Raw genomic sequence first — 72089 nt, forward strand, 5'->3', positions numbered from 1 at the left:
CTTGTTTCTCTAGGGGTAGGAACAACATGTTTAGGGACTTTGGATCCCTCAGATTATTGACATTTCATGCTTCATGCTGTTAGGCACAAAAATGTCTATAACAGTTGCCCCCTAAAGTATGAGGTCGTTTATCGGGTGAAATGCTTTATCAGGAGGATCCGAAGTTCATTCAATCGCTGAGAGGTGCCCTGTAATAAAATACAATACAATACATTATTTTTCATTCTGCTTTCATGATCTAGCTGAGGCGGGCATTCCCATGCTCAGCTTTATAAATTCATTTTGGTACATAGAACAGACGATCGTCTGATGGTAGACTGATAATTTTCTGCTGAAATTATCATCCTTTGAGTAGGTTGATCATCTGCTGCAATGATGTACATATCAAATGTCTTTATATTTCCTGAATATATATCGCAGCCCGGATGGATGAAACTAGATCCGGGGTCTTCAAAACTCGTTCGATCTTCACTCTAAGTACAAGTCGATCCATGTGAGAATTGCGCTGAAGTCGAACATGGAAAGACATCGCTTGATTACCGGTCAATAATGTAAACCATTAACAAGCGCGAGAGGAATCACCAATAATGACAATGGCCCTCAAGGTACTGCAGTACAATTCACGTGGTGTGAATAAAGGACTTAGCGTCGAACACCACGCAAAATCTTCTGGTCGAAGGTCATTGATGTATACCTGTCGCCGGAAGTGAGAAACTTTCCATTGAGGCATGCAAGCTCCAAAGTACTGAGGGGGTTGTTCCTAGATCAACTTCTTGGATAATGAGCTGAAGTCGACAAGAAGCGATCCGTCAAAGGAGGGCCTTAATGAATCCCACATCAGTGACACGGAACGGAGCTAATGATTTTAGTGGAGGTGACAACAATCTGTGAAATATGATTCAGGGTGGCGATCATGGGTGGATGAAGGATAATGTATGGCAGTGGATGGGACACGGTTGACTCTTTCTGAACAACATCTCTTGAACATATAACGACACTGATGTGATGGATCGGTAGCATTACCCCAAATGCGGATGGTTTGGCGAGGACCATGGTGATGAGACCGGTGAATGAAAACAACCCAACCCGATGTGATACGGAGGACAAAGTGTCATGTTCAAGAGCAACTTGCTACCATTAAAGCTTTGAGGTTCTCCCAATTTTTCCCCAGTCATTTCTGACCAGTACCTCTTTATTTTTGTCAAGCTTGAGGAGGATAACATATGCTTGTTCTATAACCTGCCCTTCGGGCAAGCCCATCGCTATGTTTTAACGAGCCTAGCGATAGGGAAACTCGTTCTCGTCTAAAGACAAGTTTGTCGCTATTTAATCATTTTAACGAGTCTAACGACAAGGAAAACTCGGTCCTTTTCAATTTTAGAGAGTCCGAAAAGGTACAGAAAGTTAACTCCAAAATTCCTTTTTCGTCATCTAATCCCTTGTCCGAAAAAGTATAAAACAATACAGAAGGGATGAGTTTTCGATAACTTTAACAAGCCGAATAAAACAAGCACTCGACCTTTTTGTGTAATAATCCCTCAGGTCCAAAAAAGATTAAAATCTAGAGGAGGGATAGCTCTTCCGGTCACTTTAACGAGCTGGAAGGCAAAAACTCGGCAAACTTTTCATATTTTACGAGTCAGATGAAAAGAGCTCAAAGAAGACTCGTCTTTTGAGGAACGAGTGATAAACAGGGATAGCAGCAGATTCCAGGTACAGGTTGGAATTTTCCAATCACGGCAGTGTCACAAGGATGGCTAGGTGAAATCACTCTTCGCAGCTGTTCCTCAAAATAGGTAAACAATTATATGGAGGTGAACGATTGGCCAAATGGAATGGAGGTGGCGGGTGCAAACACGACCAAGGCTTTTTATGGCTAATAATTTTACGATTACAAATGGTTATTTATCGGTACTGGGTTCATTTTTTAAAGAGCTTGAATGCGCCAAAACACTGCTCAATCTTATGTTTATTTTTTAACGAGCATGAACTATGTGCTAAAACTGCTCGGATCTCGCTTTTCTATTTTTTAACGAGCATGAACTTTATGCTAAAACTGCTCGATAATACCAGTCATAAGATAAGAATGTCTCCTGTGAGATAGCTATTTTTTATGGAGCTTTATCTCACGAAGCTATGCTCCTAATTTGGCAAATTTTGACCTTTGCCCCACATCCTTTCTTTATGCAAGTTAGGAAACGACTAATCCTACGAGTTTAAAGGGTTAGACCTACAGGTTTAAAGGGAGGACCTAAAAATAAAAAAAAATAAAAATAGTCGTCCCTTGCTTGCACTCCAAAAGTTTGCATGCCCCCAGGTATAAAGTACAATTTCAAGGTTGCCCCTACTTATCCGCTAAAACATTTGTTTTAATGGGTGAGGCTTGCCTCTTCCTGGTTACCCAAAGACGGTTCTATTTGCTGCCGCAAATCAATCTCTTTCTTCGGCAATGTCTACCGAAATAGACAAGGATGGGTGAAAAACAGATTATTTCACTCACATAACTTTGACAAAAGAATCTTATTCCAGAACAACCCCTCTTCCTAGACGGACGGGGTACGGACTAGTCATATTCTCCCACGGAAATCTACTCTATACCCAAGGTTTTCTCTGCCCAAAGCAGACCAAGATGCATGCCCCCTGGGTTCCAGTCCCATCTTTCCGAATCACTCGCACTCATCGGGAAGGAGGACTGGGGGTGGAGACATTTCTTGGGTGAATAGACCATTGAGGGTTGGTATGTGACTATTTGCGATGCGTGATCCCGGAAATGAAAGTTGGTCTACGAGCTTGACCATTCTTCCTTCGTGTGGAAAACACATTACTCTAAAGAGTGAGGAGACTATAGCTCCCATGCAATATATATAGTCTCGTCCAAGGAGTAGGTTATAATCCAAGGGTCCTTGAACAACCATCACGTTCATCTGAACGGTCTTCCCTTTCAACGTAACAGGTACATTGGGGAGGATCCCTAATGGTCGACTGGTTCCTTTATCAAAACCCGAGATATTTCTTATCTCAGGCAAAAGCTCTGGGGAACCCAGTGCTTTCCAAGCAATAGAGGAAAGGATACTCACAGATGCCCCTTCATCAATGATAGTTCCAGCCATTACCATTCTGTAAATTTGGACTATGATTCTGAATGGTATACTGGCTGGTAACCGGGGTCTGCCTAGTTGGTTCCAATCAAAGGATACAACCAGGTTGCTTGGTGGTGGGACCGAATACACGGCCGGATATGACCCTGACGATGTTCCTTCCTGCGATAAAGGAATGGGCGCATTGCCCTGATGCTCATCAGAGTCGGTGCTGATGAAAAGAATCTGGATGGTGTCATCCTTATTCTCTCCAGTGAGGGTGTCATTTGAAGATGAATCTTCAGTGACGGTGTCATTTGAGGATGAAACCTCTGAAGGAAGAACCGGGTCAACTGCCGTATCGACCTTTAGACTTTCGTCTGGTCTGGATTCAGTAGGTTCATTTTCAATGACTGACTCTTCAGCCGACCACTTGAGCGGGCCAGATGTATTTTCAACCAACGAAGGACTTGGCACGAGTTTTTTGTATCCAGGAGGAAGTCTCAACGGTGAAACCGGGCGATCTTCCAAAACTCTCTTCGCTTCGTCTAAGAAGGGACAACGGTGGATGGCGTGATCGCCTTTACACAGTTTGCAGGGGGATCTTGCTCGCCCTCTTTGTCTTGAACCTTCACTTTCGCTGGTTGACGGTAAGCAATCAACATGGCTATCAGAGGTTGATGCCCCCGAATTGTGCAAACGAGGGGACCAGTCCCTTAGTATCCAGGGAATACAGGGACAATCTCTATGGAAGTGGTCTCTTCTACATATGACACATGGCGATTTAGGCCCGGTCTATGCTGTGTGTGGATTTTTGTCAGATGTCTTTTGCTTACCCCCAGTCGCCTTAGGCTCCTTCTTCTTCTTCTCCTTCTTCTCCTTCTTCTCCATGGGAGCTTGGCTTTTGCCGGCTCTACCTTGCGAAGATGAAGGATTAGAGGAAGATTTATAGGAAGTAGAAGGCTGGTGGGCAGCTCTAGACTGATCTAACTGTTGACTCGACTGTTCAGGAACCATAGTGTTCTGAACTACATTGGTTGAGAACAGCCAGATTGGCAGGTCAATTGTCAGTCCTGGAAGCGACAATGTGGCCATGTGGGGCGCACCAACTTCTCCCCAAGAGGAGAAAGGACTAGGATTTCCATCCTGTGGAATTCCTTGGTTGGGGCGTTCCATGTTCTCAACCTACAGATCAACGCGGGAATAGAAGGTGATTATGTTCCGTTTAAAATAAATTTTATAACGACGCTTTAGACACAACTTGCTTTTTCACTTTTTAAGAGTCGAGAAAAAGCTAAAGATGACTCTAGTCTCCTTCGATGTTTTAACGAGCCCGAAGTGAAAAATGCTCGGATGGACTTTTTCAGTTATAGAGTTTGAAAAAGGCCAAAAGAAACTGCTCTGGAGTTCTAGGCAGAGGGTGTGCCAAACTTTTCGCAAAACCACAGAATACGTTTTACGGTACGAGTGGTCAATCTTCATGAATGCTGTGTTCACTGCATTGCGATCAGTAGGGCGGCCAACACGGCTTCCTATGGATAAAGGCTTTATTCCTATAGGGGTCTCCCAATATATACGCGACGGTACGTGGCAGCACAAGTCCGTATTGATACTTATCGCTTCACTGTGGAGGAATCACCCAACCACTCAACGCTAAGATATCACGTTTAACGACGCTGGAACACGTCTCTAGCTTAGACCTCTATGTGTTTGCGTTATGTTTCAATGCATTGTTATGTAAATTCAATTTATTTTAAGGTTGATCTTGTTTAGCAGTTTGCCTTTATGGATCACCATGAGATGTATGATAACACTCCTAAATGCAGTCTAAGATGATAAGCAAGCTTTTCAATCTTTCAACTTTGAAAATCTTAACTACTGAGGGAAAAGAAAGATAACACCTTTTCACACAGATCATAGAGCACACACTAATGCACTTTTTCCCTAAATCAACATGCAAACTGTCATAATGCACATGCACAATGCAAGTATTTATTTTCTCTTTCTTAATGTTTGTGCGACACAAAAAGAAAGTTGTTGTATAACTTTGAATTCAATTTCAAGTGAAAGCAAACAAGCTTGTCCAAAATCGAAAGACACCTTAAGATTTACTTGTTTCGACACTAGAAATATATAAATTCAAACCAAATGATGAAAGTAAAAGCTCAATCAGCTATGAACAGCAAACAAACTAACTCTTAAGATCAAAACGACACTTTATCACAGGTCTAGATCTAAGAGGTCACAGCAAGACTAGTTCACTTTTGTTATGGGAAACTGTAAATGATTCAAGAAATACACAAAGAACAAACACAGTTTCTTTATACAACCGAGGCGGAATAGTGGCAAGGAAAGTTGGTTTCAGATAGGCTCATTGACTGGTAACAGGCAGCAAAAACAAGGGTGAAAACAGGGCAAGAAACAGCAGGAAACCCCAGTAGCACAAGGCAAGACTGGTCCAGCACAGGTGGGACACTGTCTGTTTGACCTTCAGCGCAGGTAGCCCCTTCGGGAACTGCGTTGAAATGCAGACAGCCTTCACAGCAGTTGCACTGAAGAACGAAACTTTCGTTTCTCTTGGTTTCCGGGTCACAGATTGCTCAAAAATTCACAGTTTTTGGCCAAATCAGAAGCTATCAGTCAAGGACACACTAAGGAATGACAAGGAGGATGAAAAGCTATCACTAAGAGCTTATTAGAGTCCTTGTGGATCAGCTCTTCAAATCATAAACTTGCCCAGAAACTGAGCTAGAGTAGCTACCCTCTACTTTGCATTTGAAAGATCCAAATGCAGTTCGATTCGGTACTCCCTTTGTTTATGAAATGAATAGCAAAAAACACAAACAACCAACAAGATACGATCCCCAGCGGAGTCGCCAATTTGTTGTTGGGAAAAGTATCCAATACGGAATGACCCTATCCCACTCTAAGGGTGATAGTACCTCAGCAACAACCGAATGCAAAGCTATTCAAGATTACTTCTTTATGAGATGTAAGAGAGGGGAGAAAGAGATCCACTAACCGTTGTCTTCCGCTAATGATTGATCCAATCTTCTCTCCTTGTTGCTTGCTCCCAGCTCCTTGCTCTTTCACTGGCCTAGGTACACAAAGATCCTGCAAAAGCACAAGAAAAGGAAACTACAAGAAGCATACATCCATAATTGATTCAAGGATTAGAATAAATCAAATATACAAGCATCAATACGCCACAAAGACACATGCATATAGAAGAACCTCAAATGCTTTATTAATGGAAGAAGTAAAGTTCTGAGAGTGTTACAACCATAAGAGGCCCAATCCAGCAACACCTCCCAGCAGAAAGAAATCTCCTCTTCGCCTCCTTCAAAGCAATCACCCAATAGTTCTATACTCAAACCAACAGCACTTCCTTACATTCACCAGATTCCAGCCTCCCTAGACCTCATGAGAGAGCTCTATATATAGGAGTTTTGGAGAAAGGATGAGTCAGCTTGAGTTTGGCATGAAGCTGACTAGTGTCCTCTCCCACTTCAATTATACTTCAGTTCTTGAGTCCACTTGGAGTTTCTTGCTTCCACTTGGAGATCTAGATCCTCTTACTCATCACAAGGCGAATTCCCTGATCCAAGTGTCATTTTGGAAGCTTCCTGGGCATTTGACACCTTGCAGAATGACTGTGCCACTTGGCCAATCTCGCCCAGCGCAGGTAGCCTTCATTAGAGTTGACATTCAGTGCAGGTACAGAGTGGAGCAGTTGACATTCAGCGCAGATGCTCAGTGGAGCAGCTGACATGATCCAGAATTAGCTTGTTTTTGAGTGTTTTCAGGTGGAGAACTGATTTTTAGTGCTATGGTTTGCTGACCTTTTTCCTCTAGGGGTAGGAACAACATGTTTAGGGACTTTGGATCCCTCAGATTATTGACATTTCATTCTTCATGCTGTTAGGCACAAAAATGTCTATAACACTCCCTCATGTATATAATGAATACCAACCTGAAGGAATAATATGAATTGATTTGTTTTGAGGAGTTACTCCCTGGCCTGATACATCCCACGGTCTATCTATACCCGTCATTTCTTCTAGGATTGATTCCTCTGATGGTAAAACAATATCAAGGCAGTCCATAGAAAAAGTAGAGTCAAGAGTCTAAGTTGGAGCCACATCTCCATCCAATTCCTCTGGTGAAAGAGGAGTAGGATCAGAATTTGCAGTGTTGACAATAAATTGATAAGTAATTTCAGTTGTAGATGTAGGATATGCCATTCCACCCACTTTCCCTGCTTCTAATGTGGTGGTAGAAGAGGGTAAGGGCCAAGGATCTGAAAAATAATGAGTTCTAAAAAACTCTCTTCGAGAAGGGGTCTTGGACGATGAAATGGAATTTATTCAAGCAACAGGAGAAGGAAGATCAAAAGTACCCATCAATGAGGAATACATTCCAACTCCTAAATTCTCAACAGGTTGCTTGGGATTATTCACCAAGGGAATGGAGGAATCAGAGGATGCATTGGATTCTTTCGGAGAATACTCCATCTGATCAACAATAACAATTCTCCCTTCATGGGGAAAGCATAGGATGTGAAATAATGATGATACAATGGCATCCATTTCATAAATCCAATTTCGTCCCAATAGAAGATTATAATCCAAATTTGCATCGACTATTTCCACCTCTATATTGACCACCTTGCCCCCAACACAGATGGGAAAGGCTGGAATAATTCCATGTGGCCTATGAGAATGACCATCAAATGCAGTCAAGAGAGTAGGTGAAGGAACATCTTGAGGAGATCCGATAGCTTTCCAACATGCAATAGACATGACACATGTGGAAACTCCCTTATAACCTTTAGTTCAAATGATATTGATCTTTCGATATGTGGATTTAATTTGGAAAGCCATGTGATGAGGTAATCTCTTCTTAATATTTGACATGTCAAATGTAACAATAAGAGAGCTTTTCAAATCTATAGCCTCAATCGTAGTGAGTAGCGCACTCCTTTGTTCCGAACATGACTAGAGTACCTTTAATGCAAACATCGCACAAGGGCTTTGGGCCAGATATTCAACAATGGAGTAGTTCTGGGAAGCCCTGACATTAGGATTAATCATCAAATGTTTTGTAGAGCCTTTCGGTATCCGAGATATAGACTTAACTGTGGGCCTCTCAATATGGAGCGGCTCTAAAACCTTAGCCTTAGAGGATTTCGGTTCACCATCATCATGTGATCTTGTAGCAACATCGACATGAGTAATCATCATATATACATTTGATGGATTTCCCCTTCTTGGTTGCCCATTGTGGGCTTTCCAGTACTAGCATTCGTGCCATCATACATTTGTTGCACTTGGGGAAAAGGGTTAGTTAGAACTGCCTGGGAGATAGAAGAACCCTGTTGTACTAACAAGCGCTGAGCATCCTGAATATTAAGGAAAATATGAGTTAAATGGTCTCTATTGTAGAATTTGCAAGGGAGCTTAACTTTCTTTTTAGACTCCTTTTTACCTTGCCCAGTATTATTATTGGGTTTGTTCACATTACCCTTCCCATCGTTATCTTTCTTCTTACCTTGTCCCTTCTTCTTCCCATCGGATTGTTGATTTCCTTTGGGGTTGGAAGATTGGACAACGTTAATAGTTGAAGGTTGAGAAGGCATAGACACTGACGACAATGCCTGAATTGAAGAAGCAGTTTGTAAAGACAACTACTACAATTGACTTAGCTGGTTAGTCATACTAATATCGATTGATCTGACAATCTCGTCTGCATGGTTACCTGACTTTGGTTTAGCTAAATCAATCTTGGATTGAGGAGCACCAAGAAAAATCTTCTCAAGAATCCTAGACTGAGAGTATATAATTTCTAATTGTTGGGCTAAAAATATAGTCTGTTCTTCGGTGAACACTCCGGAGAGCGATGCTTAGAAATTTATGGCTGTAAAGATTTTAAAAACCATTCGAGAAGGAATTCATTAGGAATATAGGCTTTTATGAGCCTCTTCCTTCTCTTCCATTCCTGAATATGGTCAGAAATTTGAGTTGTCGTATTTCGTTGGAAACTAGCCAAGAGCTTAATTCCAACATCATACCAAATGGGCAATTAAACATGGTTCAAAAACATAGCAGCCAACTCACCAAATGAAGCAAAGGTACCCCCATTAAACTCTATATACCATTTAGCAACATCTCTAGTTAAGGTGCATTGAAACAATCTCAACCTGATTGAATAGTCAATTAGGGAGTTAGATGAACACCATAAATGAAATATTCTTGTATGTTCAGCTAGATCCTCCCTAAACTTTCCTTCAAATTTTTGAATATCCAATGGAAGTTTAGTAGGAATCAGAGGCCATGCCGGATTATATCAGATGGGATAATTCGTCAATTTTGAGAGATCTGTCAAATTTAGGGTTGCTGGGAATGGTAAGCACAAAGGAGCTTGAGAATTCCACCCACTATGAGATAGATTCACAACAGTCTGAAAAGAATATCCTAGATTTGTAGAGGCACTAGGTTGCCAAGGATTGCTCATATAAGAAAATGAACCATAAGGAAAACCTTGTGGTCTAGAGAAATTCAGAGTTTAACCAACTCCTGCTGAAAAGTTACCATAACTCGGAGTATTTCCCCCAAGCAAAGTATTAAAAGGAGAGGAGAGCCCTTGGCAAGGGTTCCATGGAAAAGGGAGAAAAATCCTGAAAAGAACTTATGGAGGAGTAAGGCATGTTCCCTTGTTTACCAAAATATTATTGATTCTCGGTTCCTAAACCACTAAAAGAAGAATTAGTCCACCCTTGAAAAGGATTATAACTTTGACCTTGAATAAAAAAAGGAAGAGATCCTAAAGAAGGATTAGAATGAGGTATGTGACCACTTCTGAAAGGAAAACCCTGAAAAGAGGTTGAACCATTAGCCATAGAAGTCATGGTTGTGGAAAAAATAGATGGGATGGATAGAGGAGCTGAGGGAATTGCACTAGAAGGCATCCCAAAAGGGAAGGAAAAAATGTGGGAAGAAAATGCTTGGCTGCCCCCGCTCGAAGATGGAATGGAAGTAGAGCCAAATATTATAGCACTAGGAGTGACAATAGATATAGAAATAGTACCTCCTCCTTGAACTAAAAGAGGAGTATTCTCACTAGTAGCAATCATAGCCGGATTCATGCTCCTACTAGTGGCCATCAAAGGGAAAGGATGATAAAAACTAGGGCTTGTCAGCCTGTGAGCCAGGGTCCCAATGTACAAAAGAACATTTGGATAGGTAGGAGGAAGTGGTGAAGAAGGAGTCACAGGTGACTTAGGAATCTCTTCAACCTCAACTTCTTCTTTTGACTGGAAGAGGACCCTAGAAAGGACAGGAGTATTCCTATCCAAATCACGACTTGCACTAGGTCTACCTATGAAACTATAGCTTGATGTAAAGGATCAATATCCAATGTGTTTGGTGCTACTGATTGAAAATCACCAGCATAATTTCTCCTATGCCTTCTAGAATAAGGCTTGGCACTCGTAGGTGAAAGCCCACAAAGCATCCTGGACCGACAAGCTGGTCGATCAGCCACTTTTAATTGTTATGAGAACTTGTAAAGACTCAAAAAAATGTAAATCTATGGCAATCTAGGAGCAAAGAGCACTCATTGAAATGTCCCTAATGATACAATCAATCACGCTACTTTCAGGCATTTCTTGTTGGAATTATGATGTACGTATTGAACTTGATGGAAACCCACTTGTAGCAGAACAACTCTCTTGTATACGGTAACTAGATGAATCTACATAAGAGATATCATATGTGCAAGGCAACTTCAAGGAATAAATTCAAAAAGAAACTCACTCAGATGTCAAATCACAATACTTGAGGTTAACAGCACAGAGTTACAGATTAGACTACACAGAATAAAGAAAGAGAGGTATACGCAAGTTCACCATTGACCAAGCCCTGTATACACGCGGGTTCACTGTATACAAGTCGTGTATACGTACACACGCACTTTCACAAAAGGAAAAGCGCATATACCTTGGAAAACTAAATGTTTGGTCCGAAGCATTTGGTCCATGGTATTTTGATTCTTGGTATTGGTCCAAGGTATCGGGTCCGAGGTATTGACCCCAGGTATTTGGTCCAAGGTATTGGTCCTAAGTGGTTTTGGACCATGGTATTGAGAAAGGCCTAAAACTATAAAAGGAGGAGAAGATCATTAGGCTAGGTGTGCAAGTATCGAATATTTGATATAGTGTGAGATCTAATATGCACGTTATTGGCTTATGGTGTCATGCTTGATCTGAACTGAGGAAGAAACTTAGCACTTGATGAAGGATAAGATCTAATGATGTATTAGGATCTTAAGGCTTGAATTGAATTATCTTTATGTGGTTTGATCATGTATTTGAATAATTGGCACAAGTAGTAGTCTGTAAATATGATGATCTGGGTATGATTGAAGTCTGGAACTGTTGTTATGTTTAAATCATCTTTTACAGATCTGTACGCAGGTTAACTTTACGAAAGAAGCATATACACACTGGTTCTACATATCAAAACAACGTATACATCATAAATTTGATTTGTAGATCTGTACGCTGGTTCGCTTTGAGGAAAGCGCGTATGCATGTAGGTTCGACACATGGAAGTAGCGTATACCTTATAAAATATGTTTTAGTTGCTTCTATTTGTTGTTTCAGTGTTCTTGGTTATTGTTTGGGTTTTGGTTACTATTAGAGTCGGTCTAGTAGCCCTCCACCAGAGATCAAAACTCTTTGCATTTCATGATTAGGTGTCCCATCAGTGTGATCATGTTGCATTCCATTAGGCATGCCATAATCCTGGTGGAGGGAGTTTGTGTCTTTTATTCCCCTCTTGTTTGGCACTGCTGGTTTAGGTTTGTTTAAGTTAATAAAATCTTCAAAGGGTCATTCATCTTGCTTTAAGTTTCAAGGTCTTAGGTCTAGGGTTGAGTCAATTTTTGTCTTGAGAGGTCATAAAGGACCAGCAGGCCAGAGGGATGTCCTTCATAAAACATCATTTCAATAATTCTCACTATTGTACAGCTAAATTTTCACCTTGTTTTCAAAACTCAGTTTTTGAAAAAACAAAGGTCATTATCTCGTTTTTTGTAAAAATTCTCAAAATTTCAAATTCTCCAAATATCAAAGTGCAGCCTTGGTCTACTTTGCCAAAGCATCTTAGAAGCTATCCCTGCAAAAATTTTCAGAAGAAATCATCATTTCAACCAATTTTTCAAAGAAAAGAAACCAAAAGTCAGAGCTAATTAATTCAAAGAAAGTGTCAACACTCAAACATTATAAAGTGGGTTTTGGGCAAATAAAAATCTAAAGTAAGCCTATAAAAGCACATCACTCTTCATTAGCAACTCATTTGCCTCTCACAAGCTAAGTGAAACCTTGCAAAGGCGATTTCAAGAGTTTTTGAGGAAATTGGGCAGTTTCAGAGGCGCGCTACGCATCAGGGAGGGCGCGCTACGCATCAGGCTGCCTTTCTCAGTGTTATTTTGCGCTTGCACTACGCGTTAGAGGCGCGCTACGCGTTGGGCGAGGCGCACTATGCGTTGGGTTTTCTGCTCAACAAACTGCCAGCAAGCTTTCAAATCGACTTTTCTCTCAAGCAAGTTGCAGGTAGGCCTCTCCTCCATGGCTAAATTTGGTTTTGCAAGATGAATGACAAATTAATATGTTTAAATGCCATAAAAATGAGAAGTCAAAACCCTACATTGCCATGGAAGATTTAAAGTCTTAATGGTGCTAAGGTTTCAAATTTCTTTTGCTGTCCAAGGTTGCCCATTTGTAATCCCTCTTTTCCCTTATTTCCATCAACATTCTCCTTCAAAGTTTCCCATAAAATTTCATAATTGTCCTCTCTAAACTCCCAAAAACTTACTACATTCCCAAACCCCATTTCCACCTTAAAGTCCCACAATATTATAATTTCCCATGTTGCTTTCCCTAAATTCCTTATTTTTGTTTATTGTCCCTAATTCCCTCATGTTCCCCTTTCCCTAACAATCCCCTTGTATTTATGTCCCCTTGGTGACAGCATTTGAAAAAGTCAAACAGCAATTAATTGGGTGCAAATTCAACATTACATTTCAGCTATCTTGCCTTCAAAACCATGTCAGAAACCGAATCAGATTATCAGCAGAGTTATGATAGTGATTCAACACCGGAGGTAGAAGTGCCAAGGAGGCATCACAAGGGTGGTAAGGGTGTTCGGCATGTCAGGGAGGAGCCCACTTCTCTGGCTCATTTGCAAGCTTGTCCACTTGCAATGACATGTTTTCAGTATCAATCATGCCTTGGATTTTGCCTTCTTCAGCCTGAGGCCAAATTCGAGCGCTAACATATTGGCGACCATACTAGGGAGAAAAAACTTGTTTGTGGGTTGATGTGTTTGTTTCATAAGTCTTAGACGGAGCCTGAAGTTATGCCAGGTAGCCTTCGAAACGCTTTTGCTTTGCATAAGCAGAAGTAGATAAACGTTGCTTCAGTCCATCTCCGTGAGCTTGTGAATACAGCACTTCATTTGTATTTTACGCCAGTATATTTGTAAACTCTGAAACTTTTGATGATAAGTTGAGAGTTTTCATAGGCTGATTGGCTATTTGTTCCTTGCTCCAAGCTGGCTTCAGATTCTAGTCATATATTCAAATCTCACTCATGTCCAGTTGTTTTTAAGTATCTTGAAGACATTGATTTTGACGAGAGTTTTGAGTTGTCCCTGTTCAAAACCAAATCTGAAAGTGCACTTGATTCTCTAGTTCCCAACCCTGATTTTGCTGCTGCCCTTGAAATCGAGAGACACAATAAATTGGTTGAAAATTTCATCCTAAGACACCTTCAGATAGATATCCAAGTCACTAATCTTGCTGATTTCCTCGAAACTATATCTGGCAATATTGGATCTACTATCACGGCTTCAGTTCCACACGAACAGACCAATCCTCCTTTTATTTCTATATCCCCTATAGTTACACATCCTGAATCTACAGTCAATTCTCCCTCTTCATCTCATATCGCTTCTCCTCCGCCTACACCTCCCTATACCCCTCATACTACAGCTACACCTACTCCACCTACTACTCCTAGACCCAATCTACCTAAAGCAATGGTTGCCCGGTTTGCCCCTCTTGCTCTTCCTCAAAATCTGCATGATATGCCAGCTGATTATCAGAGTAAAATTCCCATGTTTGATGGCACTCCTCAAGGTGTTTCCGCTCAGCATCATGTAGACAAAATGGAAACTTTCTTTGATCTATATGAGATAGATGAAGAAGATGTAACTATGCATTTGTTTGTACAAACATTCGGTGGAGAAGGAAGAAAATGGTTTAGAGGTTTGACAGCTAGAAGCATACCCACATTGGATGAACTTCAGAAGCAGTTTCTAGATCGATGGGAAATCAGAAAGGATCCACTTCAGATCAATGCCGAGTACAAAAATCTCAAACGTAATCATGGTGAGTCTGTCTAGGATTACATTATCAAATTTAACACAGTTTACAATGCTATTCCAGATGATTTAAGACCATCTAGAAAATCAGCTCTTCTCAAATTCCCAGATGGCTTTGATCCGGAGATGGCTTATTGACTGCGAGATAGAGATCCGCCTACCTTGGAGGATATGCAGAAAATCGCTGTTAGTGTTGAAGCGAATTTGAATGATAAAAGAGCAAGGATGAAAGCAGAAAAAAGAGTGACAATCAAAGAAGAAGCTTCTACTTTCAGATCAGCTCCTTCGCAAGGTAGAAAGGATGCTTGAAAATGCTCATCTCGACAAGCCGAAACCGCAGATTCGCAATCCTAATTTCTGAGGCCCGCAGCAGTCACAATACAGAATTAAGTAGCGTGAAACAAGGGCACAAGAGTTAGCAGCTCAGCAGCAAATAAAACCTCCTCTTCAGCAGAATTTTGTTAGCCAAGAATCCGAGGATGAAGGTGATACTATCGGGGAGGAAAATCATTTTTTCACTCCTGATGATCTGCCTACCTATATTACAGAAGAAGAAGAATTTGTGAGAAACTCCATCATCCATCAGGATGAGAATTATATTTTATCAAATGATGCAGCACTTGAGGAAGAATCGGAGGAGTACCAAAGAGGATATCTCAATGCTTTGTCCGCTCAGCAGAGACAATTAAGAAATCGAGCTGTTCCTATAAATCCCATTCAGAAGAAAAAAGATACTTCAGCAAAAAATGATTCAACTTCCCCACAGAAAAAAGGAAAAGAAATAATTGATCCCCCAGCAGGTCAATCATCTTCAGCAGATAAGGTAAATCAGTCACCAAACACAATGAGGGATAAAGTTGAAAGAAGAGAAGTCCCGGCCAAAGAAGGTGAAAAGGTTTCAACATTTAGTTTGGAGAATGAAATTTAAAAGCTAAAAGTGTCTATTCCATTGAATGAAATCATGAAAAACACCAGCTACCGAGGAGAAATTTCCAAAATTCTGAATATTGATCCAATGCTTGACACGGTAAATGTAGAAGATGATCAGCCGGAATTAATTTTTGGGCCTGCTTTAAATGGTGAGTCTCCTGAAAATGATGTTCCTCCTTTCTATATCAATTTGAGGTTGCATGAGTATGTTTTACATAATGCTATGTTTGACTCGGGTGCTTCGCACAATTTGATGCCGAAAGCAATCATGGAAAAGCTTGGATTAGACATCACAAGAAAATATCATGATTTGTATTCATTTGATTCTAGCCGGGTAAAGTGTATCGAATTGATCAAGGACTTGGTGGTAAGCCTAGATCAAATTCCAGCTAAGAATGTCTTGATGGATGTGGTTGTGGCGGATATTCCTCCGCGTTTTGGTATGTTGCTTTCAAGATCTTGGGGAGCTAAGTTGAAAGGTACACTTCAGCTACATTTTTCTTATGCTACAATTCCAGTCTTCTGTAAAATGAGAAAGTTATATCGGGAGCAAAAGATGAAATACATGATAACTAGCAAAGAAAAGCCAATAAATCATCCTGTAAATTATGTACATACAGATTTAGAATCGTTTGTTTTGTTTGTTGATAATTGTAATGAGATAGATAGTCAGTTAGTTCAGGCAGAGGATATACCAGACATTACTGAAAATTTTAGAGAAGTTCTGCAAAAGGAAAGAGAAGAAAAGCTAGCTGCCATGAAACAAACAACTGAAGCTAAGGGGCAGCAAACAGAAAAAACAGAGGCAACACAGTTTCAGCAGTTGGAAGAAGATGAAGATGGTCTTTGGACCATGGATTTTGATGGCGCTGTGGGCAGCGAAGGTGCTGGTATTGGTGTGTGGATTCGAAGTCCCTTTTCTGCCCGAGACAAAGTCCCAAGCAAGGTGAGAGTGTGTTCTTATAAACTAGCATTCGATTGTTCAAATATTGAGGCAAAATATGAGGCTCTCATTGCTGGCCTTAAAATTCTTCGCAAGTTGAAAGCAAATATGATCGCAGTTTATGGTGATTCCGAGTTGGTGATAAAACAAGTTAAAGGTGAATTTCAGGCCAAGCATCCTCGTATGAGGGCATATCGAAATGTTGTCCTAGATATTCTGAAATTATTTTCTGAACATACTTTGACATGTGTGCCCCGCATACAAAATGGTGTTGCAGATGCGCTGGCCAAGGCAGCAAGTAACTTAAAAATTCCAATGAATTCCAGCAACAAATTTGAGATTTATGTGAAACACCGCCCCACAGTTCCGGATAATCAACGATGTTGGCAAGTCTTCCAGGATGATGAAGAAATCAAAGATTTTCTGCAAATTGAAGGTGAGTTTAAGGACATCTCCATAGATACTGAACCAGATGAAGTAAATCAAATGGATGTGCTGCAACTTAAGGACAATTTTATTCCTAAAGGATTGATTCCTTTGGAAGAGCTGTTTGATCAAGATGATGTAGGCGGCAAACCAACATTGAGACCAACTGAAGAAGGTGTTGAAGAGGTAAACATTGGAGCAGCTGAGAATCCCAAGATGGTAAAGCTATCAAAATCATTGTCACCAAAGGTAAAGAAGGAGTATGTCAGATTGTTATCTTCGTTTTCTAATGTCTTTGCATGGGATTATTCAGATCTGAAAACATATGACACTAATATCATTCAGCATACTATTCCTATAAAGCCAAATCAGAAACCTTTCCATCAAAAGTTGAGGAGAATCAATCCTAAATTGCTGCCATTGATAGAAAAAGAAGTGAATAGGTTGTACAAGTCTGGAACCATAGTACCTATCAGATTTTCCGATTGGATATCCAATTTGGTACTCGTAAGAAAGAAGACCGGTGAGATCCGTTTATGCATTGACTTCAGAAATTTGAATAAGGTGTCTTTAAAAGACAATTATCCATTGCCCAAGATGGATCATATATTGCAACGAGTAGTTGGAGCATCAAGGATGTCACTACTCGATGGCTATTCTGGGTACAATCAGATTTTGGTAAATGAGGATGATCGTGAAAAAACTGCATTCACTACTCCATGGGGAACATTTCATTATGCAAAGATGCCGTTTGGTTTAAAAAATGCAGGTGCCACTTTTCAGCGTGCGATGGACATGGCCTTTGCCAACGAGAAAGATGTTTTTTTGGTTGTTTACCTTGATGATTTAACTATATTTTCGAAATCTGATGAAGAACATTTATATCACTTGAAAATTGTTTTTCAAAAGTGCAGAAAATATGGTATTTCGCTGAATCCAAAGAAGAGTCTTTTCGCCATGAGTGAAGGCAAGCTCTTGGGCCACATCATTTCCAAAGATGGCATCCGTATAGATCTTGCACGTGTTGAATCTATTCAGCAACTTGAGCAGCCTTGGAACAAAAAAGAAATACAGTCTTTTAATGGTAAGCTGAATTTTCTGCGTCGCTTCATTCCAAATCTTGCTGAGCATCTTAGAGAAATCAAAAACATGCTGAAAAAGGACAGCCAGCTAAAGTGGACCGAAGAGGCGGTAAAATCTTTCAATTTGGTAAAGTTGGTTCTATCTTCAGCCCCTACTCTAATCAGTCCGGATTACACACAAGATTTTATTTTATTTTCATTTGCTTCTGAGCACACATTGGCAGTTGTACTAATGAAAAAAAGAGATGGAGTTGAGAAGCCTATTGCTTTTTTCAGCCGTATTATAAGAGATGGAGCATTGAAGTATAACATCATCGAAAAACAAGCGCTTGCGCTTGTGAAGGCATTGAAGGATTTCCGTGTGTATATATTGCATTCCCACATTATTGCATATGTTCCTAACGCAGCAGTAAAGGATGTTTTAGTACAGGCAGAACCGGAAGGAAGGCGGGGTAGATGGATTGCTGCATTATTAGAGTATGATGTGGAAATTAAACCCACTAAGCTGATCAAAGGTCAAGGTCTTGCCAAATTGATGGCTGAAACAAATCTCCACGTCCTAGATATCAATTTGATAGCTGCCATGTCCGATGAAGATGAGGAGAATTCAGCACAACAGGTATCTGACATCTTTATTTCTTCTCCTTGGTATGCTGATATTATATATGTACTTCAAAATTTGTCTTCACCTCCCGGGATGCCTCGAAATAAAAGTAGGACATTGAAGTTGAAAGCAGCCAAGTTTTGCATCCTTAAATCTGCACTATATTGGAAAGACCCCGGTGGAATATTGCTGAATTGTTTGGTCGAGGAGGAAGCCAAAACAGTGGTGGAAGATTTTCATAAAGGTGACTGCGAGGGCCATTTGTTTTGGAAGACTACAGCAAATAAGATCCTAAGGGCAGGTTTTTATTGGCATTCATTGTTTTCAGATGTATATAAAGCTGTCAAGAATTGTCATGAGTGCCAAATTTTTCAAGGGAAACAGAAATTACAGCCATTGCCTCTCAAAACAATTGAAGTCAACACACCATTTCAGCAGTGGGGCTTGGATTTTATCGGCAAGATTCATCCAGAATCATCATGATAGCATAGATGGATATTGACAGCTACAGATTAATTCACAAAATGGATTGAAGCCATTCCCACCCGGCAGGCCACGGATGCGGTAATTATTTCTTTCCTTGAAAATAATATACTGTCACATTTTGGCTGTCCAAGTAAGTTAATTACAGATAGTGCAGCAGCATTTAAATCAAAGAGAATGGTTGAATTTTTCTATAAATACAATATCAGCTTGGGGCATTCTACCGCCTACCATCCGCAAGGAAATGGGTTGGCAGAATCTTCAAATAAGTCCTTGGTAAATATCATTAAAAAGTTGTTGGAAATCAATAAGAAGAGCTGGCATAAAAAGTTAGTGAATGCACTGGTAAGTCAGAAAAAGTCAATTGGCATGTCTCCTTTTGAGTTGGTGTACGGGACAGATGCAGTGTTTCCTACTTCGCTTGCTATTCCGGTGGTCAAATTGCTTCAAGAAGCTGATAGTGAGGAAGATCCCATGCAGAGGCGGATTAATCAAATGATTCATTTACAGCAGACACGGGAGGAGGTTCTTCACAATACTCTCAAGTTGCAAGAGCGCATAAAGAAGATTTATGACAGGAAAGCAAAACCAGATGACTTCCAAATAGATGATGTGGTTTTGAGGTGGGATGCTCAGAATGAAGACAAAGGGAAGCACGACAAATATGACAATTTATGGAAGGGTCCCTACAAGATCACAGCATATCGTGGCCAAAATGCTTTTCTTCTCAAGGAAATGAACGGAGATGATTATCTCGGAGGGTCGACCAATGGTCGGCTGCTAAATAGGTACCATGTCTGAGCATTTTCTGTTCTTGTCACCATCATTGTACATACCGTTTTACTCTTATTTTATGGCATGTGTGTACTAATCTTTCATCCTCAGGCTGGGGCCCGTAGTGAAGGCTATAATTCTGAAGATGAATGTTGGTTGGTATGAGGTTTGTCAAGGTGTTTTTATCAGTCCATTTTCTGTCCACAATTGAGTTAGTTTTGGTCAAAGTTGTGTCCAATTTTCAATCAAATCTGCAGTCACTAAAGCTGTCAGAGTTTGTGTCAAATGAGTAAATAATGACTCCATCGGCCAATGGTTGAAAGCACTGGTCTGCTCTCCCAGAAGTCTGAAGTTCTTGGCATCTCCAAGGAGCTACCATCCCCATTGGAGCCAATGTTAGAGTCGGTCTAGTAGCCCTCGACCAGAGATCAAAACTCTTTGCATTTCATGATTAGGTGTCCCATCAATGTGATCATGTTGCATTCCGTTAGGCATGCCATAATCCTAGTGGAGGGAATTTGTGTCTTTTATTCCCCTCTTGTTTGGCACTGTTGGTTCAGGTTTGTTTAAGTTAATAAAATCTTCAAAGGGTCATTCATCTTGCTTTAAGTTTCAAGGTCTTAGGTCTAGGGTTGAGTCAATTTTTGTCTTGAGAGGTCATAAAGGACCAGCAGGCCAGAGGGATGTCCTTCATAAAACATCATTTCAATAATTCTCACTATTGTACAACTAAATTTTCACCTTGTTTTCAAAACTCTGTTTTTGAAAAAACAAAGGTCATTATCTCGTTTTTTGTAAAAATTCTCAAAATTTCAAATTCTCCAAATGTCGAAGCGCAGCATTGGTCTCCTTTGCCAAAGCATCTTAGAAGCTATCCCTGCAAAAAATTTCAGAAGAAATCATCATTTCAACCAATTTTTCAAAAAAAAGAAACCAAAAGTCAGAGCTAATTAATTCAAAGAAAGTGTAAACACTCAAACATTATAAAGTGGGTTTTGGGCAAATAAAAATCTAAAGGAAACCTATAAAAGCACATCACTCTTCATTAGCAACTCATTTGCCTCTCACAAGCTAAGTGAAACCTTGCAAAGGCGATTTCAAGAGTTTTTGAGCAAATTGGGCAGTTTCAGAGGCGCGCTATGCATCAGGGAGGGCGCGCTACGCATCAGGCTGCCTTTCTCAGTGTTATTTTGCACGTGCGCTACGCGTCAGAGGCGCGCTACGCGTTGGGCGAGGCGCACTATGTGTTGGGTTTTCTGCTCAACAAACTGCCAGCAAGCTTTCAAATCGACTTTTCTCTCAAGCAAGTTGCAGGTAGGCCTCTCCTCCATGGCTAAATTTGGTTTTGCAAGATGAATGACAAATTAATATGTTTAAATGCCATAAAAATGAGAAGTCAAAACCCTACATTGCTATGGAAGATTTAAAGTCTTAATGGTGCTAGGGTTTCAAATTTCTTTTGCTGTCCAAGGTTGCCCATTTGTAATCCCTCTTTTCCCTTATTTCCATCAACATTCTCCTTCAAAATTTCCCATAAAATTTCATAATTTTCCTCTCTAAACTCCCTAAAACTTACTACATTCCCAAACCCCATTTCCACCTTAAAGTCCCACAATATTATAATTTCCCATGTTGCTTTCCCAAAATTTCTTATTTTTGTTTATTGTCCCTAATTCCCTCATGTTCCCCTTTCCCTAACAATCCCCTTGTATTTATGTCCCCTTGGTGACAACATTTGAAAAATTCAAACATCAGTTAATTGGGTGCAAAGTCAACATTACATTTCAGCTATCTTGCCTTCAAAACCATGTCAGAAACTGAATCAGATTATCAGCAGAGTTATGATAGTGATTCAACACCGGAGGTAGAAGTGCCAAGGAGGCATCACAAGGGTGGTAAGGGTGGTCGGCATGTCAGGGAGGAGCCCACTTCTCTGGCTCATTTGCAAGCTTGTCCACTTGCAATGACATGTTTTCTGTATCAATCATGCCTTGGATTTTGCCTTCTTCAGCCTGAGGCCAAATTCGAGCGCTAACAGTTACTATATTCTGGTGACAGCATTCTGAATGATCAGATTGATGGAGTGATTGATTGATTTGGTTATGGTTGGTTCAAATGGAGATTGGTTGATGCAGATATATTGATAATTGAATGATGTTGTTGATGGATCCAGTCTGAAAATTTATGAAACGTGGTCCCTCGAAGAAAATAGAAGATTGTAGCCTTCTGTAGGCTGGCATCTACGTACTAGTAAACATATCAACTAGTACAGGAGCTAGGGGTTTGTAACTCCCTTCCAGTAGAAGTTGGAGAACGAGAGAAGGTTGTAGCCTTCTGCAGGTAGAAGCCTGGGTACTGGTATAAGACTGCACTAGTACAAAAATTGTAAACAGAATTCTCTTATTATTAAAAGAAGACAGAGATGATTGTAGCAGGTGGTTTTCACCCACATTGGGTTTCCACCTTATATCTTGGTGTTCATGTGTGTTTCTTATGTGTGATGATCTGTTTTATTTTTACTGCACCTGGTTACTATGTATATGGTTCTGATGCGCTGATTAAAGATCAATATATGATGAATTAACTGAATCATAAGGTTGCTGGATATACGCTAGTTGCTCTAAACACAGTTGCGTGTACACGCGAGTTACCTTAATTGAAGTTACGTATATGAATCTAATTCTGGAAATGAAAAATTATTAGTTTTGTAATACTGATTCACGCCCCCCCTCTTAGTATTATTTCCAACAATTGGTATCAGAGCAGGTCCTTCAGAAGAAGCTTGATCGCTTGAAGGAATATCCATCATCATGAGTAATCAAGAAAGTGGGGGATCCATCAGACCACCAATCTTTGATGGGAGCAACTTTGTTTACTAGAAGGTAAGAACCACAACCTATCTTCAATCTCTTGGAACAGATGTTTGGGAAATCATGGAAGGAGGATATACATTTCCATCAGCAATTCCTACAGATGCAACAGGTAAAAAGCAATATGAAACCAATGCCAAGGTTGTCAATACATTATTGGGAAGTATGTCATAATCAGAGTTTGTCAAAATGATGCAACTCAAATCAGCCAAAGAAATATGGGACAAAATCGTTCTAAGATATGAAGGAGACTCTCAGGTAAAACATGCTAAATTGCAAACTCTCAGAATTCAATATGAAACTCTCAAGATGCACAATGATGAAAGTGTAGCAAGTTACTTCTTACGTATAGATGAGATTGTAAATTGCATGAAGAATCTGGGTGAAGAGATAAGGGAAGTTACCATAGTTGAAAAAGTTTTAAGATCCTTATCTGCTAAATTTGAATCAAAAGTATCTACCATAGAAGAAAAGTAGGATCTACTGACTATTACTATGAAACAGCTTCACGGAATCTTAACTGCCTTTCAGATGAGAAAAGGAGGTCCATCAGATATAAGAGAAGCCGCATTTAAAGCTTCAGCAAAAGGAAAATAAGAACTCAATGAATTAGTACATATTTCAGAAGAAGAAGAGGAAGCAAACTTTGTCAAGAATATTCAACGGGGTTCCAGCAGATTCAGAGGTAAACTGCCCTTCAAATGTTTTGCATGTGGTAGAGTTGGTCATTATGCTGCCAAATTTCCTCATAAAGATAAATATGATAAAGGGAAGGAAACTGTAAAATGGAATAGAAAACAAAGTGTAAGTAAAAGGAGCTACTATACTCATGAAGATAGCGTTGATTTATCAAATAGTGATGAATATGAAAATAGTAATGACTACAGACTTCTGATGGCTTATGAAAATGATGATTTTTTGGATGCTTTAGATGAAGATAACCTTTATGAAGAAATCTCTAAACTCAAAATCTGTTTAGAAGAAAAGAATATGATTATAAATACCTTGACTTACCAACTTGCTGAAAGATAAAAACACAATGAAAAGCTAGAATGTGAAATTGTGGATCTAAGAAAGGATCTTGAGAAAACAAAAGCTCTCAATCTTAGATTTGCTAAAGGATTAGAAACCTTAAATGAAATTATCAAAGTGAAGCACTCTCCTCTGATAAATACAGGTCTTGGATATACTGAAGAAACATCTCAATCACAGAAGCTGTCAACCTCCACTAAAAGCTATCGTGATGCAGAAAAGAGCAATGAATAGTCCGACAATCATCAGCAAAGGCATAAAGCAGATCACTAGGTGAATCAGGCTCAATTTACTTCAAGGATGAACAGAAGCCACAATCAACCTCAAGTAAATTGTACTCATTTTGCTTCAAAGAATATCAATCAACAAGTCAGTAGGAGGAACTTCAACTACAATCAATAGGTTAGTAGATTCGATAATCACAGGAACTTCTTTAATGTTGGGTTGTGTTATATTCTTTCCACGTCTAACCTATGTAGTGAACTGGGGGGTAGAGGCAACCCCCTTTGTCTGGGGGGTTTGAGGAGGGCGGGTAGCCCCCCTTTATGGGGTCCGGGGCAGTGCCCCGGGAAATTTGTTTTGGACCCTATATTAGGTTGGGTGAACCTACTATGGTTTTCCGATCCATGGTATTGGATGCTTCAACATGTATAAATATATATTGTAACATTGAAAGGAATATAATGAAAAATCAATATGTTAGTCCCGGTTTTGGGATCCAGGGGAAAATCTCTGTGTATATGTGTTTTATGCGTTATTCTCTCGCATTGTTTATTTTCTGTGTTTTAGAATTCGTATGCGGGTAATTTTTGTATGGGGTTAAAACCTACATTTGGTATCAGAGCTATTTTGGCTTCAAGGGGATGCCTTTGTTGTTGAGGGGTTTCACTCGGGCCTATGGTAGACCATGTTCAGTGGGAGATTTGCGAGATCGATTCTGGTGGTGAAAGAAGATGGCGAGCAGTGGAAAGATAGAGATCAAGAAACTTAATGGTTAGAGTTTTGAGTTGTGGAAACTCAATATGGAGGATCTGTTGGTGGATAAAGATCAGTGGATCACGGTAGATCTAGGTACTAAACCAACAGGAGTTTCCGATGAAGAATGGAAGAAGTTGGATCGGAAGGCAAAGAGCACAATACGATTGTGTGTCTCAGATTCAGTATTGCTAAATGTATCAGGGGAAGCTACGGCGAAGGCTTTGTGGGACAAGTTAGGGACTTTGTACCAATCTATGTCTCTGGTGAATAAACAGTTCCTGCGGAAATAGCTGTATAACTTGAAGATGAAAGATGGAGACTTGGTGACAGAGCATCTGAATGCATTTAATACTGTGGTAAGTCAGTTTAGCATTTGTTGATATTAAAATTTCAAATGAAGATAAGTGCATCGGTTTGTTGTGTTCTCTACTAGATTCATGGGATAGTATGGTTATTGCAATAGGTAGCAATGCAGCTGCCTTGCAGTTTGATGAAATAGTCTCATCCTTGCTGACGAAGGAGATGAGACTAGAAAATATGGAGAGCCAGAATGGTGATGCCTTGTCTATACGAGGACAGTCCTAGAACAGAAACAAAAATAAGTCATCGAGTGGGAGAACTAAATCTAGAGGGAGATCTAAATCTAGGAAAACCTGTAAAGGTGGTGTGCTAGAAATGTGGAAAGGAAGGGCACTACGAAAGGCACTGTAAATCCAAAGCTCCTGATAAAGGAAAGGGATCTAATGATGCTCCTTCTGCAGAGGCGAAAACCACCTCAGATGAAGGTGGGGATGTGTACTTGGCTTCTTCAAGTACACATGTAGATCATGAGGTATGGTTGATTGACTCAGGTGCATCCTTTCACTTCACTCCCCATAGAGAGTGGTTCTGCGAGTATGAGAAATATGATGGTGGTGATGTCTTCTTGGGGGATGACAGGAAGGCTAGAATCATTGGTCGCGGAAAAGTAAAGTTGAAGTTGCAAGGTGGAAGGGTTAGAACACTTCCAAGTGTTCTACATATTCCTGAATTAGCCAAAAATCTAATTTCTTTAAGCAAGCTGGATGATGCAGGTGTAAAAACAGTGTTCGAGAAGGATACCATCAAAATGGTTTGGGGAGCACTGGTATTGATGCGGGGAGTTTAGATTGGAACTCTGTACAAGCTGCAAGGTAGCATTGTTATTGATGGGTGCAACAGTTCTGTGGTTCCTGAAAGTGAAGCAGAAAATCTAGTGGTCTTTGGAGAGAAGTGATGAGCCCCAAATTTGGTAACATTTTGGGCTCATTTGGCCTAACTACCCTTGTTCAATCCTTCATTTTTCATAAATTATGCATTATTTTTTAGTATGTTTATGTCATTTGTACGAATAAGGGTAGTCACTATTCCTAGGTGGCTAACACGTGCTCATTTCAGGATTTTTTGACACATGTTGGAGCAAAACCGAGTAGACATGGGCTAGGAGACAGCCAAGCTTGGGTTGAGGTTTCATAGGGGGGTTGTCTATGGCATTAAATAGCCTCCCTCGGGATCTTCACCCCCAACTCCGAGCTCCAAAGGCCACCAAACCGGATCTAGAAGGCAGCCAAACAAATTTCTTGGAAGGAGTTGTTCACTCACGGTTTGGGCAGCAAGTCCCATAGATTTAGGAGGCCAGCTAGGGCCTCGTAGTGTATAAATGTTAAGGCCTCAGCCTTCGAAAAGGACTTTTGAAAAACTTTTGCATATTCTGCACTACAGGCTGCTAGCTCTGTTTTGTTCTCTTGTAGCCATTATTGGCATAACTTTTGACTTATGATTATTTTTTGATAATCGGAAGCAGTCAGATTTGATATCAGCTCTGAGTTTCTTATAGGAGCCATAGCTCTCAGGGTTGGGCCCAACCTAAGATCCTAGGGCCTCCTTATTTGTATTTTTATCTTTCCTTTCAACACTGTGATTTTCCTCTTATGCATTTGAAACGAAGTTTGTTGAGCTAGATTTAGTTGTGTTGGTGAAGTATGTCATTGCTGAGGAATAGAATTGCTTCAGATGTGTAGAATAGATTGATCAGATAAGAATTGATAAAAAGCTCTAGAAAAGGGTTGCCTGCACTCTCAGTTTCACCTCTCCTTTATTGGATCAGGGGCTGGAATTGTAGAACCAGTGCTGCTCAACAAAAGCACTAGTTTGCTTGACCATGCAATTTTTGGTGTAATGTTTTCATTTGTAGAAGTTAGTCATGCATTCAGACCTTTTTAGATGTTTCTTTGTTTAAGTGTTGTACATGGTTCTCTTTGGAAATAAAGTTGTTTTTCATTTGTTTCGTTGACAGTTCGGATAGATTAGCTAAGATTTTGATTATATGCAGGATTTGGTTGATTCAGTTAAGTACACACCGTGTAGGGCATATCCATCTTTCTCTCATCCACCTAAGCTTCGTCTAGGCCAGCTGCTCCATCTCCTAGTTAGCTTCTTCATCTCACAACTACTCTTCTGTCCACGTAACCCTACCTTCCTGCTCTTCCTTGACCTTAGTCTCCTTTAAACCAAGTGAGCTGTCCACACCCTCTCATCACTTCATCCATGAGTCACTGGGCCATCTCAGACCCCTACCCTACCTCTATATCCATTCATGCATCCTCCTTCACTCATCCATCCTTTAAAATCCAACCTTAGAACATCCTGTAGAAATCCCTGAAACATCCTGTAGAACCCCTGCAGACTTCCTGTAGAAGCTCACAAGTGAGGTTGCTGGATAGCCAAACTTTGTGAAACTCTCTGGAAGGGTGTTAGGGACTCCTTAGACCTTCTCCGCGCCTTCCCAACCTTTTCCAAGCATTCCCCTTCCTTGATCCACCCTTGCACAGTGAAAAGCCAGTCAAAAGCACATGTATGATAGTTCTGATAACTTAATCAAAAATACAAAAAGATATGTTCTTCAGATAGAGATAGCATAGGCATGTGCATTTTACCTTTGTAGAAGTAATGGCATATTTTTCAATAGTTTGCATCCTCTCCTTTGCATTAGTAAGACTAGCTGGTAGAATTAGGGTTTGCTAGGGTTTATGTTACTCTTTGGCTTTTAGTTTCTTTCTGCAAGTAGATTAGCTTCCTTTGAGTTAGCTTCTATCCATCAGGTACAAAGCTTCTTCTAAGAGCTCATAGAAGTTGGCTTGAACCCCTAGCGGACTTGTGCCAGCTGACCAAGTGACAGCTGCGGCAAGAGCTAGTACTTGTGCATACAGCACTGTCGCTTCCAAGTTTGTTATGAACTACCGGGTTGATAAGGTAAAGAAGGGAGTCCTAGGAGTTGCAGCATTATTGTTGCAATACTGGAGCCCACCATCTTTTTGGCACCGTTACCGGGGAAGCGTCAGAGTATTGGTGATTGTTGCTTTTCTTCTATTTTTCTACACTCGCCTTTTGCTAAATAGTTTATTTCATTTCCATCCTGGAATTTCATTTCCGCAAAAGTAAAATAGATATTTCCTGCTTTCATAGATTAGAATTTCAATTCTAAAATTTCAATTCTGCAAGCGTAGATTATCAATTTCAATTCTGCAAGCGTAGATTAGCAATTTCAATTCTGCAAGCGTAGACTAGAATTTCATTCCTGCAATTTCATTTGAGCAATGTAGCTTAGTCCTTTCCTGCTTTCATTTCAATTCCACATCTCCATTTCAGCAAGGTAGCTAGTTGTAGTTCAATCTATTTTAGTTTTGCAGGTACAAGCAGAAAAAGCAAAAAGCAATCAAAAGCCTTTCCATTTCATGCCTCGTAGGAACAGTGATAAAACTGACAAATTCTTACCCAACACCCCCACCACTTCACTGAGTCACCCTGCTCTCTTCTTTGGTGACAGTGACCCAGAAGAACCTATAGGCGAGCCTCTTGAGATATACGAAGATCCTATACCAGAAGAAGAGTTAGAAACCACTCCACCTGAAGCCATGGCTGAAGATGGAAGAGAATATGAGAGAATAGAAGGTGCCTTTCCCATCCGAGAGACCAATGGAGACATGAAAATGAAAAACATAAGCCCCTCCGCTTTAGCTCACTTCCATGGATTGACTACTGAAGACCCTGATACCTTCCTGTTTGAGTTTGTTGTCCTTTTTCGAACCTATGACTATACAGAAGATGAGCAAAAACTAAAACTCTTTCCCTCTACCCTCAAGGATGCAGCATTACGCTGGTTCATGGGATTACCTGGAAACAGTATCACCACTTGGGCTCAGATGCAACAAGCTTTCAATACCAAATACGGGACTACTGTAGGTCCAAGGAAGCCAAGGGAGAAATGTTTTGGATGACCATGGGAAATGATGAGTCTTTAGAAGATTATGAGGAAAGATTCCAACTTAGCTATAAACGGGCCAGGTGCACACTCGACCCTGAATCTCTCAAGTTGGTCCTGCTCCGAGGAGTCCCTGAAGACCTTCTAGATACCCTTCACATGCTAGCTGGAGGAGACATTTACCAACTACCTTATGAGGATATAAATACTATGTTTAGAAACCACTCTAGGGCAGCCCGGAAAAGAGGTAGGGGAAACCCCCTTTCAGCTAGCGCTACTTTCTCCAAGCATGAGTTTGTTAATCAGCTGGAGGACCTCAAAAGTGAGGTGAGACAGACCATTTCCATGCAACTTGATACATTCCGAATCCAGCAAAAGAAAGAGGAAGCTGAGAGGGCTTTGGCCATCTTCTGTCCTAGGTGTACAAGGAATCACCCTAAGAACGAGTGTCCATTACACTCAGTAGAGGTATGCTTCGTTTGTGAGGAGGACCACCCCACAAACCAATGCCCAACCTTACCTGGGTTTAAGGCCATGTACCAAGGAACTGAGGCACCCACTGAACCTCTCTACTTCCTCAACCAAAGGAGGCCGCATGGACCTAGACCTTACCAGCAGGGGATGCAAGGGACATCCCAAACCTATTATAGCCCCAATCAATCTGCTCCTATGCCTTCTTGGGGTCCCCCTTCTCATCCTCCCTGGTTTGTGCCTCCTCCATGGTCTTACCCACCTCAATAACATACTCAGCCCACTACTCATTCGTTTGACTCACATGTCCAGCCACAACCTCAGTGGAATGCACCTCAATCGGGGTGGAGGCCCCAGTACAACACTCCTCCCACCATTTTTCCTCCACCACCAGCTCAACCACAACCATTACCTCCTGCTCCTCCGAGACAACCCCAAATGCCTGCTCAACCGAACCCGAATCCCAACAACCGACAGACCCAGCAGGTATATACCAGGGAAACAACCTGCCCTACCTATGTTGTGGAGATCCAGGAGATCAACCTGTGATCCGGGAAGACTCTTTCGGATCGCCAACCTCCTCCCCTAGAGGAAGAGGAGGATAAACAGGAAAGTGAACCCAAGACCACTCCACCCTTTCCTGAGAGACTAACAGTAACCACACAACCCGACCCAGAGGAGAATGAGCTTCTAGGAGAACTCAAACAGTTGTGTGTGAGAATACCACTTCTCCAAGCCATCAAAGATGTACCGATATACAACAAATTGGTTAAGGAAAAGTGTTTCAGGCACCCAGGCAGGCGAAAAAGAGATGCCTCAACCATAAATGTCATAGGACAAATGTCTGATCTTATGTTGGGGCAAGTAATCTGTCCAAAGTATTTGGATCCTGGGAGTCATGTAGTTGATGTCCACATCAATGGCACCATCATACCCCACACTTTGATTGATTTAGGGGCTGCCATTAATGTGATGACCAGGGATACCATGCTCAAACTCAACCTTCAGGGTTCCTTAATGAAGACCTCGACGGTCCTGCAGTTGGCAGATCACTCCACTGTGACTCCCGAAGGGATTGTGGAGGATGTCTTGGTCTCTGTTGACTCTTGGGAGTATCTTGCGGACTTCTTGGTTCTTCAGCCCAAGGCAAAGCTTACCGGATACCCCCTTATTTTGGGAAGACCTAGGTTAGCCACTACGGATGCTTACATAAGTTGCCGAGTAGGAAACATGACCATCAAAAATGGTCCTATGTCCAAGCAGCTAGTCCTATACCCTCCTGGCCAACCTCTATTAGAGTATGACTTACCACTTTGGTTGGAAGAAGGAGAAGAGGATGAGGTGTACTCTGCACCCTTGTGCACCTTAGAAACCACCAGGGGAGGTCCTCAAATCGAGGATGATTTGATTGAGACCTCGATTCAGAATCCGCCTCCAAGTGCATTGTCCTTAAAGAAATTGGTGGAAGATACTCAAGCCAGCACCTTAGTGGACCTTTGTGTGACCGATCCACTCTCTCCCAGAGTCAAAAATGTGGATTTTGGCCTCGAGAGAATGTTAAAGATCAGTTCCTCCCTATCTCCTTCCCAGGAGAAGGAGTTGTATAGTCTGTTGTCCAGTCATCTAGATGCTTTCGCTTGGAGCTATAAGGAGATGAAAAGAGTCCATCCTTCGGTCTGTATCCATCACATCTACATCAAAGAAGATTGTAAACCAGTCAGGCAACCTCAGAGGAGAATGAATTCAACCCTTAAGGACATTGTCAAAGAAGAACTGCAAAAACTGTTGGATGCAGGATTCATCTACCCCATCTCGGATAGCAAATGGGTGTCCCCTCTGGTGTTGGTACCCAAGAAAAATGGAAAGTGGAGAATCTGTGTGGACTACTGAGAACTGAACAAAGCCACCAAGAAAGACCACTTTCCTCTGCCTTTCATAGATCAAGTGTTGGATGGACTAGCGGGGAAGAAGTTTTTCTCTTTCCTAGATGGGTTCAGCGGGTATAACCAGATCCAAATCAGCCCGGAAGACCAAGATAAGACCACCTTCACTTGTCCTTGGGGTACCTTTGCTTACCGAGTCCTTCCCTTTGGGCTATGCAACGCTCCTGCCACTTTCCAAAGGGCAGTATTGAGCATCTTTTCTGAGCTGGTCCATGATTCGGTGGAAATCTATATGGATGACTCCACTCCCTATGGGTCCAACTTCCAAGAAGCATTGTCCAATTTGGGAAAAGTCCTAACCAAGTGCATTGAGATGAACCTGTCCCTTAGTCCTGAAAAATGTGAATTCTTGATGATTGAAGGGACCGTGCTAGGACATACCATTTCTTGCCAAGGATTGCAGGTGGATCCTAATAAAATTTCTCTCATCAAAAATGTTCCACCTCCTCAGAAAGTAAGAGATGTTCGGAGTTTCCTAGGATTAGCAGGATATTATAGAAGATTTATTAAAGACTTTAGTAAGCTAGCCTTGCCACTGTTTGGCCTCTTAGCAAAAGATGTTGAGTTCAAATGGACGGACAACTGTCAAAGGGCTTTGAACGAATTAAAGGATAAGTTGGTGTCTGCCCCGATATTAAGAGGTCCAAACTCGGCCCTACCTTTCCACATCCACACTGATGCCTCAAACAAAGCCATAGGGGCAGCCTTAGGACAGGTTGAACAAAAACTCCCATATGCCATATACTTTGTCAGAAAAAACTTATCCAAGGCAGAACTGAATTATACTGTAATTGAGAAAGAGTTCTTGGCCATGGTCCATGCCCTGAACAAGTTCTGACACTACATCACTGGCTATCAAACATTTGTACATACTGATCATGCTGCAATTAGATATTTAATGAATAAACTAGATGTGAATGCTCGTATTATTAGATGGTTACTCCTGTTGCAACAGTTTGATTTGACTATTGTTGACGAACCAGGTAAAGAAAATGTTGTTGCTGACTTCTTGTCTAGACTGGATTTACCTGCAGGTGAAGATGGAACAGTGGACGACCAGATGCCAGATGAACATCTGTTTGCTATCTCAGTACTCTCTCCATGGTTTGCTGATATAGCAAACTATCTGGTCTTAGCACAGTTCCCTCCGCATCTATCTTCCAAAGAGAAAAGCAGAATTGTAAGGAAGAGTGCCTCATTCACTTGGATCGGGGGCAACCTATTCAAACTTGGCCCCGATCAGATCTTAAGGCGTTGTGTAAGGGAGGAGGAAGTCTTTGACATCCTCCTAACCTGTCATGACGGGCCTTGTGGAGGACATTTTGCAGCCAAGAGGACTGCCTTCAAAATTCTATAGGCAGGCTACTATTGGCCCACGCTTCATCAAGATGTCAAGAGATACATCAACCAATGTGATCGATTCCAAAGGATGGGGAAGCCAACCCCAAGGGATGAAATGCCTCTCCAACCTCAAGTGACTCTTGAACCATTTGAGAAGTGGGGCATGGATTTTGTGGGTCCTATCAATCCTCCTTCAAGGCAAAGGTCTTACATCATTGTGTGCACAGACTATCTGACAAAGTGGGCAGAAACCAAGGCAATCAAAGTAGCGATAGAAGAGAAGGTGGCTGAGTTTTTAAGAGAGAACATCTTCTACAAATTTGGCTACCCAAGAGAGCTAGTCACCGATCAAGGAAGCCAGTTCACCTCCAACTTAATTGAAGATTTGCTTGCTCATCACAAGATCAAGCATAGGACTTCCACCCCCTATCATCCTCAAGCAAATGGGTAGGTGGAAGTCACCAATAGAGCATTAGAAGGGATTTTGACTAAGGTGGTGAGCAGCAGCAGAAAGGATTGGGCAGATCGCCTAGTTGAGGCCACTTGGGCTTACAGCACCACTTGGAAGACCACAACCGGATTCACACCTTATGAATTGTTCTATGGGAAGAGAGCTTTGCTATCAATTGAGTTCGAGTACAACACATTGAGCATGGCAGCTCAGCTAGACCTAGATCTCAGCCATACCCAACAAGAAAGGTTATTGCAGCTGAATGGGCTAGATGAACACAGAATGCAGGCCCTTCTCCACTCAGAAGTGGTTCAACTTCAGAGGAAGATATGGCATGACCGACACCTCAATGACAAGCAATTCCAACCGGGAGATTGCGCGCTGTTGTATGATTCCAGACATAAGGATTTCAAGGGGAAGCTGAGGACAAGATGGCTAGGACCACATGCAGTGGAGAAGTGTAATGATAATGGGTCTGTTCTTATTCGGACCATTGATGAGGAAGCCATCCCTATGCTCGTCAATGGGCATCGACTAAAGATCTACAGGAAACCTCTTTCGAGGCAAGAGTTCATCAAAACTGTGGAAAAATCAGTGCTGGTCATAGAGAAGGGTTCTGCCTCTATTTTGGGCATACCCTGAGCATAAAAATAAAATAAAAAAATAAAAAATAAAAGTAAAAATAAAAAATCATAATAAAAAGATCCTTGGGTGAAAACCTTTCTGAGGCTCCCAAGGCAGATGGTAGGGGTGAAAACCTCATTGAGGCGCCCCTGCTGTCTCTATAAAAAATTGGAATAAAAACAAAAAGACCCTTTGGTCAAAACCTCTTTGAGGCACCCAAGGCAGATAGTGGGGGTGAAAACCTCATTGAGGCGCCCCTGTTGTCTCCTCAAAAAAAAAAAAAAAAAAGAACAAAGAAAAAGAAAAAAAAGAGGCATAAACAGAAAAACAGGCTCAAGCTTTGGAAATGAATGCAAGTTGCAGGTATTCCATGCAGAAAAGGAGGCCTCTCAACTCAAGGACAAGGGTCCCTACCATGCTACCAGGTGACCTCACCAGCACTCCCTCCAGAAACACTCATCTCTTCCAAGGTTTGGGCACGATCTGGTCATCGTTTAGCCTCCTACAGGAAGCTACAGGGCTTTCTACAGGAAGTTCTGTATTTCTACAGGAAACTTCCTGTAGAATCTTGGGACGGGCAAGGATCGACTGTGTAGAAAGATTTGAAGCCCAAAGTCCAATAAGGAGGCATGCAACCAATGTTTTTCTCCATCACCCACTGTTGTCGCCTCCTTCCACCACCATTGCTGCCATACAATTGAAACACCTACACAGTCAAACCAGAACGTTGGATTCTCAGAAGAAATCATTTTCAAATGGAAAATAAAGCATGCAGAGGCCAATGCACTACCTTTCGAGGCAATCCGAGGACCCTGCAACCATAAACGTGACTCCACCATTGCGGCATGCACCCTAGGAGGAGAAACGGCTACAGGATGTCCTACAGGAATCCTGTAGCAGTTGATCCGGCTAGAGCACACGCCATGAAGATACCTGCAACTCATGAGCTGGTGCATGCACCATCCACAGACAGGCAACCGGTCTCGTAACCAGCAGCAGTCAGTGAAAAGGAGCTCCCGTGCCTGTGCATGAAGCGGCAACAAGCAGATCCGTCACCCTCGTCATGAAGCATGAGAAAAATAACGTCCACGACCGCACAGGTAAGTGCCTCACCCTATTTCGTCAAATTACATGAACAATGCTCTAAATGTGTGTAAATATGAAAATCAATGGGTTGAGCAAGTCGGGTAGCCATTCAACTGGCCACCACAACCAGCCCGACAGCCTCGTCCGATCCGAAAAGCCTTGGGTGTGTCAACGAGATAGGAAATGGACATGTGGGAAGAGTCCAGTTGGAGAGAAGCGGCGATCTAAATAGGAGTGGCGGCGGTAGATATGCAGGGAATGATTCGACGGTCAGGTAGACATATAGTGGAATGATAGCAGGTGACTTCAGCCAACGGGCCGACGGGGACAACTCACCCCCGCGCCATGAGTTCCACAGAGATTCAAATCTACCGGCTAGATCATGTATGGTGCACTACACTCATTTATTCCCAACCACTTTGCAGCCAAGTACGCATCCGCAATTTCCTGAAGGCTATTACTCCGAGTTTTCGGCCTGTTCAAACGTCCTGTTGATGCACAGAAGGCCCAGAACCACTAAAGCGCTCCCCAGAACCCGTGCACGACTTCTACAGGAAGCTGCGCTACAGGAAGCTCAGCGTTACGGAGGAAATTAAACTGTTCACGTCAAAGGTGGCAAGTTTGGAATGAGGTAAGCCTGAACATAGTCCTCCCATGCAATTGGTTCGAAAGGTGGTGATGTCGACGTATTAAAGGGGTAGAAAACAGTAAATTACAGTCTGTGCGTGAATTTGCGAGCATCTTCTTATTTCTGCATGAGGATTGTCGTCGTAGTGTGTATGCGGGATTTTCTACAGGGTTTGGTTCATAATTGAGCCACTGTCAAGGCTCACCTGTAGACAGTCGTGAATTTATAAACTGTGTGCATGATAGAGGCGTAACTCTGCGCTCTGTCTAAGGAAATCCCAAAGATCCATCTTTTTATACGCGCCAGCCAGCTCAGGCCAACACAACAAGCTTTTACCATGTCGGGTGGGTTCATTAGGAAAGAGCCTATAGACTCAAAGAAGCTACGGGAAACCCCTGAGGTGGTAGACCTATTTTCTCGTGCACGGTGGATGTCATTCTGTGACAAGCTTCAAGGTCACGATGACGAGGTTGCAGAAGAATTCCTGCGATCCTTGCAGCCAAAGTCAAAAACGTTGGCTGTTGTCAACTTCAGAGGTTTGACCCTCAGACTCACCCCACAGTTCATTAGCAGAGTCACTGATCTACCGATGGGGGTACCTTGGGATAAGGAGGAGAGAAAACTGGGCCAGAAGGCTAAGAAGGAGTTCTTTTTGCCGGAGGAGCAATTCTCAGAAGACAAGAATGGAGTTCGAAGAACCAGTCTACAGCCGTTCTGGAGTGAGGTCAGCCTCCAAATTATGAAGTATATCACGTGCAAGGGGCGATTCAGCATCGTGTATGGATACCATTTCCGGCTGCTCACAGAACTTAGGCACCAAATGGACCTACCCTCAGACAAAAAGTTGAGCATTCCTTATTTCCTCCTACAATCCATGACAGAGTGTGCCACTAAATTGAGAGAGGGAACGCCAGACCAGATAGCCCATCATGGGCTCATTAAGCTCCTCGTGGAAGATGCACTCCACACGTACACCGTCGCTCTCTCCTAGGAAACCTTTCAAAATTTGACTAAGGATGATGACATCCGAGTGTTGGCTGAGGAGCTCACCTCCTCCAGGAGCGAGGAGAAGGAACCAATTCAAACAGAAAAGAAAGAAAAAGGCCAAGAAACCATGGCCAAAGCACCAAAGAAAGATCACAAGGGCAAACAAGAGAAAAACCAAGCTGCCAAAACAGAGGGTGACAAAACCACATTAACACCCAGGGAGAAACGACTACAGAGCAGGGTGGAAAGGACTGAAAAAGTCCATGTCAGTGAGGGCACCTCTAAGGCAGCCTCAACAAAATTGAAAGAAAAAGCACCCTCAGCCAAGCAGGCTAAAACGGTGCCATCTGTTTCTATAGGAAAATTGAAAATGACTTCTACAGGAAGCCAGAAATCAGCCACTACAGGGCTTTCTACAGGAAGTCCTGAGAAAAGAACACAGAAGGAGAAGATGGCCGAAATTCTTGCTCAGGAGGCAGCAACTGTGCTGGCCACCCTAAGTACCTCTCCCAAGCCAAAGGAGAAATGCAAAAGGGAGACTCATCTGTATTTCAAAGCGAGGAGAAGTGTAAGAATTAAAACCGGCAGGCCCCAACCTCCATCTAAAGACCCAATTACCATCGAAGACACCCCTACCTCGCCAAAGGAGAAGTCCCCCTCCAAAGTATCAGTCACTTATGAGTGGGGGGGACCCAAGACAACTACCTAGAGGGAGAGAATGGAAAGGTCAGCTTCAAAAACCCCTCTACAGGATGTTGAAGCAGTTCTACAGGAAACTTTAGCCAGGCTCAAGGAGACCGAAAGAATGGAGGGGGAGGCAGCCACCTCACCACAAAGGGAAGAAGAGGTAGAACACATTATGGAGCCTAGCCCCCAGCCCAACTTGAGCTCTTATTATAACTTTTTGGAGGCTGGGAAAATTATTCCACAAAAATTCATAGTGCTGCTTTTCTTTGTGCTGGAGGAAGAACGAGTAAGGACCCACACATGGATGAGGATAGCTAAATCTAAAGGAGTAGCAGATATAGACCCCTTGGAGGAACAACTCAAGGAGGCAAGAAGGGAATTAGCTATGGCAAAACACGTGGGAAACTGCCAGCGAGTATTTCTACAGGAAGAAAATGAGAAGCTCAAACTGCAGCTACAGGAACAGAGGAAAGAAAGGGGCACAACATTAAAGGACACTACAGCAGAACCTCAAGGCAAATAAGGAATGCAAGCTGGTCTTGAGGAACTAAACCAGCATCTACAGGAAAGGGAATTGCAAGCAAATATTGAGATACAAGCTCTCAAATAGCAGTTGCAAGAAAAAGAGGCACAACTGGCTTGCATGGCCAGTTGGGCTATGGATGCTCTACAATGTAGGAAGCCGGCCAAATCTTATGGCCTATACCTACGAGACCAGTGGCTGCAATTCCAGATTAATGCATTAGCATAGAGGGGTATCTCCCAGATCCAAAACCCCCAACAGTTCACAGATTTATGCAACAACAGCTCCACAGAGGACAAGGCCAAGCTATCAAAGTTCTACCTCCATAATTTGGCCCTTCCTAATGTAACTTCATGGGATCCCAACACAGTTGTGGGAGATATGCAGCTGATGGCATTTACCTCATGGTTAAACCACGAAGAAAAGAGAGCGACAGAGGTCAAAGATGTTATGAATCGTGAGTTACATGGACCACTGTTAATCAGAGCAGAGCCAGGGGACCCCACTGCATTGATATCTGCCCACCAACACCTAGCAACCAACCCTCAGGCTTTACTAAAATACATGGATCAGCAGGCTCAGGCTATAGCACATTTCGAGGATATGGAGCGACTATTAGGGGACAATTGTGTTCATGCTTGCACCCAAAGGTGGAACAAACTGCCCCACAACCTCAAAATCAGGGAGTATCACACTCCAACTCGAATGAGGGAGGGCCTAGTACAGGTTCCTCTCTACAAGAAGTCCATGCAGAACCTCCAGGCCAGCTGGATCGGCCTCAAGCTAAGCCACCTTTGCTTTTGCGATTGGTAGAAGGAAGCACAGAAAAAGAAGAGCATAAGCAATGGGAAGAGGTGGAAAGGAAGGCCGGGTTCCATCACAGTGAGGAGGATACTACTTCAGAATCCTGGGATGTGAGAGTGGCAGTTAAAGCAATGAAGGACGAGGAGCTGGATTAGTTTCTCAGGGATGAGCAATCATTTTAGCAAGGGGGTGATGATGAGCCCCAAATTTGGTAACATTTTGGGCTCATTTGACCTAACTACCCTTGTTCAATCCTTCATTTTTCATAACTTATGCATTATTTTTTAGTATGTTTATGTCATTTGTAAGAATAGGGGTAGTCACTATTCCTAGGTGGCTAACACGTGCTCATTTTAGGATTTTTTGACACATGTTGGAGCAAAACCGAGCAGACATGGGCTAGGAGACAGTCAAGCTTGGGTTGAGGATTCATAGGGGGGTTGTCTATGGCATTAAATAGCCTCCCTCGGGATCTTCACCCCCAACTCCGAGCTCCAAAGGCCACCAAAACCGGATCTAGAAGGCAGCCAAACAGATTTCTTGGAAGGAGTTGTTCACTCACGGTTTGGGCAGCCAAGTCCCATAGATTTAGGAGGCCAGCTAGGGCCTCGTAGTGTATAAATGTTAAGGCCTCAGCCTTCGAAAATGACTTTTGAAAAACTTTTGCATATTCTGCACTACAAGCTGCTAGCTCTGTTTTGTTCTTTTGTAGCCATTAGTGGCATAACTTTTGACTTATGATTATTTTTTGATAATCGGAAGCAGTCAGATTTGATATCAGCTCTGAGTTTCTTATAGGAGCCATAGCTCTCGGGGTTGGGCCCAACCTGAGAGCCTAGGACCTCCTTCTTTGTATTGTTATCTTTCCTTTCAGCACTGTGATTTTCCTTTTATGCATTTGAAACGAAGTTTGTTGAGCTAGATTTAGTTTTGTTGGTTAAGTAGGTCATTGTTGAGGAATAGAATTGCTTCAAATGTGTAGAATAGATTGATCAGATAAGAATTGATAAAAGCTCTAGAAAAGGGTTGCCTGCACTCTCAGTTTCACCTCCCCCTTATTGGATCAGGGGCTTGAATTGTAGAACCAGTGCTGCTCAACAAAAGCACTTTTGCTTGACCATGCAATCTTTGGTGTAATGTTTTCATTTGTAGAAGTTAGTGATGCGTTCAGACCTTTTTAGATGTTTCTTTGATTAAGTGTTGTACATGGTTCTCTTTGGAAATAAATCTGTTGTTCATTTGTTTCGTTGATAGTTTGGATAGGTTAGCTAAGATTTTGATTTTATGCAGGATTTGGTTGATTCAGTTAAGTATACACCGTGCAGGGCATATCCATATTTCTCTCATCCACCTAAGCTTCGTCCAGGCCAACTGCTCCATCTCCTAGTTAGCTTCTTCGTCTCACAACTACTCTTCTGTCCACGTAACCCTACCTTCCTGCTCTTCCTTGACCTTAGTCTCCTTTAAGCCAAGTGAGTTGTCCACACCCTCTCATCACTTCATCCATCAGTCACTGGGCCATCTCAGACCCCTACCCTACCTCTCTATCCATTCATGCATCCTCCTTCACTCACCCATCCTTTAAAATCCAACCTTAGAACATCCTGTAGAAATTTCTGAACATCCTATAGAAATCCCTGAAACATCCTGTAGAACCCCTGCAGACTTCCTGTAGAAGCTCACAAGTGAGGTTGCTGGATAGCCAAACTTTGTGAAACTCTCTGGAAGGGTGTTAGGGACTCCTTAGACCTTCTCCGTGCCTTCCCAACCTTTTCCAAGCATTCCCCTTCCTTGATCCACCCTTGCACAGTGAAAAGCCAGTCAAAAGCACATGTATGATAATTCTGATAACTTAATCAAAAATACAAAAAGATGTGTTCTTCAGATAGAGATAGCATAGGCATGTGCATTTTACCTTTGTAGAAGTAATGGCATCTTTTTCAATAGTTTGCATCCTCTCCTTTGCATCAGTAGGACTAGCTGGTAGAATTAGGGTTTGCTAGGGTTTATGTTACTCTTTGGCTTTCAGTTTCTTTCTGCAAGTAGATCAGCTTCCTTTGAGTTAGCTTCCATCCATCAGGTACAAAGCTTCTTCTAAGAGCTCATAGAAGTTGGCTTGAGCCCCTAGAGGACTTGTGCCAACTAACCAAGTGACAGCTGCGGCAAGAGCTAGTACTTGTGCATACAGCACCGTCGCTTCCAAGTTTGTTACGAACTACCGGGTTGATAAGGGTAAAGAAGGGAGTCCCAGGAGTTGCAGCATTATTGTTGCAATACTGGAGCCCACCAAGAAGACCATGTTGTGGCATGAAAGGCTTGGACATATTGGAGAGAAGGGCCTTCGAATACTTCATGGTAAAGGTATGGTAGAAGGTGTGAGTAATATCTCTCTGGATTTTGATTTCTGTGAAAATTGTGTATATGGGAAGCAAAATTGGGTGAGTTTCCCCTCTGGTGGTAAGAGGGTGAAACATATATTAGAGCTTGTGCACAGTGATGCGTTTGGACCTGTGAAGGTTCTATCACTGGGTAAACCTGTGTACTATGTATCATTTATAGATGACTTCTCAAGGAATACATGGATATATTTCCTTAAGAAGAAATATGAAGTCTTTAACAGGTTTAAATAATTTAAGGCTCTCATGGAAAATCAGACAGAGAAGAAGATAAAGGTGTTGAGGGAAAATAATGGTGGAGAGTTTTGCAGAAAGGAATTTGAAGAATTATGTAAGAAGTGTGGTATATCATGGCAGAATACTACTCCATATACACCTCAGCAAAATGGAGTTGCAGAAAGAATGAACAAGACGTTGATGGAAAGGGAAAGAAGCATGCTCAGTGGTGCCGGGTTAGGACAGGAATTCTAGGCAGAGGCGGTGGATACTGCATGTTACCTGGTCAACAGATCACCTTCATCAGCGTTGGATGATAAAACTCCACAATAGGTATGGACTAGTAAGAAACCCTCTCTTTCACATCTGAGGGTATTTGGATGTGATTCATATGTACATGTTCCAAAGGAGAAATGAACCAAGTTGGATAGTAAATCTAAAAAGTGCATCTTTATTGGGTATAAGGATGGTTTAAAGGGTTTTAAGCTTTGGAACCCAGTAACAAGGATTGTGTACAGCCGAGATGTGGTGTTCAGAGAGGTGAAAGATTTTATTAAACATGAAGTCCAACCAAAGGAACCTGAGAAGATAGAGTTTGAGCTAAAGGAGGAAGAATCAGACGGAGGAATCAGAAGATGAAGAGCCACAAAATCCAAGTGTGAGAAGATCAGTTCGAGAAAGAAGGCAGTCAGAAAGGTATAGTCCATCTGCTTTCTATTCAAATTTTGCTTTATCTGTTACTGATGATGATCCCAAAACTGTGAAGGAAACAGTAGATTCAGAGGATGGAAAACTCTGGAAAGAGGCCATGGTTGATGAAGTGGCATATTTTCACAAAAATGAGGCTTGGGATCTGGTGGAGTTGCCAGCTGGAAGGAAACCCATTGGCAGCAACTGGGTGTTCAAAAAGAAGACAAATGTAGAAGGAAAAGTGGAGAAATAAAAAGCTCTGTTGGTAGCAAAAGGTTATTCCCAGGTGCCGGGAATTGATTTTGGTGATATTTTTTCTCTTGTTGCCAAGGTAACTTCTATTAGATTACTTTTATCTGTTGCTACTGCTTTTGATTTTGAGGTAGAATAGATGGATGTGAAGACAACATTTCTTCACGGGGATCTGGAAGAGGAGATCTACATCAAGCAACCTGAAGGCTTTGCGGTGAAGGGGAAGAAAGAACTAGTATGCAAGTTAAAGAAGTCTTTGTATGGGTTAAAACAGTCACTAAGGATGTGGTATCAGAAATTTGATATATTTATACAAGGACTTGGCTTCACCAAAAGCAAAGTAGATCACTATGTGTATTTTAAATTAATTGGTGACTGTGCTATTTATCTGGTCTTGTATGTGGATGATATGTTGCTGGTTGGAAATGACAAAGAAATTATCCAAGATTTGAAGACCCAATTGTCCTCCAAATTCGACATGAAAGATATTGGTGCTGAAAACTATATTTTGGGCATGGAAATTAAAAGAGATGGAGCAAAGAGGAAGCTCTGGTGAAACCAGAGGAAGTATGTCGAGACAATATTGCAGAGGTTTAATATGCAGGATAGTAAACCGGTGAAGGTTCCTATTCTTGTAGGTGTAAAGCTATCTGTTGAACAGTGTCCCAAGACACAAGAAGAGGAAGAGGACATGTCCCATGTTCCATATGCAAGTGCAGTTGGTAGCCTGATGTATGAAATGGTCTGTACTAGACCAGACATTGCATATGTAGTGGGAGTATTGAGCAGGTTTATGTCAAAACCAGGAAAGGAGCATTGGATAGCAGTGAAGCGAGTTTTTAGGTATTTGCATGGCACTAGTGATTATGGTTTGTGCTACCAAGGAAGACCAGGATTGGACAGAGTGTTGGATATTCATGGCTTTGTTGATGTTGACTGGGCTAGAGATTTGGATCAGAGAAGATCTACAAGTGGGTATGTGTTTAACCTATTTGGAGGTGCAGTCAGTTGGATGAGTAAGAAACAATCTGTAGTGTCACTATCAACTATAGAGGCAGAATACATGGCAGTCACTCATGCAAGCAAGGAAGCAGTTTGTTTGCAAAGATTGTGTTCAAATATGGGGTTAGTACAGGGAGCTATAAGGATAGACTGTGACAGCCAAAGTGCAATTTTCTTGGCAAAGAACCCTGCTTATCATTCAAAGACAAAGCACATTGATGTTCAGTATCACTTTGTGAGGGATATGATAGAAGACAAAAAGGTGTTGCTGGTAAAGGTGGACACTTTGAAGAATACTACAGATGCATTGACAAAATCTGTGAGCTCTGAGAAGTTTCCTGGTGTAGAGAAACAATGGGTGTTTCAGGGCTGGAAAAATGACTAAGCTCTCCTGTGGCCCCTTGTGGAAAGAAAACAACAAGTGGGAGAATGTTGGGTTGTGTTATATTCTTTCCATGACTAATCGACGTAGTGAACTGGGGGGTTAGAGGGGGGCCGGGGCAGCGCCCTGGGAATAATTTTTTTGGACCCTATATTAGGTTGCGCAAACCTACCTATGGTTTTTCGGTCCATGGTTTTGGACGTGATGGTTTTCAGTCCATGGTATTGGATGCTTCAGCATGTATAAATATGTAATGTAACATTGAAAGGAATATAATGAAAAATCAAGCTGGTAGTCCTGGTTTTGGGATCTAGGGGAAAATCTTTGTGTATATGTGTTTTATGTGTTATGCTCTCGCATTGTTTATTTTTTGTGTTTTAGAATTCGTATGTAGGTAATTTTTGTACGGAGTTAAAACCTACATTTAATGGTCAATGTTTCTCATGTCATAATTTTGGACACAAAGTTGCTCAATGCGTTGCTTACAAAACTATCATGACTAGAGAAGCACGAAATCAAAGGAATGTGACAGGAATCAAGAAAAGTTCCTATAATAACTTTTCTCTTCTTGAAAATGAAATAGAATGCTCAATCTGTAACAACTTTGGCCATGAAGAATCTGAATGTAGGAGTAATTTTTGGCACATAGCTCAAAAAGAGAAAACTCCATTAAATCCCAAAATATGGAGAAAGAAAGAACCACAAATAGAAAGATGTGTTATAGCCTTGTATGCAGAAGGACAAGAAAACCAATGGTACATCGATAGTGGATGCTCAAAACACATGACATGTGACAAAGAAAAACTACACTCATATAATGCCTTAGAAAAGGAATAGAGTGTCTCATTTGGAAACGACACTCCTGCTGTCATAAAAAGGTAAAGGCTTTGTTTTCTTAAAAGAAAAAATTAAAGCTGGGAATGTTATGTATGTTGATGGCTTAAAGCATAATCTGTTGAGTGTGAGTCAAATGTGTGATTAAGGAAATGAAGTAGTGTTTCGATCAAATGGATGTGTTGTTCGTGAGCTTGATATAGGAGAAACCGTGATTAAAGGGACAATAACTCCAAACAACCTATACATACTCAAGGGAGGTCAACAACAGTGCTATCTAAGCAAAAATGATGAAAAATGGCTATGGCACAGAAGATTGGGACATATAAGCTTTTCTCAAATAAGAAAAGCATGCAGATTCCAAGCTGTTCATGATCTTCCAAATATCAACATTCCTGAAAATACTATAAGCAAATCATGTCAATTTGGTAAGCAAACCAGATCTCAATTCATTGAAAATGAAGGGTCAGCTAGTAACCCTCTTGAACTTGTTCATACTGATTTATGTGGTCCATCAAGGAAAAAGTCACCTCGTGGAGAAGAATACTTTATATTGTTCATTGATGATTTTTCGAGATGTGATGGATAGGTCTTCTAAAGAATAAAGATGAAGCATTTGAAAAGTTCAAAGCCTTCAAAGCTTTGGTTGAAAATGAATCAGATCACAAAATAAAATGCCTCAGATCTGATCGAGGAGGGGAATTTACCTCAGATGAATTCTTTGACTTTCGTGAACAACATGGAATAAAAAGGTAGTTCTCCACCGCAAGGACTCCTCAACAAAATGGAGTGGTAGAAAGGATGAACAGAACTATTCAACAAATGGCTCGTGCTATGCTAGATGAATCTGGAACTCCTACAAACCTTCTAGGGAGAAGCTGCATTCGCCACTGTCACTATTCTCAACCAAGCAATTGTTAGGGTAAACAACACTCAAACTCCTCATGAACTTCGGTATGGTAAGACTCCTACTGTAAAATACTTCAAAGTTTTTGGAAGAAAATGTTACATCAAAAGGATCGATGAAAAACTTGGTAAGTTTGAACCCAGAGCAGATGAAGGTATTCTACTTGGCTACTCTTCCCGAAGTAAAGGATATAAATGTTACAATAAAAGACTTGGGAAAATTATTGAAAGTATTAATGTTGTGGTTGATGAAGCATACAAAAATCCAAAACAGATAAAAACTAAAGATTATGAAGAAGATGAAGATCATTTTCCCACATCAAATCAAACTGATTCTGAAGAAGAAACCAATGAAGCACTAGAAGAAGATATAACGATAGAAGAAAAGACTTTGTCCAGGTATGTTCAAAAAAATCATTCAGAAGCTCAAATTTTAGGAGAAAAAAGAGCAGGTGTGCATACTAGAAGAACCATTGCCGAAGCTTCAAGCTATCTAGCATTACTATCTTCCACTGAACCTCAAAATGTAAATGAAGCATGCAGAGATGAATGTTGGGTCAAGGCCATGAATGAAGAACTTGAGAAAATTGAAAAGAATAATACTTGGGAATTAGTTCCTAGACCTCATGATAATAATATCATAGGAACTAAATGGATATTCAAAAACAAGCTGAACGAAAATGGAGAAGTTATTAGAAACAAGGCCAGACTTGTTTGTAAAGGATATGCTCAACAAGAAGGTATAGATTTTGAAGAAACTTTTGCACCTGTTGCTAGACTTGAAGCCATCAGAATGTTTCTTGCTCTTTCTAGTTTTCAGAAATTCAAAGTATACCAAATGGATGTAAAATCTGTCTTTCTTAATGGAGACTTAGAAGAAGAAGTCTATATTGAACAACCAGAAGGATTCATTCTTGGAAATGATGCAAAACTTGTATGAAAACTCAGAAAAGCTCTCTATGGTCTAAAACAGGCTCCAAGGGCATGGTATTACCATCTTGACAAATATCTCCATCAACAAGGTTTTTCAAAGGGGTCAGCAGATAGCAATCTATATACAAAGATGGACACTGATAAATTGCTAATAATTGTTGTGTATGTTGATGATATCATTTTTGGTAGCAATGAAGAATCCATGAGTCAGAATTTTGCTTCAGTAATGCAGCAAGAATTTGAAATGTCCTTGCTTGGTGAGCTTACCTACTTTCTTGGTCTACAAGTGCAACAAAATAAAGATGGTATTTTTCTCTCATAAACCAAATATCTCAAATAGATCCTGAAAAAGTATGGCATGGAAGATTCTAAACCAGTATGTACTCCAGTGGTAACAGGATGTAGTCTCAGCTCAAATGATGAATCAACAGTAGTACATCAACCAACTTACAGATTCATGATTGGCAGTGTAATTTATCTAACAGGTACCCGACCGGACATCATGCATGCAGTGGGAATAGTTGGAAGATTCCAAGCCAATCCAAAGGAATCACATCTTCAGGTAGTCAAAAGAATTTTCAAATATCTTCAAGGAACACAGAACTTTGGCGTATGGTATCCTAGAGATACAGATCTTACACTTCATGCATATACAAATGCAGATTGGGAAGGAAGTGTTGATGATAGGAAAAGCACTAGTGTTGGTGCATTGTATATGGGTTCCAGGATAATGTCTTGGTTCATCAAGAAACAAAGATCAATTGTATTATCTACAACTGAATTAGAATACGTGGCTGCTGCATCTTGTTGCACACAATTACTTTGGATGATGCAAACCTTGCAAGATATTCAGATCACATGTGCTCCACCCATCTCCGTTCCATGTGATAATACAAGTGCCATCAATATTTCAAAGAATCCAGTCATGCAATCCAAGACCAAGCACATACCCATCAAATATCATTTCCTATGTGAACAAGTTCTTGAACAAAAAGTCAAATTGGAGTATGTTCCCTCCAAAGAACAGGTTGTTGATATATTCACTAAACCACTGTCTAGAGAGACATTTGAATATCTCAAACAAAATTTGGGAGTAGTTTCTGCATCATCCTACTATTAAATCCTATTTTCAGAGAAAGGTGGTTACACGCAAGTTTCATGAAGTGTAGTCGCGTACATACACGAGTTTCTGTGGAAATAGTCGCGTATATGTTGGTTTGAAGAAAAACAGTGGGCCAAACTCAGGAAAAGGGGACTGATATGGTTCATTATTTGCTCTGATTGATGATGATGCCTTGATACTTCTAGCTGATATATGCATGATCATATCTAACAGTGAACAGATGGAACAGGTTTAGGGGGAGAATATGCTTTGAATAATGCATTGTTGGCATTATGGTTAGAAGTCCTTGGTGATGATGCTTATGTGGCTAAATGATACATCTTGCTACTGATTGTTGGTTGGTCAAGAGAATGGTATTGTAGGTTACAGGTTTGGATGCTGTGGACAGATGCTTATGGTGCAGATCATATATGGTGTATGATAGTTGCTGATGACTATCATGGTCTTGTTTAGATTGTTGGTCCTTGTTATAAAAGTCATGTATATCATTTGATGTAAAGGTCATGAAAAGACCTAATTTTTACCCCCACTATGCATGGGAAGATGATGTAATAATGTCTATTTTAGTCATGTATAAACATTTGGTATATCCCCACTTGGTTGGGTGGATGAGTCAAATTTGGTATATCCCCACTTGGTTGGGAGATGGATGCATGTATGAGACATTGGTGATAGGAAGGTCATTTTTCATGTATGTATAAAATCATGTTCTTATTTAAAACATATTTTTGCAGACTTTGCTTATGCATACGGGGATCATGGACTTGATCATGGGAGCTCAATCAGCACTTCAGCATATCAGATAATTCAAAATGCACTTAGGGGGAGCATGACCCTTTGCCCTTGATCTCAAAGGGGGAGAGTGACTTGGTGTGGTTGTTGCCATCAAGTCCAAAGGGGGAGATTGTTGGCATTATGATGTATGTATTGAACTTGATGGCAACCCACTTGTAGCAGAACAACTCTCTTGTATATGGTAACTAGATGAATCTACAAAAGAGATATCAGATGTGCAGGGCAGCTTCAAGGAATCAATTCAGAAAGAAACTCACTCAGATGTAAGATCACAGTACTGTAGGTTAATAGCACAGGGTTACAGATTAGACTACACAGAATGAAGAAAGAAAGGTATATGCAAGTTCACCATTGACCAAGCCGCGTATACACGTGGGTTCACTGTATACAAGTCACGTATACGTACACACGCACTTTCACAAAAGGAAAAGCACGTATACCTTGGAAAACTAAATGTTTGGTCCAAAGTATTTGGTCCATGGTATTTTGATCCATGGTATTGGTCCAAGGTATCGGGTCCGAGGTATTGACCCCAGGTATTTGGTCCAAGGTATTGGTCCTAAGTGGTTTTGGACCATGGTATTGAGAAAGGCCTAAAACTATAAAAGGAGGAGAAGATCATTAGGCCAAGTGTGCAAGTATCGAATATCTGATATAGTGTGAGATCTAATATGCAGGTTATTGGCTTATGGTGTCGTGCTTGATCTAAACCGAGGAAGAACCTTAGTGCTTGATGAAGGATAAGCTTAATGATGTTTCGGGATCTTAAGGCTTGAAGTGAATTATCTTTATGTGGTTTAATCAGATATTTGAATAACTGGCACATCTAGTAGTCTGGAAATATGATGATCTAGGTATGATTGAAGTCTGGAACTATTGTTATGTTTAAATAATCTTTTACAGATTTGTACACAGGTTCACTTTAGAAAAGAAGCATATACACACTGGTTCTGCATATCAAAACAATGTATACATCATAAATTTGATTTGCAGATCTGTATGCTGGTTCGCTTTGAGGAAAGCATGTATGCACATAGGTTCAACACATGGAAGTAGTATATACTTTATAAAATGTGTTTTAGTTGCTTCTGTTTGTTGTTGCAGTGTTTTGGGTTATTGTTTGGGTTCTAGTTACTATATTCTGGTGACAGCATTCTGAAGGATCAGATTGATGGAGTGATTGATTGATTCGGTTGTGGTTGGTTCAAAAGGAGATTGGTTGATGTAGATATATTTGATAATTGATTGATGTTGTTGATGGATCCAGTTTGAAAATTTATGAAACATGGTCCCTGGAAGAAAAGAGAAGGTTGTAGCCTTCTGTAGGTATAAGCATCCGTACTAGTATAAGGCTGCATGAGTACAAAAATTGTAAACAGAATTCTCTTATTACTAAAATAAGATAGAGACTATTGCAGCAGGTGGTTTTCACCCACATTGGGTTTCCACCTTATATATTCGTGTTGATGTGTATTTCTTATGTGTGATGATCTATTCTATTTTTATTGCACCTAGTTATTGTTTATATGGTTCTGATGCACTGATTAAAGATCAATATATGATGAATTAACTGAATCATAAGGTTGTTGGATATATGCTAGTTGCTCTAAACATAGTTGTGTGTACATGCGAGTTCCCTTAACTGAAGTTACGTATATGAATTTGATTATGGAAATGAAAAATTATTAGTTTAATAATACAGATTCACCTACCCCCTCTCAATATTATCTCCAACATTTTTGCTTGGGTGATTAGGACTGAATACCAAAATACAAGAAAGTGATATAAAGGACCTTCTGAAGATAGTTTGGGATAATGATGGCCCAAGCCTACCATAGAAGATAACAGAAATAGTTATGCTGGCCTCCAATCAAAAGCCTTTTCCAGTGCAAGTACCCAAGCTTTGCAAGGGCACTCTCCAGAAGTACTATTGAGAGTGATACAACGTCTGCCTCATGTACCACAGGTATTTGGTGAGCACCAGTATTGCAGCAATAATACTGCAACCCCAGGGCTACCTACTTTACTCTTATCAACCTGGTAGTTCATAACAAACTTAGAAGCGTCGGTGCTGTATGCACAAGTACTAGTTCTCACTGTAGGTTGTTAATTGGTCAGCCGACGCAAGATCACTAGGAGCTTAAGCAAACTTCTATGGATTCCGGAAGAAGCTCTATATGTGATGAAAGGAAGGAAATATTACTCTACAGATGCTATTCTAATTGCAGAAATGAGAAAGACTGAAATGTAAATCAAACCTAGTAAACCCTAATTAACCAACTAATTCTACTTTTGTAGAAAGCACTATGAAAACCATGAAAGGAATACCATGACCTACTCAAGGAAGTAAACAAAATCTAACTATGCTATTTTTGGAAGTAAATAAGCAAAAAACATATTTTTAGATTTTTATGTATTTTTATGTGAATTTGACATGCATGTAGTTTATTGTGTGTGAGTGTGGTAGCGAATAAGTGGCGTTGAAGGGTGGTTTTGGGACTTGAGAGGATGTAGGATGGTGTGGATGGGTCCTAGGAGGTATCAAGTGGCCTTCTGGAGGCTTTTCCCACTCTCTACCTTCAAAAGAAATCCTACAAGAAAATCTACAGGAGGACACAGGAAATCTATAGGAGGAAAACAGGGAAACTACAGGAGGCCTACACGAGGAGGCTGAGAGAAGTTTTCACTATTTTGAGGGTATGAGAGTGGGTGAAAAAGGAGGATCAAGGTCAGAATGAGGTGTTAGGGTGCCTAATGTCTACCATGAATCACCAGGAGAGAGAAAGATGATTAGGTTTGCTCAAGGAGAGAGGACGAAGTTCTATGGAAAAATGTAGGAAACTAGGGTAGAATTGAGGTGAGATTTGGGAGACCTATAGGGCATGGATCAGATGGACGGTGTGATTGATGATAAGCTGGTCTACTTCTGTAAGAGATCTGTTGCATAGAAACTGGCAGTCAACCAAGGAAATCAAGCAACAAGTGAAATGAATGCATTTAGGAAAAACAGAGTTTTGCATAAAAATGGTCTAAACTATGATCTATGAAAGGAAATGCTGAGAAATGTTGTAGGAAAGGAAAGCATGAAAGAATAATATTGAAAATTAGGAATTGAGCATGATGAAGAAGATCTAAAGCAAAGAAAATCTGGACTATTAACCTACTAAAAAGTTGCAAACACTAGAAGTCCTATGCAGGAGGAAAATCAATGTTTGGGGCAGAAAGAGAGTCTTTGCCTCAAATCATGGTCCTAGAGGGAGAAAGAGATGCCAAGGCACTATTGCTAGCATTTTGAATCTTTTCTGGTCACTACTTAACCTACTACAGAAATAAAAAATGGAAGCAAACTACTAAATCATCAAAAGCAACCTATCCTTAACCATAAGGGAAATACATCTAACAACAAACTAATCTACAAACTAAAACAAAGCATAAAAATACAAGTAAAGAGGAGCTTGGCTACTTGGATTGGGCCCTAACCCAAGAGATTCAACCCTCTAAGGTAACTCAGTGCTAGCTCAAAAAGGATTCCATCTTTATTTTCAAAACAATAACAAGATTACATGAAACTGTCACAAAATAATAAGCTCGAAATTTGAGCAGAGTTTACATAAGAAAATAAATTTGACCCTAGTGAGGCCCTAGGCCTCTCTACTTATACAAATGAAGCTACCAACAACTTCCTTAAAATCAGGGAGGCTTGGCTTCCAAAACTCGAGATAATCATCAGTCATCCTCCACTTGCTCGGCTGCCTTCTAGTGCATGATTCGGCTGCTTGTACTCCGAGCTAAATGAAGGGGAATTCGAAGTGAGGAGTAATAAATGAGGGGGATTCCCTCCTATAAGTCCTCTCCTCTGTCCACTTTGAGTTATTTCTGCCATTTTTCCACTGGATCCTTGACTTTGACCTCGAAATCCATCAATAATCTGCATTAAATACATGTTAGACCACATGGCACAATAATAAACTCAACTCACTCTATAAGCATAAATATAATTAGAAAACCATATAATAAGCTAAGATAATGGTTGATTTGACTAGGTTAGGAGGTAAAATGAGCCCATATAATTACCTATTTATGAGGCTCATCATCACCCCCCTATTGAAGGTGTTGCTCATCCTTTGAGCAACCTAGTAAATCTCCTCATATTTTATGGCCCTGGTGGCCACCCTATCATCCCAGGCTTCTGATGTGGTTTTCTCTTCTTTGCGATAGAATCCTTCCTTCTTGTCTATGTCCTTCCACTGCTCCTCCTCTTCTTCTTCTCTTCTACCTTCTAGCATGCCTAACAACAGTGGGGGACTCAATTTGAGGCCAATCCAGTTGACCTTTAGCCTCTGCATGGATCGCTTGTACATTGGCACTCTTTTCAATGCCTCCTTCAACCTCATGGGGGAATGATATTCCCTGATCTGAAAACTGTGTGGTGAGGTGTTCCATCTCCTCATGCATGCATGCACACAGTCAACCCCAAGTAGCCTTTGCATATCCTCAAATTTTGCAATGGATTGTGCCTGATTGGTGAGATATCTAGGGGTAATCTGAGGGTCATTGGCAAGTAGGTTGTGTGTGCTGATGAGTGCCATAGGATCTGATGGCTCAACTCTTATCATCAATGGCTCATTCTGCTCCTTTATCATCAATATTTTTATTTCTACTGCCCTCAATTCTTCGTGGTTCATCCATGAGGCCATGGCCATTAATTGTAGGTCCCCTAGCTTGGCATTAGAATCCCACACATTCATGTCTGTGAGGGCCATGTTGTGTAAGTATAATTCTGCCATCTTTGCTTTATCCTCTGAGGTGCTTTGGTCACAGAAATCCATGAACTGTCTGTAGTCTTGGAAAGGCATTATGCCTCTTTGTGCCAAAGTCTTTATTTGGAATTGTAACCATTAGTCCTTTAGATAGAGGTCATAGGATTTGGCTGGTGTTCTGCATTGCAATGCCTCCATGGATAAGCTAGCCATGCATTCCAGCTGGGTCTCTTTCTCTTGCAACTGCCTCCTTAGCAATTCATTTTCAGTTTCAAAATGGCTTCTTGTAATTGCTTCCCTGTCTCTGAGAGCACTCAACTCTCTGCCCATTTCTCTGAGTTTGTTTTCCATATGGCCAACATCCTCAACTCCTTTGGATTTGGCTATCTGCATCCACCTATGTTTTCTCACTCTTTCTTTCTCCAATTCAAAAAATAGTGGAATTGAAAATTTATGTGGGATTATCCTTCCTCCCTCAGGTAGATTGTAATAGGAGGCAATACTAGGCTAGGGATCAGGTTCTTGTATCTCTTGTGCTTCCCCCTTCACCTATGGCTGTACTTTTATCCTTTTCTCAAGATTTTGGGTCTCCTGCAGTTTTGACAGTGTCTCTTGTAGAATTGTCTGAGCCTCCTATAGGACTATTTTTGGGTCCTCTAGTACTGCCTTTTCCTTCCATGTGGAAGATCTAGGAGCCCCCCTTTCGTATGTTATAGGTGTCTCAGAAGGAGATTCTTTCCCCTTGGTAGAGGGTGAATCTTCAATGGTAATTGGCACTTTTGAAGAGGGTTTAGGTTTGCCTGTTTTAATTCTTGTGCTCTTCCTAGCCTTGAAATACATGGAGGTCTGTCTTTTCCTCTTTTTCTTTGGCTTGATTGGTGTACTAAGGGCAGTGATGGCAGCTGCTCCCTCCCTTTCCAAAGTCTCAGGGGACTCTTCTCCTTATTCTGCCTTCTTTGCCTCTTCTTCTCCTTCTTTTGTCTCTTTTTCTGTTTCTTCAGCTCTCTCCTCCTCTATTTCAGTTCCTTCCTCCTTCATTTCTTATTCTGCTATGTCACCCCTGTCTCCACCTTCTCCCCCTTGTTGTTCTTCCTCCTCACTACCAGTAGGGCTGACATCATAGTTTAATGCCTTTATGTCATCCTCAGCTGTCATGTTTTGGAAAACTTCCCATGCTATAGGGAGTGTAAAGGTATGGAGGGCTTCCTCTACTAGGATTTTGATTAAGCCATGGTGAGCTAAGTTCTCTAAATTTCCTGCTTGTACCTTGGTGTTGGAGGGACTGCAGGAGGAAGTAAGGGATACTGAGCTTCTGAGGTGCTAGAGTGTCCATGCCATACCTTAATTCTTGGAGGATTCTAAAGTGATAACCATAAACAATGTTGTACCTCCCCTCACAAGAAATGTGTTTGATTATTTGATAGCTAACCTCATCCCAGGGATATGGTATGCTAGCCCTTCTAATGTGATTTTTATCTTCAACAGGGGTTTCATTATTTTGGAAAAATTTCTTCTTGGCATCCTGGCCAATTGGTTTCTCATCTTTACTCTAAGGCAGCCTAAGAGGAAGGGTAGTGACCCTACTGATAAATTTAGGGGTTATCTCCATGGAAAGACCTCTAATGGTGATAGTGGCATGAGTTCTTGTGTCAGGACTAGAGAGAGAGCAAACTCTTGGGAAATTTCCTCATCAAACTCTTGAAATTTCTCAAATAAATTCATCTAGTTTTCCCTTGTGAAGATGTCCACCACTTGAGGATGTGCATGCAGCCTAGTGGAGTTAGTGGGCTCCTTTATTATAAACCCTCTTTTCATATTGTCTATACTCTTTTGGAAAACCAAATATGGAGGTGGAGACAAATAATTTTGAGAAAAACAGAGAAATAGAGGAGACTGTTTTTTTTTTTTAATAAGCAATTATTTATTTATTATTTTTTTTGTATTTTCTCCTCTCCTAAAGACTTATTTCCTCCTCAAATTGAGACCACTTCTTTCATATATTGATATTAAACAGGGATCATGTATAAACCCTACCTCTTCATACCAAAAATTGTGCTAAAAATCATGTTTTCTCCCTTCAAAATGACTCACTGCCCCTTCTGTAGAAGCTTGTTGTCTCTCCTATAGATTTCCTGTAGGTGCTCCTGTAGAAAACACCGATAGCAAGAATATGGGAGAAATTGATGGAGGATGGTGGTTACAAGGCTGTGGGGGCACAAGGAGATTGCTGTAGCCGAGTTACGAGGAGAGAATGAAGGAAAAGGTGGTGAGAATGCTAGGGGAGGAGTACTTATTACCCTTTATGGATATTTTCGGTGATGAGTGCTGAGCTGGAAAGGTATACGTTGGCCATATTCGAACCGTTGGTCCCCACCTGCTTGGTCATCATGGCCCCTCCTCGTAATCATCCCTCATTATTGCATCGGAGTTCACACTTCCTCCACTACCTGTCCTTGGCATCTTGTGTTGGAGTTGACTGTGCACACATGTGGGTGACATCTCGGATGAGTGGAGTCAACTAGATGAAGGTGGCCAAGTTAACTGGCCACCTTTCCCTCGTTCAACCTCAACCATCTCATTGCTTTTGCATGACTTCTAATTACACAAATGCAAACAGAGGAGTGACTTAGTTACTTACCTGTGATCCAAGTGTATTTGTTGTGAGGTGTTGTGGCTTTCTCTACTACATGCCTTTATTTCCCTTTTTGCATGTTGTCTTTGCTTGCTGATGTGTGGTTGTGTGCTTGTGTAGGTTCTTCTCTAGTTGGATCTGAGCTTCAGGTGCTTTTTGAACCTTCATGTTTTCACTCTCTTGCTGTTGGTGCTGGATTTCTATGAGATTAGCTGCTACGGGAATTCCTACAGGAGCTCCTGTAGCTTCTTCTCCCCTCGAAACTTCAGCTTCTTCCTGTGATTGGAGCTCGAGGATTATGCCAGAGGTGTAGATAAAGATGGAGAGGTAGTAGGTAGGCTTCAGGAGAGGTTGATGGTGCTTTTTCCTCTCATTTTTTTTTTTTTTTTTTAAACTAAAAAATTGTTTTTCGATGTTTTTCTTGGACAAGAAAAAAAATGATGCTTGGGGTATGATGCAGGTTTGGAAATGATGGAAAGGAGGTTTGAATATTGTAGGAGGGATTATAGGTTCTTCATGAAGCTTCTTTGTCCCTAAAACTGCCTTCTGTAGCCACTTCTGGCTCTCTATAATTCCTACAGGAGCCTCCTGTAGAAAACACAAAGCCTCCTGTAGAAAACATAGTTTTTGAAAAAAAGGTACAGTGGGGTGAAAGAAATGCCAAAAATGTTGGAGGAAGGTGTGGAGAATATGAGATGGGTGTTGTTATGAATGTCAGGGTCCCCTTGGCACCTTCTTCTACTCCGTGTAGTCCTCTTGCGAACCTGCAATGCAACACAAATTCATTTTCTTTTCTCTTTTTTTTTTTTTGAAAACATCTAGGGTGCCTTAGAGAGGTTTTCATCCTAATTGCCTGCCCTGGGCACCTCCAAGGGAGGTTTTCACCCAGGGATCTTATTCTTTTTTCTCTCTCTTTCTTTTTGACATCACTGGGCCACCTCAGAATAGGTTTTCAACCCAATGATGGGACTCAAGTGCCTCATGGAGGTTTTCACTTGAGTCCTTATTACTTTTTTTTTTTCTTTTCTTCAGTGAGTGGGTGAAGTGGAAGCTAACACATGCTCCACTACCATCACTATTTTATTCATACCTTCAATAAACTCCTACTTGGAGAGGGGTTTCTTGTATACTTTCAACCGATGTCCATTTACAAGCATGGGGATGGCTTCATCATCAATGGTTCTGATCAGAACTGAACCATTGTCATTGCATTTCTCCACAGTGTAGGGTCCCAGCCATCTTTTCCTCAACTTTCCTTTGAAATATTTGTATCTTGAATTATAGAGTAGTGCCTAATCTCCCTCTTGGAATTTCTTCTCCTTGATATTTTTGTCATGCCATATCTTTCTCTGAAGCTTAACTACCTCTGTATGGAGAAGGGCTTGCAATCTGTATTCATCTAATCCATTGAGCTAAAGTAATCTCTCCTTTTGTGCATGGCTAAGGTCTAGGTACAGCTGAGCCACCATCCTTAGTGTATTGAACTCAAATTCTATTAAAAACAAAGCTTTCTTCCCATAGACCAGTTCATAGGGTGTGAACCTGGTGGTGGTCTTCCATTTGGTGTTGTAGGCCCAAGTGGCCTCAACTAATCTGTCTGCCCAGTATTTTCTGTTGCTGCTCACTACCTTGGCTAGGATCCCTTCCAATGCTCTGTTAGTGACCTCCACTTTCCCATTGGCTTGTGGATGGTAAGGGGTGGAATGCCTGTGCTTGATCTTATGATGTGTGAGCATGAATTCAATTAAGTTAGAAGTGAACTGACTGCCTTGATCTGTGACCAACTTTCTCGGATACCCCAACTTGTAGAATATATTTTCTCTCAAAATCTCAGCTACTTTTTCCTCTATCACTGCTTTGATTGCTTTTGTCTCTGCCCACTCTGTCAAGTAATCGGTGCACACAATGATGTATTGTTTCTACTTTGAAGGAGGGTTGATAGGCCCCACAAAGTCCATGCCCCACTTCTCAAATGGCTCAAATGTCACCTGAGGTTGCATGGGCATCTCATCCTTTGGAGTAGGTTTCCCCATCCTTTGACACCAATCACAATGGCTTGTATATCTCCTCACATCCTGATGAAGAGTGGGCTAGTAGTAGCCTGCTTTTAATATCCTGAAGGCGGTTCTTTTTGCTGCAAAATGACCTCCATCAAGGCCCATCATGACAGGTCAGGAGTATGTCAAAGATTTCTTCCTCCTTGACCCATCTTCTCAAGATCTGATCTAGGCCAAGTTTGAAGAGATTGCCTCCAATCCAGTTGAAAGGGGCGCTTTTTCTTACTATCCTGCTCTTCTCTTTTGAGGACAGGTGTGGCGGGAACTGTGCTGAAACCAAGTAGTTTTCTATATTAGAAAACCATGGAGAGAGTATTGATATAGAAAACATATGTTCATTTGGCATTTGGTCATCCACCATTCCTTTTTCACCTACAGGAAAATTTACTCTAGACAAAAAGTCAGCAACAACATTTTTTTTACCAGGGTTATCAATAATGGTCAGATCAAACTGTTGCAGTAAAAGCAACCATCTAATAATGCGAGCATTTACATCTGGTTTTTTCATTAAATATCTAATTGTAGCATGATCAGTGTGTGCAAAGGTTTGATAGCATGTGATATAATGTCTAAATTTGTTTAAGGAATGCACGACAGCTAGGAGTTCCTTGTTGGTCACTGTATAGTTTAACTCTGCCTTTAACAAGTTTTTGCTTATAAAGTATACGGAATAAGGTAACTTTTCATCAATTTGTCCTAAGGCTACTCCTATTGCTTTGTTCGAGGCATCTGTGTGAATGTGGAAAGGTGAGGCACAGTTTGGGCCTCTAAGAATTGGGGCAGTCACTAACTTGCTTTTCAAGGTATCTAGGGCTTCTTGATAGTTTTCTGACCATATGAACTCGACATCTTTGCCTAAGAGGCCAAATAAAGGAGAGGCTAGCTTGTTGAAATATTTAATGAATCTCCTATAATATCCAGCTAAGCCAAGGAAACTTCTAACATCTTTCACCTTTTGAGGAGGTGGGACTGTTATCGGGAAAAGTGTCAATTTAGATCTGCTCTATCCCACTAAGGTGTGACAGCTGCCTTAGAAACTGTTAGCTACCTATACCAATAGGTTTCATTTTTCATGTTTGGCTTGGGAAATGCCAATATGATCTACTTTGGCAAGGCAAAGATCTCATATTCTGATCAAAGGCACACATGTGCATTTTATTAGTGATGTTATACTTCTCAATGGGTGATCCAACAGCCTAAGCTGGGTCATGCCATGTCTCAATTTTTGTTGTAGATTAGAGAAAGAAGTATGTCCAAACAGTTTAATCTTGGCAGACAAAGGTAGTTAGGTAGAGAATTAAGGTTCCCAACTGCTTAATCTGGGGCCTTGGAAGAAATAAGGGCAGTCTTAGATAGATGATCAAAAGAAAAGCCAATGAAAAGAAAAGGCACATAAGGGTCTGCAAGTTCAAGTGCACCCTCCAAGAAGAAACAAAAAATGCTAGGTAAAATAGCTGGGTAAGTAGATGGGGTTTCAGAAGTGATATTCATTTCAGATTGAATCTTGCTGGTCAAGATAAGAAAAGCAAGGCAAAGGAGCATGTCTAACTTCCCATTGTCCCCTTTTTTCACATCCATTTAGTAACATCCCTTGAGCAGCCAAGATTCATGAAAAAGTTTGAGGTTTTATACTAGTGCTTATGCCTTTAAAAGCCACATTTCCTATGTAAAAATCTTTTCATTTTGATCTACTCCTACAGCTAAGTGGTTTTCAAATAAACCTGGTCATTTCACTCCTCATTCACCTCTTCTATCCATATTAACCTCTAACTCTATTATCTAAGTCCCCTATGGTCCCCTTTCCCTACTATAATAACACTATGGTGTATAAATCCCAGCATTATATACATATCCTCCCTTTAGCACTATAGCCAAATAAGTTGTCAAGGGAGACATTAGTCCATCATGGACTATGGTCAACCCTGTCATGGGATTGCTCTGACCTCAGGTTGGAGTGACAGCCTCCCCCTAAGCCATTACCTCACCTCTACCCGGTAAATTTCACAAGAACCCCTTTTCTCTGCTCAAAACCACCTTTTAACCACTTTTCCCCTTTCAGATTGACCCTTACCCCGAAAAAACTCGCAAAAACCCTTAACTCTAAAGTTTTCCGCCTAAAAATATTAAATTGAATATTTTAATAGGCCAGTGGGTCCCCCCAACTTGCACGATCCGTCGGAGGGCCCGCCAGTCGTCGATCTTCCGCCACCCATGATCTAACGGTGGGCGGGTATTCTTGGGCCCGGATCTGCCGACCTTTAGCGTCCGGGGAAAATGGTTTTCCGCCCCGTACAGGGACGCGTGACAGGCGGTGGGGTTGTTCGGAGCCCCCTCCCTGATACCGCCTTTGGCCCAAAGGTGGTGCGGGGAACCCGCTTACCGCCTCCCCATTACCACCCATCTGGCGCACGTCACCCTCACGTTAGCCTGACGTCATGTCGCTTCCGCCCGCCCCCGCGTCCCGTGGCCCTCCACGTAGCGCTGCCACCGCATCTACCCGCCACCGTGTCCTGTCACCCTGGCCTACACCTCAGCAGCCACGTCACCTCTGTACCCGGGCCCCACCATGACGTCATGCTGACGTCATCGGCAGAAAAGCGCCAATAGCATGTTTTTTCCAAATTTGTCGTTATAAACGACCAAATTAGCCGTTTGCGGTCATTTTCACGCACAAACGACGTAGCCGTTGTCAACCAGCTGCCGCGAAAATTCGTTTCCAGCCATCAAATTCAAGATTCAGACCGCTACGAGTCAAGGATTCAGCTACATTGAGCCTGCACAGTTCGGCCCGCAGGCCTGTCAAATGTTTTTCCAGGTATTTCACCAGATTTCCCCATTTTGCCCATGCATTCCATTTCTTTGTAAATTCACCATTGAAGACTGGTCAAAATCCACAGTCTAGCTCTGTCTGCTAACCAAGAGTCAGCTAAAGTAACTTGCATTGCCCCCAGAACTAAAAATTGGCATTAAAACAGTCGTTCCGCGGGCCAGAACCATAAAATTGTCCTCGAGGTGCTCGGCATTGTTCCCTTTTGCCGAGTACAGGCCAGCTGCAATTTCTACCAAAGGAAACCTCATACCCTCTGCAACTTACCCTTAGCAATTCACATCCCTGTGAATTTGCAACAAACTACAGAAACCAACTTGCATTTTCCACTGAGAAAAACACTTCAGACTTGGTCTACATTTGGCCTATTACTTAAGCTCTTAAAGAACTTTGCAAACCATTGCCATCACCTTACTTCAAAATCAAGTTTTCCAATGGCTGCTTCTGCATCCTCATCCCTCAGTGTAGCTCCATTAAATCCACCAAATAAAGAGCTGGAGGCCTTGGCATTTGCTGACAAGGACTATCTTATTGAAGACTTTGAGGGTAACAGGGACTTCTTGCAGACCTTCTGTCAATTAAGAGAGGACTATAAGGATGGTCATGGTACACATGGGATATGGGAGTCAAACCTACCATACTATTGTCTCCCAGCTGTAAATGTCTTCCCTGAAATCATTCACCTATGTGTTGAAAACTATGATGTGCAGCACAGAGCTATTAGCACTCCATCTGGGAGGATCCTTTTCTACATTAATGTTGAGTCCATCAACAAAATGTTACATTTTGATCAGACAGAGTTGCTAATCCCATTTTCCATGAACTATTTGCTGGACCCTGGTGCCAAGATGACCAATGAGGAGATTCAAAAGGTCACGAGGACATTCATGAGACCTGAGTGCCAGCCTACAGGGCCACCTCCCTACCTGGATGTCCATTTCAATGATGTAGGCAGGCTTTTACTGGACATGATTGCCTATGTGTTGGGATACAAAAACAGTGAGCATGTGGATAAAAAAATGCTGGTATTGCTATCTGCTTACAGCCCACGCCAACCCCCTGCCCGCAAATATAACTTTGCTAAGTTCATAGCTAACAAGATTCATGATCAGTTGAGCAGAGTGGACAGACAGGGGGTCTTCAAGTACTCGGCTTATATTTACCACCTGTTCATGTACTATCATTCTGAAGCCTTCCCATGCTACATCAAAAAGCTGGATCACAGAGGGGAAAGAAGATCTGTCATGTTCTGGACCTCTGTCTATCACAAAGTCACAAATTCACCCTACACCTACTGTGAATTTGTTGACCAATTTGTATACCCAGTCTCTTTCCTGTTGATGAGGTCCCCTCCTCCCAGAATATCAAATGAGATAAAGAAAGCTCTGCAGCTTTCCAAAAAATATAAAATAGGTGACTGGTACCTATATGAGAACCATACTGTCATTAGGATCTATGGCTGTGAGCTCTGTCCAAACAGGCTCCCAAAATATGTACCTATGAGGTTATTTTCCTTGGATTATTACAGGCAGTTGATTTAGTCTGACCTCACCCATTTCCACAGCGCCAAAAAGAAGGCCCACCTCAAGTTCAAACACCAGTTGGGCCCCTTCATCATGAACAAGAAAGAAGGGTGGGAAGATGCAGACCTAATCCTTAAGGATAAATACAAGTTGTCCTATAGTTTTCGGTGGGTCCATTATGACCCTGAAAGTTTCATCACTGCTAGGAGAAACAAGTATAGGCTTATAGGCATTAAGCATTGCCAGTACCCACACATTGAAAAATATGCCAAACTGCAAGAATGGCAGATGGATACTCTAGTTGAAAATCTAACTGAGGAAGAGACAATGCTAAAGAATGTGAAGGAGATTGAAAAAACTATTGACCTAGACTATGTGCAGCAGGTACCTTTTAGACCGCCTTATTCAGTGGGAGAAGGGACCTCAGCCTCAAGGACTGCACCAGTAATAAAGGCATCTTCAACAGCAGCACCAGTGTTAGATAAAGGCAAAGGGATAATGGGTACAGAAGAACAAACAATGAAAGAAAAGTCTGCCCCTTCAGGTGAGCAGCAACAAGAACAGCAGCAAGGGCAAACTGTCCTTCCACAAACTGAGCTACCAGCAGCTCCAGCACTGCAAATTCCACCCCCACAAACTGAGCCAGTAACTGCTCCAATTTTACAGACCCCAGCACATGAGGAAAGGGGGACAAAAAGAGATAGAGAAGAGTCCACTCCTCTCAGTGGATCCTCCCACCAGCCAGAAGCCAAAAGGCAAAGAGCAGACTCCCCAGAGGTAGAAGACATTACTGAAGATGTCTTGGATAGTGCAAGAAAAGACAGGGAGGGCATTCAGCAGACAGGTACAAGCTCCTTTCAGCAGGAGCAAACTTTACAGCTCGGTTTGGAGGTGTCCTCTTCTTCCCAACAAAGCAAGAAGCCCAAGAGCACCAAGGCTTCTTTCAAACAAATAAAAGCTCAGAATGAGCTACTAAGGGCTGAGGTCTACAAGCAATTCATAGATGCAACACCAGCCCAGCAAGAAAGGCTAATGTCGGTATATGACATTCAGTAGGAAAAATTGCTCCTCAGCCACTTTAAGCCCAAAGGGCCGCAGCCTAAGACAGTTGCAGATTTTGTAAAGACAAGGGTGGAGGTCCTAGCCAGAGATATACATCCCATGGACCAGATTGAACTCCATAAGCAAGCTGGGGAGATGGTCTATGCAACCTTGGTGGAGAAGGCCACCATGGCACATGAGCTGAAAGAGTCCCTCAAAAACACCAATACCCAGTTGGACTTTGAGAGAATGTCCTCTCTGGCCAAAGACAATAGAATAAAGTCTCTGGAGGAGATCATCATTGATCTAGGACAGGATCCTAGTGATCCAAAGGGTGTGAAGGCCCTTATGAAGAAGAAAGATGATGACCTCAATGCCTTGAAGAAAAGATTGAAGCTGCAGCCCACAGAGCACCCTCAAACAGCAGAACTTCAAAAGCAAAAACAGGCTGAGGACCAACTGGACCTCCTAATGCAGCAAGACCAGAGGATCAGGGAATTGGACAGAGAGATGGAAGGAGCATTACAAGATAAACAGGCAGAATCCACTTCCCACGCTCCTCCAACTACTTCAACAACAGAAGCAACTTCAGGGGCAGCAGTGGCCCCCACAACAGAAGCAGCAGGAACAGCAGCAGCTCCAGATGCCAGCCCAAGTGTAGAGGAATTGACCAAGGCCGTCAAAGCAATGGAGCTCCAGGTAGATGAAATAAAGAAGGCCAAGGAGAAGTTGGCAGAACTGGATGCCAAGTATGACAAGTCCAAAGTGACTGTAGCAGAACAGGGCAGAGAAATAAAGGCCCAAAAAGAAAAGATAAAGGCCTTAGAGAAATATCTGAATCTGGAGACTGCTATGGCCAACATAAAGAGAATCCTATGGGCCAAAATTGGCCAATCCATCAAACAGCAATGGAGGTCGATAAAAATAATGCATGAGCAGATGGATTTAATGGGTCAAGCTCAAGCAGAAATTCAGAAGGCCAAGACAGTGCTAGGGAACAGAGCAGAGCAGGTAAACAGAATGATAGACTTCCTGAACAGGCAAGAAAGGGAGGAATTGGCAGCTATAGGCATTCCCAACAGAACAGAGGCTGTCCTCTCTGCCAAGAAGGTACTAACTCTCAGGAACTATATACAAACAGTGGAGAGGAAGTACTATGAGATGCAAGCAGATGTGGAGGAATACAAAGTTAAAATGGGAGTGCTGCAAGCAAAAGGCCTGCCCAGCTTACTAAGTGGTGCAGGAAAACTGATCTCTCCAGATCAAATGGCCAACAGAATGGCAACCACTATTGAAAATCAGATTATTGCATCTGGCAGTTCATCTGAACAAGCAGGGCCTCCCACAGGGCAGAGCTTATATGACAAACTTGAAGGCCTGTTCTTCATTGAGAATGAAGTGAATCACCTGTTTGAAACCCCTCCCAATCTTTATAGACATACAGAGGCCGAGGAAACATTGATAAAGATGCACATACATCAAATGCCTAAGGAGGATTGGTGGCAATTTATGCTTCAGATTTCGCCACGGTAGCTTCAGTCATTCGGCCACTGCCAGCTCCAGGTCACTACAAGACAAATAACATGACAAATGTCAGCAGTTAAAGCAGCTAAAAAAGTGACTCATCACATAGACAATGACAGCTATCCAAGTTTCAGATAGCACATCTCCAGCCGACTCTAACAGCCATAAAGTCCAAATATCTTCTGACTATTTTGACAGCTGAGGCATTAAGGAATTACTGCAGCAATCACTCCTTCAGCTACTGCATTCCAGAGATTAGCATATCATAAATGAGATATTAACTCATTCGCTGATATTTTTGATGTAAATTTTGTATATATACTCCCCTGAGTAACTCATAAGGGGTTGGTAATTTTCTCTATGAGACAAATGTATTGTACACTTTCAGAATTATCTAATACAAAGGGCTGGATGACCTCAGTGATTTCCTGAAATATTTGATGTCTGGATGATGCTCCATGTGCTGATGCAGAATTCCTGTGCTGTCTGATGAAATAACAAGTTTTCTCCAAACTATGTTCTTGTTTTACTTATGTTTGTCAAAATCATACTCATCTTATACTAAGCTAGCAGTAAAAAGAAAGAATAGTGCAGGACTTGTTTCGCTACACCTTGTACTCAATTTTTACTACTGTAAATGTTTGTCTTCAGGATTACTATGCACATGAATTCTTAATTGCTCATGTCTATATTGATTCTATAAGCATGAATACTACCTAGAAATTCTTAATTGCTTCTAGGACATTATTCCCCTTGTGTTTCTTTAGCAGTTCACTGCAAGATTCTTCACTGCCTTGCATTAACTGGATACACTCCACTTAATCACTATTATAAACGTTGTTCTCAGACACTAATCTGGCTCTGCAGCATCACTACAGCAAATCACTCAGCACCTCAAAATAAATAAAGGACCACTGACTCCATAGCCCAATGGACTAGAACACTTTGGAGAATGCATAAGCACCTTGACTGAAATTATCATCCAACCAAAACCTTAAACAAACCTAAACTTATAGCTAGCCTAAAATCAGTACAAAACAGAGATAAATATTAAAGAGAGAGCCCTCTCTGATCACAGTTTGGCTAGAAGCTGTAATCCAAAGATTGGTTAGTGGTTACCCCGGCCGTATTCCCTTAGAGTCAAAGGGAACAACCTGGGTGTTAACAGAAACAAACAGAGAAAACTACTTTTGTACTTCCTTTATGAACTATAGATAGAGAGGAATAGAAAGAACCAACCTGTGTCTTGCGCTAATCCTTTGATCCAATCCCTCTCTTCTTTGACAGCTTCCAGCTACCTGCTCCCTTACTTGCCCAGCTTCACCAAGTACCTGTAAGATCACAGAAGGAGAAAACTATACAAAGACATGGATCTATATTCATGAATAACTTAGGATCAGATTTAAGTTAACCATACAAATGTAACAATCATCAATGATACAAAAGCATGGAGGAGAAACTCAAATAGTTTTTATTGATAAACAAGAAGATCCAGGAGGAGTTACAACCGATGATTCCTAACCCAGCATCAACCTCCCAGAAAAGAAGCCCCTCTTCACCTCCAACAAAGCATAGATCACACAATTTTCTGATGTTTGTCTCAAAACCAACAGCAATTCCTTACAATGTGCAAAATTCCAGCCTCTAACCTCTGGATCTCTGGGATGAGAGATCTATATATAGATATTTGCAGAGGTGTGAGTCAGCTCTGGGTTTTTGGTTAGTGTCTTCTCTCTGATAGTTCTTGACGCCACTTGGAGATCACATTGATCTCTTACTCATCCTTGGGCGATTTTGAGAGGCAAGTGTCCCAGCAGAAGTTTCTGGAAGATTCCATGATCATCCACCTCGCAAACTGTCTCCGCCACTTGTCTTTTCCCGTCCATCGCACCCTCACAGTGTATTTAGGTGCATTGCAACGCACTTCCCGTGTGTACAAGGTGCGATGCAGCGCACCCTGGCCATGGAGCAAGTGCATTGATCCAGTTTTGACCAATTTTGAGTAGTTTTTCATGGAGAACTTCTGGGAGAAGATGTAATCTGTTGACCTTGTTCCTTTAGGGGTTAGAACAACACTTTTAAGGACTTAGGAGCCCTTGGTTTATGGACATTTCATGCTTGGTGTTGTAAGGCACAAAAATGTCTATAACAGTTGCCCCCTAAAGTATGAGGCCGTTAACCTTTTGGTGTCGGGTGAAATGCTTTATTATGAGGATCCGAAGTTCTTTCAATGCTGGGAGGAGACCTATAATAAGATACAATACAATACATTATCTTCATACTGTTTTCATGACCTAGCTGAGGTGGGCATTCCCATGGTCAGCTTTATAAATTCATTTTTATGTACATAGGACAGACAATCATCTGAGTGTAGACTGATGATTCTGATAGAGCCATCATCCTTTTGGTAGGATGATTATCTGTGCTGCAATGCTTGTACATTTAATGTATTTATTTCCTTGAATATATATCGCAGCCCGGATGGATGAAACTAGATCTGGGGTCTTCAATCTCGTCCGATCTTTACTTGAAGTACAAGTCGATCCATGTGAGAAATGTTTCGAAGTCGAACATGGAAAGACATCGCTTGATTACCAGTCAATGATGTAAACTGTTAACAAGCGCGAGAGGAATCACCGATAATGATAATGACCCTCAAGGTACTGCAGTACAATTCACGTGGTGTGAATAAAGAACTTGGCGTCGAACACCACGCAAAATCTTTCGGTCGAAGGCCATTGATGTAAACCTGGCACCGGAAGTGAGAAACTTGCCATTGAGGCATGCAAGCTTCAAAGTACTGAATGGGGTGTTCCTAGATCAACTTCTTGGATAATGAGCTGATGTCGACAAGAAGTGATCCATCACAGGAGGGTCTTAATGAATCCCACATCAATGACACAGAACAGAGCAAATGATTTTGATGGAGGTGAAAACGATCTGATGATATACGGTTCAGGGTGGCGGTCATGAAAGAATGGAGTATAATGTATGGTAGTGGGTGAGACACAGGTGGCTTCTCTGGATGACTTCTCTTGAACATGTCGGCGACACTGATGTGATGGATTGGTAGCATTAACCCCAAATGTGGATGGTATGGTGTGACCATGGCGATGTGACCGGTGAATGAAACAACCCAACCCAACTTGGACACGGAGTGGAAGTGTCATGTTCAAGAGCGACTTGCTACCAATAAAGATTCTTTGAGTTTTCTTCCCAATTTTTCCCCAGTCATTGTTGACCAGTACCTCTTTATTTTTTTCAAGCTTGAGGAGGATAACATATGCTTGTTCTATAATTTTCCCTTCGGGCAAACCCATCGCTATGTTTTAACGAGCCTAGCGATAGTGAAACTCGTTCTCGTCTAAAGACAAGTTTGTCGCTATTAATCTTTTTAACGAGTTTAACGACAAAGATAACTCGGTCCTTTTCATTTTTAGAGAGTCTGAAAAGGTACGTAAAGGTAACTCCAAAATTCCTTTTTCGTCATCTAATCCCTTAAGTCCAAAAAAGTATAAAACAATACAGAAGGGATGAATTTTTGATAGTTTTAACGAGCCGAACAAAACAAGCGCTCGATCTTTTTGTGAAATAATCCCTCAGGTCCAAAAAGATTAAAATCTAGAGGAGGGATAACACTTCCTGTCCCTTTAACGAGCTAGAAGGCCAAGGACTCGGCAATCTTTTCATATTTTACGAGTCAGTTGAAAAGAGCTTAAAGAAGACTCGTCTTTTGAGGTACGAGTGATAAAACGGGTAGCAGCTGATTCCAGGTAAGGTTTGGAATTTTCCAATCACGGCAGTGTCACAAGGATGGCTAGTGAAATCACTCTTCGCAGCTGTTCCTCAAAATGGGTAAACAATCAAATGGAGGTGAATGATCGGCCAATGAAAAGTGGAGGTGACAGTGCAAACACGACCAAGGTTTTAATGGCTGAAGTACTACATTCACTGTGGTTATTTACCGGGGAATAGTTCATTTTTTAACGAGCTTAAACGCGGGTGGAAACATTTGCTCATGTCTTATGTTTATCTTTTAACGAGCTTGAAATATGTGCTAAAACTGCTCGATGCGGGTTTATTTTTTAACGAGCTTGAACCCTGCAGTAACACTGCTCATGGCGGGTTTATTTTTTAACGAGCTTGAACCCTGCGGTAACACTGCTCGTGGCGGGTTTACATGCCCCCAGCATAATAATGCAAATCGATGTGCATGCCCCCCAAGCTTCATTGCATTCAACTCGGTGGTTGGAATGAAGGTTTACCTTTGAGATTTCATTTTTTAATGAGGTTGACACAGTAAAAGAACTATCCTCATGACTCCTTGTTTCATTTTTTAACGAGGTCGACACGAGATAAGAACTGTCCTTGGAATCTACCATATTTACAGTATTTGATAGAAAATCAAAAACTGAAGTATGATTAAGGTTGCCGGAATAATATTCACGGTAATTCGGAAGATGGGAATGATGGTGGTAATCTTCCCATGGTGTCCCGTCAATCATCATTGACTGAAAAATTCCTTCGTCTGTGTAATGTACATGCGACCAAGGATTTTAAGAGGTGCCATATTCCTTAGACCTATCTATCCAAACACTCGATGAGCGTTGATTTTCCCTCCAAGCCAAGAAAATTGATTGCTACAATATTTCTATTAGGGCGATGATCCATGTTGTCAAAATGTTCAGGAAACTTCTGAATCTAGAAGATATAGAAGATTTCATATTGCAGGTTTCCACTGTGGCCACTTCCGCCAGATTACTTGGAGGCGGTAGGGCAAAAGTACCCATTAAGGCAGGGTCTTTTAGGAGACCTACTCCGATATTTTGAAGTGAACAATTGCTTCCATGGATCATTGGAATGCTTCCCATAACTTGTGAACTGTTGGGGAGAAATGTTTGTTGGTCGATGATTGTAATTCCTCCTTGAAAGGGAAATGAAATCTTCCTGAAGTAGGTCGACACAACTGCGGCCATGGCATATATCCAGGGCCTTCCCAGTAGAATGTTGTAATTGAGGTTTCCGTCAATTACTTCAACATCAATTTCTACTGTTTTGCCCCCCAGTTCAACTTGCAAGTTAGTTAAAATCCCGTATGGAGTGTATGATCGTCCATCAAATGCTTTTAACATTGTTGACGATCTCTTCAAGGGTGGTGAACCTAAATTTTTCCAGCAACTCATCGACATAATACATGTAGATGTCCCCTCATCAATAATTGTTCGATGAACAGTTTTGTTGAGGGCTTTCACTTGAATAAGGAAAGCTAGTTGAGCTGGTAACTGAGGGTCATATCCTTTATGATCAAAGGCCACAAGATTGGAATCCATTGGGTCAATCCCACCTATTGCTGATAATAAAGCTTGCTTTTGGGAGGGGCAATTTTACGGTACCTCAATTGTCGACATAGCGGATGGAGATTGAGCCAGGTCCTCTATTATATTATAATTTTGTGCTAATTTTGCACGAGGATTAAATGTCGATTTGTGTACTACTCCCTTTGGTGACTTTATCATTGGTTCAGGAATGATGGGTGGCACAACTTCAGTCAAAGTTGTTGTCGAACTACTAGGTTGTTCATTAGCCTTGTTATTCGACAGCTGTGGATTCCCGTAATCTTTATTCCTTGTCAAATCATCACTTTGCTGCTTTGAGATAGACAACATAAGTACTTGGGATCGGGAAGCATTTTGATTAGCAACCAGTTTGGTTCTCGGGTTTGGAAACGGATCAGTCAATACTGCTGAGTTTTTTGAACTCTTAAAGAGTTTCTTAACTTCAGCTTTATGTGGACAATCTCTCGTCCAATGATCCTCATCGCATATATGACACCCTGCAGGGGGTTTCCTTTGCCCAGAAGGGTTTGTAGAAGGTTTTTCAGGAGATGACTCATCCTGCTTCTTTTTCCTCCCTTTCTTTTTCCTCTTGCCCCCTGGTTGCTTCAGTTGTTTTCCCTTGTCGGTCGACACGACATTTACTTCCGAGGCAAGAAGTTCCTCATTTGCATTTTGACTAGAAATCTTACGGGCCTTTTTAGATGTAGCCTTTGTTGATTTCGTGTCTGTTGCATCAATCATGCCATCGTCGGCATGAGAGTCATTGTTTGATTTAGGAGGAGGAGGAACTGAGAATTCCGGTCTAGGGGCGTCAGGTATTTTATCGTAGAGCGTGCCAGACTAAGTGTAAATCAAGTCCAAATATTGCGCACGAGCGATAACTTGCTCTTCTGTGACGACTCCCCCTTTTGCCACATCTTCCGTGATGGAAGGCAGTAATGACTTAATAAACCATTCAGCTAAAATCTGATCTGGAACATACGTTTTCACCATTCTATGATGACGTCGCCATTCATGTATATGATTAGATATGTGAGTGGTCGTCGTTTGTTTGAAGTTGGTAAGAAGTTCGGTTCCCATTTCATACCTTATCGGTAACTGAAAATGGGTTAAAAAGGTTGTGGCTAGGGTACTGAAGTTGTCGAATGAAGCTCTAGGCAATTCGATATACCATTTTGCTGCCGGACCAGTTAACGTCCTCTGAAAAAGGCGAAGCCTAATCGAATCATCGTTTATGGTGTTTGATGAACACCATAGATGAAATTTCATCACATGATTCGACGGATCTTCACCCGGATTTCCATTAAAATTAGTAATATCTGATGGAAGTTTATGTGGAATCGCTGGCCACCAAGGGGCATAAGCAATTGGATCATTCGTCAGCCGGTTTAGATCTGGTAATTCTAGAGTTGCTACAAAGGGCAACTGTTGATTCAGGTTAGGCGAAGCATACCTAGGATAAGATGGAATCGCCTGAGCAATGGGTCTTTGCATACTAGCGTAATATATTTGATGCTGGCAACTTTGACAAGGTTGATGGGCATAACCATTATAATATGGTTGTTGATAACCGCTTTGGAAATGCGGTTGCCCATTACTTACAAAGACTTGTTGCTCAGGTCCTTGATATGATTGTTGGAATGGCGGTTGTTGAGATTGAACCAGCCCTGGTTGTTGGACCATTTGTTGTTGTCCAATACTGGATGATTGACCAAGATGAGGAGTCATAGTACTTGTTTGAGCCTGAGTCGCTCCAGATAAGGAGGCACTAACCTGAGGTTGTGATTGAGTCGTTGAGACAAGAGGCTGTTGTATTGCAACCTGAGAAACTTGGGGTTGACATACAACAGGTAACGCTTGTACTTGCGATGCAGTCACCATAGCAGGTATAGTGGGAATATTCGACACAGGGTGGACTGGTTGCATTGAATATACAACCCTTGGTTGCTGAGGCAGTATTGGTACCCAACCGCTGGATGTAATTCCAGTTTGACCTGAACTTTGTTGTAAACTCCCATATGGTTGTTCTCCGGGAGGGAACAATGAAAAGGCATACTGCCCTCCATATGGTGGAAATCCAGTACTTAAAGGGTAGATTGGCCTTTGAAGACACATTGGATCAATTTGTTGAGTTTCAACATAAGAAATACCAGATGATAATCCGGATGAAGAAATAGGAACTGACCATGTCGTCGAAACAGTCCCCGATTGGACTCCGACTTGTTGTTGATAACTTGCCGGGACAGTTGGTATACCATCGAACATCATTGGAGTAGCAGCAGGAGGCTCTGCCACTGCTGCATCGGATGACACAGTCCTGGATGTTGATGGTTGTTCAGACATATCTAGTCTATCCAAAGGATTTCCTAGCGATTCTACAAGAACTTGTGATG

This window comes from Pinus tabuliformis, chromosome 8 (genome assembly GCF_031772625.1).
Source record: "Pinus tabuliformis cultivar Carrire ecotype Pingquan chromosome 8, CPIR1, whole genome shotgun sequence".
Classification (NCBI taxonomy): domain Eukaryota; kingdom Viridiplantae; phylum Streptophyta; class Pinopsida; order Pinales; family Pinaceae; genus Pinus; species Pinus tabuliformis.